This window comes from Gigantopelta aegis, chromosome 8 (genome assembly GCF_016097555.1).
Source record: "Gigantopelta aegis isolate Gae_Host chromosome 8, Gae_host_genome, whole genome shotgun sequence".
Lineage (NCBI taxonomy): Eukaryota > Metazoa > Mollusca > Gastropoda > Neomphalida > Peltospiridae > Gigantopelta > Gigantopelta aegis.
Window position 1 is genome coordinate 47,997,920 of NC_054706.1, and position 72,089 is coordinate 48,070,008.

Here is a 72,089-nt window from a genome sequence, read left to right on the forward strand (position 1 = left end):
TAGTAATAGTAGTAGACGATTACGAACAGTTTGCCCACTGATTCGGTTATTATGAAGCCCAGGTGTGTCAGTGGGCAAACTGTTCGTAATCAAACGGTAAACAAATAAAAACCAAATAAATACTACGACGTATGTCGAGGTTTATCTCGATGAACTAATTTAATAAAATATCCTGAAATACACAGTACAAAAATAGATCGAGTGACCTACTTAAGTCCTGCCTGTTGATATTTAAATGACCTGACCCCCGCCCCCCCCCCCCCCCCCCCGCAACAGCACCATACACTAACCAGACTAACGAGAAAAAAACCCCCAATAAGTTGAACGGATTCACTGAGGTGGTTCGATCCTGCGATTCAAGCACCTCAGGCGAGCTATCAACCGACTGCCAGACTGGGCTACCCCCCCCCCCCCCCCCCGACTTTTAAGATACCGGTAATTGTTATGTTTGACCAGATAAGAGACGTCTTAGGTGTGACAATACTAGTCTAATCATAGTCTGGACGCAGTACAAAACTGAGCTATTGTATTGTAGTCACACTATAGTCGCCTATAGCGTTTTCATTAGGGATCGCCAGCCTGGCCTTATTTTATAGACATGGCGGCCAACAGGCAGTTTATCTCCAGACGATCGGTTGTTGTCAGTTCTAACGGAAGTGTGGCCAGCAGTCAGCCTTTAGCATCTCAGATTGGACTCGGTAATGTTTGTAGTATGATATGCAGTATATTTGATATGTAACCTACCATGGGCGTACATAGGATTTTGAAAAGGAGGGTTCCAAAATAGAATGCAGAGATATTGGGCATATATTTCTATGTTGAGTAAATATAATAATGTCAGATATCAATGTCAGATATATTAAATTATAAAAAAAAGCGATTTCGGGGGGGGGGGGGGGGTTCGGTCGAACCCATCCCCCCCCCCCCCCCCCCCCCCTATGTACGCCCATGCCTACAGGTTATCAGCTCTCAACAGTATGATGTTGTGTCAGACTTAGTTTTCCAGTCCATCACAATAGATGACCTTCTTCGAGCTTGAGGCCCAGAATGGGATTTTGTCAATGAAAATAATGCTATTTTTCATTTCATTTCAACTTATTTTTGTGCTTATAACTAATTAAGGTTCAAGCTGTCCTCGGCACATGCGTGTGTATGTGTGTGTGTGTGTGTGTGTGTATATATATATATACATATACATAGACATAGACATAGACATAGACATAGACATAGACAGACATATATATATATATATATATATATATAACAGTGTTCTAGCTAGGATTTTGATGGGGCAGAGCGCTAATTTAATTGTAGGGCATTTTTAACGCGAAAATCTTATTTTTGAGGCAAGTGCTGGATATGATCGAATTTTTTACATTCATAAATATCATATATGTAGGAATATCTATGCCGGTTTTAATTTACAAAACGTTTTTGGAGGAAGGGGGACAATCAATTTCTAAACCCAAATTTATTATTCTTAAATTTGGATTGATGAAACAGTACATTCATCGCCGTATGGAATATTATTGTACTAATGTACTAAATATAGACACTATTTAAAAAAATCTCGTTCCAGCCAGTGCAACACGACTGGTATGTGCCGTGGTATGTGCTATCCTATCTGTAAGATGGTGTATATAAACGATCCCTTGCTACTAATGGAAAAAAGTAGCGGCTTTTTCTCTAAGACTAAATTTCAAAATTACCAAATGTTTGACATCCAATAGCCGATTATTAATAAAGCATTATGCTCTAGTGGTGTCGTTAAATAAAATCAAACTTTAACTATTAACATGTTTTACAAAAGGTTGGATCACCTAAAAAAAATAATATTCTTTTTTTCTATTATTTATAGTATTTATACCATTTAATATTATGCCCAAATGTAATTTGAAATAAATAAATGAAATCAAGAAATGAAATCAAGAAATGAAAAAAAAAAGAGAATGATTAGAAATAAATAAAAAGAAATAAAGAAATAAAAGAACAAAAAAATAAAAAAATCGACATAAGGATATATTTGTAACAAGTTGCTCACTGCATTTAAAAACGGCTATTATTGCATGTCAAGGTCTAGACAGATTTCATTAAATAGCTTTTGCAGACATGCTTTTAACAAAACACAGTTATGCCTACATAGACCAAATAACCAGTGTTGCTAGTTTACTCTGTGCTATATTATAAAGATGCAATCAATATGTCATTGATAAGGACTACTGACATTAGTTAAAACTATATGTATCTTGGTCTGGGTATTTTCAAAGGCAAACATTACTTTCAAAAATTTACTTATCAAAATAAATTTCGCATTTGACGTTCTGTCGAAGTTTATCATGATGATCTACTTTCAACTTTGGTGTTTACTAGGTGGTGTGTGGTTATGTGCGTGACGGTGTGAGGATTACTTCGCATTCAAGCTTTGTAAGACTCGTCTGCAGTCATATCGACTAACAACAGAAAAGAAAAAACATACCACGTTACTGCTGTCGACTAACAATAGAAAAGAAAAAACATATCAGGTTACTGCTGTCGGCTTTCACAACTGTGGCCAAACAATGTATTGTCAAACGTTTTTTAGTTGGGAATTCAGACTCGTAACAACACTGTACACGCTTTGAAAGGAAAACAAGATTTTTTTTTTTTTTAAACTGACAATGAATTAGGGCAGGGCGGCGATAATCATTGGCGGTGCGACAACAAACACGGCAGGGCGGCACAAAACGGGGACAGGGCGCAGCGCCCCTCTATTTATTGCTAGCTAGAACACTGATATATATATATATATATATATGTGTGTGTGTGTGTGTGTGTGTGTGTGTATGAAAGCTATGATTGTATTATGCTAACATCTCACCCGTGGGTACGTGGGTTCGAACGAATCCTTTAAACTATGAGAACCGTCACCCATATATATAAGTTTGTTCCATTTTAGGATTTAAGGCGCGCACCCTCCCCTCTCAAACTGCACCAAAATTTCACGTAACGCGTAATCCTACACATATACTATGTAAAATGAAGTGGCGACAGCGGGTTTCCTCTCACTTTCTATCTGTGTGGTCCTTAACCATATGTCTGACGCCATATAACCTTAAATGAAATGTTCTGAGTGCGTCGTTAAATAAAACATTTTCTTCCTTTCTTCCTTTTTTCACTATTTAAACACATTGTGAATTTTTTATTTTTTTATTTTACCCATCAGATATCTTGAAACGTGGTGGTAACGCCGCTGACGCTGCTGTAGCGGTTGCCGCAGCTCTGAACGTGACGGAGCCTTGCTCCACGGGAATCGGAGGTGACGCCTTCTGTCTCTTTTATGACGCCAAAACAAAGACGGTGAAAGGACTCAACGGGAGGTGAGGACATAACGTATTACATGGACGGTGTTGAGGGAAGGCAATTTCTTCTTCTACCTCATCACCCATAAACTTTATTTAAATAATTTGGTATTATTTACATTCAAAATATTTCAAAAGCCTACCGGCCATCTAACTGAATACCAAGACTATGCGGACAGACAGGCAGACAAATTCTTTATTTACGTCAACTTGTGTACACATTAAAATCAGAGGTCAATAATACAGCAATCTATAAAAGAAGACAAGCCACTTCTATGAAGTTATGAGATATTTCAGAATTATTAAAAATGCATATTTAACAGTGTGTGTGGTTTTTGTTTGTTTGTTTGTTTGACGACAGTTATAATTTTATTATATTTTAATTTTCATTTTTTTTACGATGCTCCTCCAAACCTCCCCCAAAGTTCCCTTGGCATTCCGTCTCATGTCACTGGCCCCCTCAAATGGATTTTCTGTATCCGCCACTGATTTGATTCATTGCTACTTCTGATTGCTAAGGCCTCAGACCTGTGAGAAGGAATAGCTCATGATCATCGTCCTCCTCCTTACCTATGCCAAAACAAAAACCCATTTATACGGCGGAATGGAATCATTTTAATGTGTCCATATGTCTCTGTTGCCCTTTCACATAATGCATAATAAAATTCTGGGAGACCATGATGTCTATAAGCAAAATGCTCCTGCAGTAGCTAAGGGGCGTGTTCGAAACCCAAGTGGTATATGGACACGTTAAACCAGTTACTAAGCTAAGCTAAGCAGTAGCTAAGACAAGAGTATTTGAATTATTAAAATAACATAAACCATAAACCGTTAAACTTTTGTACTCGGGATCTGTCTTTGCAAATTCCATTATCCAGACATAATACTGAAAAGGAAACGTGTTTGGTATTTATGTATAGATAAATAAATTAAAGGGACACGCCCTAGTTACGGCTAGTTGTTAACCATTACGGCGTTGTTTTTCGCTATTAAACCCATTTTTTCATAAATAAAATTGCACTTTACTTACATTTTATTATTTAGAATACACATGACCATTCACCTGAAATGCTTTTTGGTAATCCTGGTAATCCTGATGTTTGTAAAACCACGAAATGCATTTTTTGTATTTCTTAAAAAGCCGCGCACACTCGAGAAAAAACCATGCAAGCGAGGTCCAATCTATTTTTACAGGGAATCTTCCTGTGTAAACGTCACAGACGTTGGTATACCACGTGACCGTTATCATTTTGGTTCGGTTTGTTTTCTCGTGCACGGTTCGCGCAATGAACATCCGATTTGTTGTCGTTTGCTTGTTGTTCATTTGTGAGATTTTTCTTCACAGTTCGTGAACATTTTCAGTAACAATAAAGTTCAGACAAGTAAGTGTCTCAATACAAAACGTTACAAACCCTTAAAACCAATCATTTTGCTAAGTCTTACGATATCTGGAGAGGGGATACAACCAGTCTTACGATATCTGGAGAGGGGATAGAACCAGGACAGAACAGTTGGAACATGTCCAGGAGAGGTGAAAGGAACGCACCCCAAGTCTGTGAAATTTGTCGTGACGTAGGCATTGTTGTGCTTCGAGCGACATCTACCGGTGACATCAGAATACTAACTTTCAAAATTATTTCAAGCAATTGGGACATGGGGATTCCCATGGTATTTATCGATATAAAACCTGCTTTTTCACTCCATTTGATAAAAACGTGATTTAAGTGTGTTACAGGTTTGTAGATTAACGAAATTATAATATATTTTCGCTGGATGGAACTAGGGTGTGCGGCTTTAAATATCCGTATCCGATATTATCCTGTGAAATAATATAAATTTTTCTACCATTACGAAAAGTGATTACTGTTATTGATTACTTCTAATACCGCCATAGTCAGAGGCGGATCTGGAGGGGGGGGGGGGGGGGGGGGGAGGGGGGCAGGGGCCCGTCTCCCCTAAATTTTGCGACAGTTATAATTTTATTGTATATTAAGTTTCATTTTTTGACGATCCCCCTCCAAACCTCCCCCTGAGTTCCCTTGGCATTCCGCCTCATGTCATCATACTTTACTTAGATTTTATTATTTAGATTATCCATTTCCGTACATTCGAAGTGTTTTTGGTCATCCTGGTGTTTTTAATATGATTTTTAGAGGGTATACCACCGTTTCAAAGTCACAGACTCATGTTTCACTCAATTGTAACTGTGTTACAGGTTTGTATATTAACTAAACTTAGAGTGCATTTTCATGGGCTGAAACTAGGGTCTGTCCCTTTAATATTTTTTATCACTCTTTTCTTTCAGTGGCCGAGCTCCAAGTGGGCTGACCCTGGAGCTGCTGTCTAACCAAGGGTTCACATGCTCCAGTCCGTTTCCACAATGTCACGCACACTCGGTGACAGTGCCAGGAGCGGCGGCAGCATGGGTGGACACACTGCAGCAATTCGGCTCCAACAGAGTTTGTATCTTTAATATGTGCTGTCTCGTATCAGTATTAGTTTGCTATTATAAGTGTGGAATGTATCTCAGTAACAGCGCCAGGGGCGGCGGCAGCATGGGTGGACACACTGCAGCAATTCGGCTCCAACAGAGTTTGTACCTTTAATAATATGTGCTGTCTCGTATCAGTATTAGTTTGCTATTATAAGTGTGGAATGTATCTCAGTAACAGCGCCAGGGGCGGCGGCAGCATGGGTGGACACACTGCAGCAATTCGGCTCCAACAGAGTTTGTACCTTTAATAATATGTGCTGTCTCATATCAGTATTAGTTTGTTATTTAAGTGTGGAATGTATCTCAGTAACAGCGCCAGGGGCGGCGGCAGCATGGGTGGACACCCTGCAGCAATTCGGCTCCAACAGAGTTTGTACCTTTAATGTGTACTAAAGAACTCGGTCTCCCCATCTTAACTAGTTCAATTCCCCACAGTTGCACGGTAAATCTGAACGACAAAATCGTTATCCGTGATTAAGACAGTATCTCTGCCCCCCCCCCCCCCCCCCCCCCCCCCCCCCCCCCCCCCGGGCTTCCTACACCTATGTAAAGGTATTCATGAACAATAATGAGATGAACTAGTGTTATAACACTTATGCATCAAACATAATGAGTAAATTATAATTCATAATTGTTACATTGCCGTTAAAGTTTGGATTGCATTTTAGTTGATGAGGATGTGTCTATTTCTCATTTTAGCTGTCTATGCGTGACGTTTTGGAGCCTGCCATTGAACTGGCGGAAACCGGATTTCCTGTGCAAGAGTGTGTTGCACATTTTTGGGCAAAGAGTATGAATCCAGATACATAGATAATAATACATTCGTGTCCGTTAGATATCATTTATCTCATAACTCGTTGTTTAAAAACGTATCAAAGTCGCTTTCGCTCGTTAGATACATTTTAAAACAGCTAGTTATGAGATAAATGGTATCTAACGGACACGAATGTATTATTCTATTTCTTACATATTATCAAAACCCCAGGTTTTAAGCATATTTTACGTCACAGTGTAATCGATTTCCATTGTGTTGTTTTTCATTGGATATATGACACTGGTGACCTGGTCATCACCAAGGAGTAGCCATTCTTATGTCTTGAAATTGTTAACACACGTGTGTGTGTATAAACAAGTATATATTATCAAAAATAACGGGTGTGTAAGAAAATACAATACAACACAACACAACACAACACAACACAACAACACAATACGATACAAAACAACAATACGATACAAAACAACAACACAACACAATACGATACAAAACAACAACAACAACACAACGACAAAAACATTAAGCATAATCGTCGTAATCATAATAAACTTAACCATTAAATAATAAAAAAATAAATAAATAAAAACAATAGAAATAAAATACCTCCACCGCACGTCATCACAACTATTTAAAACAAGGTAGGACCATACGTGGGAGAAATCATTAATGGCATAGCATAAAACTGACAATCCATTAATTAATGGATAAATTAATCCATCCATCAATCCACTAACTGGTAGACTGACAAACAAAACTCACTGAGAAAAATTAAATATAATCCTGAGTAATATCAAAATATAACTACCTATACTAATTACTCAGTGCTCCTTAGGTTGTTTTTTAACAGTATAATGCACTTTAACAAATTGTGATTCCTATCATTGTCATAATTTGATTGTACATATATTAATAAACCACAATACGTGGTCCAACTCATTTATACTGTTTATATATTTATGACTAAACTGATTTAATTTGATTTGACTGACTCACTGACTCACTGACTCACTCCACTGACTCTGTCCACTCACACACACTCCTTTATAGGTGCGGGGGTGGTATCTAACTGAACCGGCCTCGGTGGTGTAGTGGTTAAGCTATCGGACATAAGGCTGGTAGATACTGGGTTCACACTCCGGTACCGGTTCCCACCCAGAGCGAGTTTAACGACTGTAGGTAGGTAAAAAGCCACTACACCGAAAGTGCATATAAAAGATCACCTGCTGCATTAACTAAAACAAACTTCTTCTTTGGTATGTACTGTGTTGTCAGTGGGAAAATGCATATAAAAGATCGTTTGCTACTAATGGAAGAATGTTGCAGGTTTCCTCTCTAAGAATATATGTCAGAAATACCAAATGTTTAACGTACAGTAACCGATGATTAATAAATCAATGTGATCTAGTGGTGTCGTTAAACTTAACAAACACTTTCCTCATTAGGTGCAGATTTGTTGAAAGACCCAAAGAATGTTCATGGCAAAGACATGCTGATTGGTGGGGAGGCTCCCAAACATGGGCAAGTCATGAAAATGCCACACTTGGCGCGGACATTAAGGTAAGAACTATAAAAATAGTTCACTTGGCGCGGACATTCAAGGTAAGAACTATGAAAATAGTTCATTTGGCGCCGACATTCAAGGTAAGAACTATAAAAATAGTTCACATGGCGCGGACATTCAAGGTAAGAGCTATGAAAACAGTTCATTTGGCGCCGACATTCAAGGTAAGAACTATAAAAATAGTTCACTTGGCGCCGACATTCAAGGTAAGAATTATGAAAATATTTCATTTGGCGCCGACATTCAAGGTAAGAATACTAAACAAAAATAGTTCTCGTGAATGGTCTCTTCAAAACCAAGCACATGGGGATGGGGTCATTAATATGAAAAAGTTCCTATTTTAGTTTAAAGGGACATATCCTAGTTTTAACCACTAAGACATATTTTTCACTATTAGAGCCGTTTATGATCACTCAAATCAAACATTACTTATATTTTATTGTTTAGATTATCCATTTCCGTACAACCGAAGTATTTTTGGTCATCCTGGTGTTTCTAATATCACAAAATGCATTTTTCATATTAAAAAAAAAAAATGTGCGTCTGAGAAATAACGGTTATATAGTCGCATTTTAGTCTATTTTGAAGGATATTTCAACGTCAGAGACGCTTGTTTCACTCCAATCTAATTAAAATTAGCTCCACCATTACATGTGGATCTAACAGCAGCCCGTTGGAGCTCATGTCCAGTTGACCTTTCATTCGACCAATCAAAACCTTACTTGTAAAATCATGCCAGTGATTTGAAAAGAATTTGAAAACATTCGGGATTATGCCTAGGGTATACGAAATGATTCGGGTGAATTACGAAGTATGCCGGAAACTAATTGCAATATAACATTTTGTATAAAATTCGTTTCAAGATGAAAAAAACCCAGTGATGGTGTAGCCATAAAATCTGTTTATACTAGTATACAATCCAGAGTTTATTACAGCACTTTTCCCCCTGTTTTTTCAATGTTGAAATAGACCAACAAGTTCGCCTATTGCATAAATAGTCTCGCCCGATATTTTTAGAATGTATATACTCCCGAATAACGCTATAAAAGGCGAAGTGTAATTGGTCGATATTTAAATTGTTATTTATAGATAAAATGTCACCTGGACATGGGAGTCCATGCAATGCTGTTAGATCTACTGGTAAACCAGTAGAGCTAATTTTAATCAGATTGGTTTCACTCTGTCCATATTTGTTACAAGTTTGTAAATTAACCAAACTTAGTGTCCAATTGTACGGATTGAAACTAGGGCCTAGGTGAAAAATATACCTTAGTGTTTAAAAAAACTAAGATCTGTCCCTTTAAAAGTGCTCTTTTTGGGTCTTCCTAGAGAAGGCCCTTTATTACTGTGCCCTAATTATTGGTGTACTGCCACCCCAGTAATATGTAGGTAGGTACAGCCCCATAAAAGGCTACACACCCAGAATATATTATTTCCATGTCTGCTTCTATGCTTATGATAAAAACTGTCATCTGGAACTGACATTACTCTGTTTCGGAATTAGAAATATTAGCTTGAAATTGTTTTAGACCATTTTGAAAATAACAGGGCCGTAGCTAGCGGGGGAGGGGAGGGGGTGCAAGAAAGAAAAAAAATCCGGAAAAAATTATAGAAACTTAAAGAAAATTCTCTTCTTAACCGTTTAAGGAGTTTTAGACTATTAACTACTCAGTTGCGCCCTCCCCCACCCCAAACAAAAAATCCTAGCTACGGCCCTGAATAATCAACTTGACACTTATAAGCTGTGTTCGTGACATACATTATTGGCATCATTACTGTTTTGACGATGATTCATGCCAGATAATTTATTAACGTCTCACCTTATGTACATCACGCATTTACAAAATGAAACAAACATAAATGTACTCAAGCCCTTCCTTATGGAAATATGAGAGACAGTATAGTTAAAAATACTAGTATGTACAATTAAAATAATAATAAGAACACTATTGTGTATATAAAAAAGTCCTGTGAAAATTTCTATTGATGCCCGTTCTGTGCAGAAATATAGCTTTGTAGTTTTCTCTGCAGAACAACTTAATAAATAAATGAACGAATGGGCAGTAATTCTTATTGAAGTGTTGGTGAATGACAAAAGTAAATATCGATTAGGTTTAATTTATTTTATAATAATAATTATTATTATTATTAAGTTTTTTTTAAAGTATTTAAACTATCTACAAAATTCTTATTAGTCAAATTATTGTTTGTTGTCATTTTATTTGAGTTTGTGTGGGTATTTGTTGCTTTTGTCGTTGATGTTGGGTTTATTTATTTATTTATTTATTATTATTTAGAAACAAAATATTTAACTTTTTAAATTGTTTTTTTTTAAATTTTAAATTTTTGTTTTAATTATAAATGTATTGTCCCTAGAACAATCTGACCATGCCAAGGCTAATGGCGTAAAATGTTAATACATTAAATGACAAATAATTATATCAAGCTACTTTAATACTTGTAGGAAGTTGCAGATCACGGAAAACAAGGTTTTTACACAGGCAGAGTGGCTAAAGCTATAGTTCACACTGTTCAAGAACATGGCGGCTGTATGACCCTTGACGACCTGGCATCACACGTGACCACATTCGACGAACCAATCAGCATTGACTACCGTGGTTATCGTGTTTGGGAGATGCCGCCGAATGGCCAAGGAATTGTTGCATTGCAAGCCCTGAACCTGCTTAAGGGTTTTGACTTTAAAGGTCAGTATCAGATTTTAAAAAAAGTAAAGTTTGTTTTATTTAACGACGCCACTAGATCACATTGATTTTTTATCTTACCATCGGCTATTGGACGTCAACCATATGGCCATTCTGATACTGTTTTGTTTTTTTAGAGGAAACCCGCTGTCGCCACATAGCCTACTCGTTTACGACAGGCAGCAAGGGAGCTTTTATTTGCGCTTCCCACAGGCAGGATAGCACAAACCATGGCCTTTGTTGAACCAGTTATGGATCACTGGTCGGTGCAAGTGGTTTACCCATTGAGCCTTGTTGAGCACTCACTCAGAGTGTATCAGATTTAAAATCATCCAAGTAGTTTTAGAAGGGAGGGATTGGGATGGGGACGGATTGGGGTGGGGACGGACTTGCCTCCCGAGCAAACTGAAAAGAGTATTAATTTTCCCAACTGTGTAATGTTTTATATTAAGTAGTATTAACACAAAAATATATGAACATTTAAACAAAAATAAAGGGTAAATGCCATCTTAGTGCTGAAGAGACGTTTTCTCAAACTACGATTAGTAGCTAGCAGGTTGTGTGCACCCTAACTGGCATTTATTATTAGTCCTGTTCCAGAGTTCTGACTCCCTATAGTGCTACGCGAGGTGGGTGCATACGAACCCACAATCTATGAAAAACAGGTAAAAACCACACACAAACCCTTACACACGACACACACAACATACACAGAACACACACACGACACACACGCACACACACACACCAACCCCATACACACCTAACCCCCCACAAACACCTACACACGAACACACACACACACAACATACACACAACACACACATACACACAAACGCCTACACACACACACCATACACACACAGAACCCACCCACACACAACACACGCACAAACACCTACACACGCACACAAACACACACACCAACCCTAACACAGACACCAACCCCCCACACACCTACACACAGAGAGAGAGAGAGAGAGAGAGAGAGAGAGAGAGAGAGAGAGAGAGAGAGAGAGAGAGAGAGAGAGAGAGAGAGAGAGAGAGAGAGAGACAGAGACACTGTATAGTGGACTGGTCGTTAAAATGGACATTCCTGAGTTTGCTGCATTGTAAGATATTTCCGACTAATAAAATATTTCTACGATTAAACTTACATATTAAATATATTTTCGTACAATATCAGTGTCTGTATATTCAATGTGTTTCTGGTCGTCTTAATATTTGTAAGAAGCCCAAACTGGATTTTGTCTTCAGATAATTTCGTACGTACGTATATTTTAGGAAATAAAATGAAATTTAACCTAGTACAAATATTAGAACGATCAGAAACACGTTTAATATACAGCCACTAATATTCTATGCAGAAAAACGTATTTGATATGTAATTACAATCGTTAAACGGTCTCTGTTAGTCGATAACATCTTAAAAATTGCAGCGAACTCAGGAATGTCCCTTTAACATTAATTAAATGCTGATGTAAGAGGCATACTGTAGATTAATGTTTGCAGAATCAATACGTCGCAAAGCCGTAGATCACGAGCTTGGGACTCGTATTGATCTAAATAAAAGGTAAATCATTCATAAGCTGCGACGTTTCAGATTTCTACATAAATATTATTTTACCTTTGTCATTCGGTGAGTCATTAATATTCCGTGATCACAATATATTTTATGTTTTAAGTTCCAGATCAGGGACGGATCCAGGAAATATAATATGTTTAGGGTTAAGGGGAGGTAGGGAACTAACGGGAAAGTGACACACAGACACATAGGGACATCGTAATGAAAAAAAAAAAAAGAAAAAAAAGGGGCACTTGCAAGTGACTATTTTTAAGGGGGACACAGACGCGAACACACACACACACACACACACACACACACACACGCATACACACACGCACGCATACACACACACACACACACAAACACACACACACACACACACACACACACACACACACACACACACGCACGCACGCATACACAGACACAAACACACAAACAAACACACAAACACACACACACACACACACACACACACACACACACACACACACACACACGTATTTTGTTTTTGTTTTGTCCCAACCAGTATATCGAAGGCAGCGGTATCTGCTGTCCTGTCGATGTCTGAACACACTGGATATGGGGATGTACCTGCGAAAAGCGTTGGACTTTGTCATGTCTGAGGTTACAGTGGTACCCTGAGACAATGTTTTACGATTTTGTTTGATATTGTAGATAAGAAGCCGAACTCAGCCGAATACCTGCATCTACTGATCGACTGTCTCCGCCTCAGCTTCGCCGACTGTCGGTGGTACTGCGCCGATACCAGCAAGACGTCTGTCCCCATCACAGACTTACTGTCCGATAGATATGCAGCACAACGGAGAAAACTCATTAATATTTCAAGGTATGTCAGGGCCGTAATTAACGCGGACGTTGTGGAGGGGAGAAATCCCCCCTCCCCACCGGTAGCGGATCCAGGAAATAGTTTATAGCGTGGGGTGGGTGGGTGGAGGGAACGGTAAAGGGCACGTAGAACAAGGTGTTAAAAGGGCATCCCAATGGAAATAAAAATTAAAGAGGAAAAAAAAAAAGGGGAACCTTTTCTTTAGGCGAAGAAGACCCTCTATTACCGTGAGCCTTGATTGTAGTTTTCGACATCTACCCCCCCCCCCCCCCCCCACACACACACACCAATTGTTTTAATGCTAGGCATGACCTTGAATGCTTACATATTCATTTAAGATCAGAATGCGTAACCTGTGGGGTAATCAGCTTGAGGCCGAGCAATCGTTACCACTTAAGACCGGTACCATCGTCTTCTACCACGAATTGTAAAGCGCTCGCCTGATGCGCGGTCGGTCTTGGATCAATCCCCGAACGTTGGGCTCATTGGGCTATTTCTCGTTCCAGCCAGTGCACCACGAAAAAAATAAAATAAAAGATCCCTCGCTACTAATGTAAATATTTAGCGGATTTCCTCTAATACTATAGGGCGGGACGTAGCCCAGTGGTAAAGCGCTCGCTTGATGCGCGGTCGGTCTTGGATCGATCCCCGTCGGTGGGCCCATTGGGCTATTTCTCGTTCCAGCCAGTGCACCACGACTGGTATATATCAAAGGCTGTGGTATGTGCTATCCTGTCTTTGGGATGGTACATATAAAAGATCCCAATATCTGTGTGGTCCATAACCATATGTCCGACGCCATATAACCGTAAATAAAATGTGTTGAGTGCGTCGTTAAATAAAACATTTCCTTTCCTTTCCTCTAAGACTATATGTCAAAATTACCAAATCTTTGACATTCAACAGCCGATGATTAATAAATGATTGTGCTTGTCACGGTGATCCTACAATACCCGTAACTGAATGAAACACACGATTATCCAAATATCTCTCCTAACTGTATATCTATTAGATCTCTCTATAACGGGCAATTATACCCGCGTGGCTCGTCTAGGTATGATCAGAGATAAGATCTTATATAAAGTATATGTAATATAGCACGTTTAGTTCACTAGAAAACACAACAAAAACACAATACACTTTGGAATCTGTATTAACCTTACGCTGACAAATGTACTGCCGCAGTAGTTAATTAACAGCAACAAATAATAACAACCCAGAACTGATCACTTAATTAGTTAATCTCTAGGTGTCTAGTTTACACAATATTCTAATCACTTCACAGTGACACAACACCCACACGTGTGATAATTGAGAAACGCTACCAGGGGAACTTAAGTAATAAAGGAATTACAACTCAATTCCTAACTGGTTAATTTTTAATTAACCCTTAACTACTCATTCAATAACCTTGTAATACAGAATTAATACTGGTACCTATCACAATAAAGACAATAACCTACAGTTTACCTAGGTCCTCTAGGATGACTGGTTAAGCTTTATATATATCAGAACAGTGAGCCTACAGTTTACTGCATCAGATTACCGGTAGCACCATCTAAATAATATTGGTATAATACAGTATTAAAATATTTAAAGTCACATCAATCACATCAAGGTTATACAACAGAGCAGAATTAATATTTACCAAGTCCAAACGGACGCGTTCCCTGCAAGCCTTCCAATATGTTTCTCCCCCATATCTCTAAAACCTTAGCTATTTATCATAAAACCGAATATCGCCTGGGGGTACAACGCGGTCCTCCCCCTATCAAGTGATATTTCCACAGAGACCAAGCCGGCATATTTTTCTTAGATGGCCAGACTTGATGACGCCTAGTCGCCAAAATCACGGTCGTAAAAACCGCACTCGCGGAGGTATTACGTAACTACTGGCCACATGGCCTCCGCACATGGTCTGGGTGTGTATTAGAAAGAGGTCGACGACCGTCGCGCAGAGGTATTACGTAACAAAGTGCCCACCTGGGCTTAAGTGCTTATTGGGACTGCACACGGCCCTCTAAAACAATTAATATCGCCACAGGCGAAAAGAAATTAAGAGCATGTTCCGTCACAGTGCTTTAGTGGTATCGTTAAACGAAATGAACTTTAACTTTTCTTGTCTAAGGCTGTACATAAAAATGTTATCAAATGTCTAACATCCAATAGCCGATGATTAATAAATGAATGTGCTCTACACATTCTCATAATTCAGTTAGAATCGATGTTTAATTCCAGAGCCCAAGTCGACGTGAAGAGGGGGTCGCCGACGTCGTCGAGTGACACCGTGTACTTCAGCACGGCGGACAAGCACGGCAACGCCTGCTCCTTCATCAACAGCAACTACAATGGCTTCGGTACGGCGCTAGTCCCGGAGGGCTGTGGTTTTACACTGCAGGTGATACAAATTATAATAAAAGTACAAGGTATGCGAAATCAGGAATAGCGGTAGCAAGTCAGTGTATGAGAAGTTATTTGCTCATCCGCTTAAAAAGAAAAAGAAAGAAATGTTTTATTTAACGACGCACTCAACACATTTTATTTACGGTTATATGGCGTCAGACATATGGTTAAGGACCACATATATATTGAGAGAGGAAACCCGCTGTTGCCACTTCATGGGCTACTCTTTTCGATTAGCAGCAAGGGATCTTTTATATGCACCATCCCACAGACAGGGTGGTACATACCACGGCCTTTGATATACCAGTCGTGGTGCACTGGCTGGAACGAGAAATAGCCCAATGGGCCGACCAACGGGGATCGATCCCACACCGACCGCGCGTCGAGCGAGCGCTGTACCACTGGGCTAAGTCCCGCCCCATATCCGCTTAGAAGATACATTGCAAATCAACCGGCATAACATTACATCTACAATGCAACGTCAAAATGACTCAAAATAACCATATATATTATATATCCTTTAGTAGTCTAAAGCTAGATTTATAGTCTTATCGGCGACAATCTGATTAAAATTAGCTCTACTGGTCTACCAGTAGAATTAACAGCATTGCGTGGACTCCCATGCCCAGGTGCCATTTCATCTATAAATAACAATTTAAATATCGACCAATTGCACTTCGGCTTTTATAGCGTTATTCGGGAGCATACAAATTCTAAAAAAAATATCGAGCGAAACTATTTATGCAATAGGCGCACTTAGTCTATTTCAACATTAAAAAACAGGGAGAAAAGTGCAGTAATAAACTCAGGATTGTATACTAGTACAAACAGATTTTATGGCTATACCATCACGTTTTTTTTTTTTTTTTTTTTTTTTGTCTTGAAACTAATTTTATATAACATTTTATATTGAAATTAGTTTCCGGCGTACTTCGTAATTCACCCGAATAATTTTGTATACCCTCGGCATAATACCGAATGTTTTCAAATTCTTTTCAAATCACTGGCTTGATTTTGCAAGTAAGGTTTTGATTGGTCGAATGAAAGGTCAACTGGACACGAGCTCCAACGGGGTGCTGTTAAATCCACAGGTAATAGTAATTAACCAGTGGAGTTAATTTTAATTAGATTGATCGGCGAGTAGTTAACTCGCCCAGTTCTGCTTCTGTTCAAATCTAATCCTCATTGTTCAGTCAATTCAGTATGAGTTTAACACAGTTCACATTAAATTTTAGTGCGCGTTCGTTCATAACGTTTTAGTTTACCTAATACAAAAATTAATTTCAGTTTCGTATGAGGTCGGCAACCAAAGAATGAAAAAAGAATTATTGTGGTAAAATCGCTTGTAATACCCAAAATAACGCATTTACTAATTTCTTTACCAAATCCACCGGAAAGAATATTAAAACAAATAAATAAATTACTTTTTAATTTTGTATGGCAAAACAAACCTGACCGGATAAAAAGAACAATACTAGTGCAAGATTATGAAAAAAGTGGGCTTAAAATGATAGATATTATACATTTCTCTACAGCATTAAAACTGACTTGGATAAAAAGACTTTTTGGGTCAAATTCTAAATTGGCAAATATTTTTCAGTCTATAACAGGTTTGACAACCAGAGACTTAGTTATACAAGGTGATTTTTTAATTCAGTTTAGGATAAAGAAAATTAAAAATATGTTTTGGAAGGATGTATTAAATAGTTGGATTTTATTTCAACAAAAATTAACATTTCAAAATGAAGAAGAAATTCTAAGTTTGAACATTTGGAATAATAGTAATATACTAATAGACAGAAAACCTATATTATATAAGAATTTCATTGAAAAAGGCGTTATATTTTTATATGATTTACTAGCTAGCCAAGGGCAGTTTATTAATTATAACACTTTTAATGCAAAATATAATATACGATAATTTTTGTTAGAATATGCGTCTTGAATATGTGCAATCAAATTATTTATACGAAACAAAACAAATTTAAATAAACAAACATACGAAGTGCCTAAACATCCAGTATTTCCTTCGAAAATAAAGCTTCTTGCGAAAAACAAATCGGGAAGTAGAGAAATATATACTACTCAAAAGAATTTAAGGGTCAAACATTTATAACCAAATAAGTTTCAGAGTGTATTAGATTGATGATGTAAACTACACCAAAAATTTAATTTATTATTCCATATTTACAAAAAACCCACAAATAAACGTCACTGTATACAAGAAAGTCACATGACATGCTGTCAAAGTTGAAGGTTGTCAAACATGGATTTTAAACATTAGAACATTCGTTTAATAGTGTGTGAATCCACCCCTGGCGCGAATACACTCGACACATCGTTGCCTCATACTGTTGATCAGACGTCTGAAGAACTCTTGGGGAATGGCCTGCCACTCTTCCATAAGAAGTTGACCCAGGTCATGAAGGTTGGCCGGAGGGGCATGGTTATCCCGAACTCTCCTGCCTAATTCGTCCCAGGCGTGCTCTATTGGGGCCAAGTCAGGCGAATATGCTGGCCAATCCATCCTGGCGATACCTTGATGTCTGAGAAAGTCCGTTACCACCCTGGCGCGGTGGGGTCTGGCATTGTCATCCTGCAGAACTGCCCCTCCGCCAATCTGCTGAAGGCCTGGGAGAACCAACGGCCAGATAATCTCATTCAGATAGCGGATTTCCATTCAGATTGCCATCCACCACATAGAGGGGGGTCCTGTGGTGGATAAGATGCCGCCCCACACCATGACGCTGCCACCACCGAACCGGTGACGTTGTCTAACGTTAACGTCAGCGAAGCGCTCCCCAGGACGTCTGTCGACACGAACCCGACCGTCGTTGAACTGGAGACTAAACCTGGACTCATCAGTGAACATCACTCGACCCCACTGAACACGTTGCCATCGCAGATGAAGCGTGCACCAGTGACGTCTTCGAACAGCCTGGCGACGGCAGCGTAGATTATTGGCTCTCAGACGATTGCGTATGGTTTGATTAGACACTCGAGTTCCAGTCGCAGTCCGCAGATTGTCACGTAATCGGCGTGCAGTGGTTGTGCGTTGACGTAGAGCCATATTGGTGATGTAGCGGTCCTCTATTTGTAGTGCTTCGGGGTCTTCCCGAACGTGGACGATTTCGAACAGAATTCGTTGCTTGGTACCGTTGCCACAGTCGGCCAACGACACTGACTGACACCAAGTCTCAGAGCAACATTTCTTTGCGTATTGCCATCCTGAAGCCAAGCAATAGCCCTTCCTCAATCTTCGATAGTCAGTTGAAGTCGTACCATTGTCGAATTTGGAGTGTGCACCGTACACGAACGCAAGCTCCAATTATACGGAAATTCAGCATTGGGAACATGGAATACACGTGCAAAGCGTGCAAATGAAGCGCTTTGTGAAAAAGCAAGTTATGGGCACTTAGCAGACCTTTCGCTTTCGCCCTAATTTACGTGCAAATGTAAGCATGTTTTCGCCATTAGAACTAGTCGACAGTGTCAATGACAGTGGATTTTAATTCATTTATGGGTTGCTTAGACCCACTTTCGTCAAAATGGAACAATACCATGCGTGACATTATTGTCTAGCTAATATAATTGACATTCAGAAAATAATGTCGAAAATATCGTCTGACCCTTAAATTCTTTTGAGTAGTATATATAAAGGACTGAATAATGCCAGTAGTGGTTGCAAAACAAGGCGTCGCGCGTCGCATGCGACGTTTACTACCCTCATTTCCGACGTCTATTTTCGCCACAGTTGCTCAGATTCCAGTTCATATTTTCTTGGTTCTTGTCTGAATGTATAGCTCGGCTTCTATGGGTTAATTTCTTTGAGTTTCCCACGAATACAGCGTCCAATAGTGCTCATTGCCTTTGTTCTTAAAATATTTTTTTTTTGAATCATGAGCACACTATTTAAAAAAATTAATAGACCCAGTGATTTTCCGCGATCGCGGAAAACGGACGGAATTCCCGGAATTCCCATTGTGAACCCTAAGCCCCGTTGAATAAAGCAGTACACTTAATTGTTGGACAATCATGCTTTATGTAGTTATTATAATTGTAGCCTTTGCTCCTAATGTCGACGCCATTCAATTGTCGGACCCTTTAATTTGTCAAAACTTGTGTTAGTTCAATTGTTAATTACATATTGTAGTCTGAAACGGAAATGAAATGGAATTTACAAAAACATGAAATTGGAAAATAGCTTTTTTAAAAAACCATCGAGTCATACTTGTTCTATTCTTGGGCCAACAATTTCGCCAACTATATGCATTACAAGTGGACTACATTGCACACTTGTGTGGTAACAGACTCCGGCCCAACCCCCCCCCCCCCCCCCCCTGCGTGCCCCAATTACTGAGTGTCTGTAGCTCTCGATAAACCCCCAACTCCTACCCTGTTAGTTCCAACGCCTACTAGTACTTCGTTTTGCAACCGCTGTTAACTGTAGTTCCTACATCACAATTGAAATATTCTCGTGAAGGATGCTGTTTTCCTACTTCAAAATGGGCAAAGTATTATAGTCTTCCATTTATGATTTTGAAAGACCCAACTCTACTATGGTTTCAGTACCAAATTTTACATAGGATTATACCAACAAATTAGTTTTTATATAAAATAAAGTATATTGCTTCCAGTACTTGTAACTTTTGTAATCAGCAACCAGAAACATTGCAACACTTGTTTTATGATTGCCCTAAAGTCAGTGAACTTTGGAAAACTATAGAACAATGGTTACAGCAAAAAGACGAATATAATCAGCTTGATAAAAGTATGGTTCTATTCGGCAGCATACATACAAATCATAAATTTGTGAATTGGCTTATTGTCAATGTAAAGCATTATATATATAGAACAAAACTTCAAAAGAATATACTTCATATAACTGCAATAAAAAATGTAATTACAGATAAATTACAAATAGAGAAATACATACTCTATAAAAACTGTTCACATAAAGAGTTTGATTAAAACTGGGCACCTTGGCAAAGATATCTAGAAAATTAAACTTAGCCTTAATAGTTAAAAATAACTCCAAGACACATACTGTTGATGGTGGGTTTTTTGTAACCTAAAAGCCAATAACGTTTGTTTTCTATATTTGGAAATATGGATTTTTCTTTTCTTCTTTTCTCTCTGTCTATCTGTTTAATTTCTTTTTTATTATATATTTAGTCTGTCATTAATTTTGTGCTCCAAATTTGACTGTTTCAGTTAACAAGTAATTTTATTGAATGCACTTTATATTTATTTATCTATTGTAAGATAATGATTTCAGGGCCCCAACCCTGACATTATCAATATATAAATATCTGGGACAATAAATATATTTTTAAAAAAAAGAAAAAAAAGAAAAAGAATGAAAAAAAGAGTAAAGTTTGTTTTATTTAACGACGCCACTAGAGCACATTGATTTTTTATCCTATCATCGGCTATTGGACGTCAGACATTGGTCAGTCTGACACTGGTTTTTTAGAGGAAACCCGCTGTCGCCACATGGGCTACTCTTTTACGACAGGCAGAAAGGGATCTTTTATTTGCGCTTCCCATAGGCAGGATAGCACAAACCATGGCCTTTATTGAACCAGTTATGGATCACTGGTCGGTGCAAGTGGTTTACACCTACCCATTGAGCCTTGCGGAGCACTCACTCAGATTTTGGAGTCGGTATCTGGATTACAAATCCCATGCCTCGCCTGGGATCCGAACCCAGTACCTGCCATCATGTAGACCGATGACCTAACCACGACGCCACCGAGGCCGGTACCAAAGTATGAATTGACCGCAACAATGTTATTCTAAAAGGTTAAACAACCGGGGTGTTCTCTGCCTGTATCACTCCCCCCCCCCACAATCTAATTAAAATTAGCTCCACTGGATAATGACTTTTACCTGTGGATCTAACAGCACCCCGTTGGGGCTCATGTCCAGTTAACCTTTCATTCGACCAATCAAAACCTTACTTGCAAAATCATGCCAGTGATTTAAAAAGAATTTGAAAACATACGAAATGATTCGAGTGAATTACGAAGTATGCCAGAAACTCATTTCAATATAAAATTCGTTTCAAGACGAACACACACACCCCCCCCCCCCCCCCGTGATGGTATAGCTATAAAATATGTTTATACTAGTATACAATCCAGAGTTTATTATTGCACTTTCCTCCCTGTTTTTTAATGTTCAAATAGACCAACAAGTTCGCCTATTGCATAAATAGTCTCGCCCGATATTTTTCGAATTTGTATGTTCCCGAATAACGCTATAAAAGGCGAAGTGTAATTGGTCAATAGAGCTAATTTTAATCAGACTGTACCCCCCCCCAGGTCTATCTTTTTCTCCTCTCTAACTCTCTATTTTTATTGTTTATTATTCTAATTATTGCTTCACGAGTGATATCTCAAAGGTCATAATATGTGTTCATCTGTCTATGAGCATGTGGATAAATATTGCTTGTTAATTTTCTTTAAGTATTGTAAGTAATATTTACAGAATCGTGGATATGGCTTTTCCTTGGATCCATCTCATCCAAATCGATTAGAACCCGGAAAGCGTCCATACCACACTATAATACCAGGAATGATGACGTCATCGAAAACAGGTAATAACAGTGCCATTTATTTTTGTCACACTTATTATTAGATTTAACAATAATGTTTTCTTTAGTTTCTTGATTTCTTTGCATTTCCTTATTCTTGGAGGTTTTTTGTTTTTGTATTTTTGTTTTTGTTTTGTTTCTTTATTGTAAGGGGAAACTGTTGTTGTTATCATCGGTGCTGGATTAAGATACAGGACAGTTTATTATTTGCATTTAATGTATCCTTCCGCACACGCAAAATGTTAATAATAATAAAAATGATGATGATGACGATGATAAAACAAATCATTTACTTAACTGTTCCAAGCAGGTATTAATAGAGAATAACTGGTCATGGTTTTAAGATATCGGCTTTATTCTGCAAATGTTAGAATGGCTAATGCCGCGAAGTGGGTAATAAATAAAATACAAAACTCGTCTTTGGTAGATATTATTTTGACAAAACTCGTGAACTTCCCATGGTATCTGATCTCACTTTCATTCATTCAGTCAGACACTAACATAGAAAGTTCACTCGTTTCGTGAAAAAAACCGGCCTCGGTGGCGTCGTGGTTAAGCCATCGGTCAACAGGCTGGTAGGTACTGGGTTCGGATCCCAGTCGAGGCATGGGATTTTTAATCCAGATACCGACTCCAAACCCTGAGTGAGTGCTCCGCAAGGCTCAATGGGTAGGTGTAAACCACTTGCACCGACCAGTGATCCATAACTGGTTCAACAAAGGCCATGGTTTGTGCTACCCTGCCTGTGGGAAGCGCAAATAAAAGATCCCTTGCTGCTAATCGGAAAGAGTAGCCCATGTAGTGGCGACGGCGGGTTTCCTCTCAAAATCTGTGTGGTCCTTAACCATATGTCTGACGCCATATAACCGTAAATAAAATGTGTTGAGTGCGTCGTTAAATAAAACATTTTCATTCGTTTCGTAAAAATAATATCTAACATAAATACATATAGTATTCTCTATTAGGTTCCTCGTGGAATAATGTCCAGGGGCCTAATTCACTAAACTCTCGCAACTTTGCGATCTCGCAGTGCAATGTTAAAAGACTTAAAAAGAGGATGCTTTGTTGTCTAACAGAGCCTAAGAGACCTTTGTGAATTAGGCCCCAGTTGTCACTCGACATGGGTCTGTGGTTTTACACTGCAGGTGATAAAAACAGTATTTATATCGTGAAAACTGAACATTATTTCACGAGGGACATAAATTTGATAGTAACTGGTAACTCGTGTAATAACCTAATATATATTTACCATGTAATACAGGAGAGCTGCTGTGCAGTTTCGGCGTGATGGGAGCCTTCATGCAGCCCCAGGGCCACGTGCAGGTGCTGATGAACATGATCGAATTCGGTATGAACCCCCAGGAGGCGCTCGACCAACCCAGAGTGTGCATCGGAACTGGCGACGGGTGAGTCATTTATTGATAACGGGCGAATGGGTTTAACACTAGTGGGCGTTTTATTTCATTTCAACTTATTTTCGTGCTTATATCAAATTAAGGTTCAAGCACACTGTCCTGGGCACACACCTCAGCTATCTGGGCTGTCTGTCCAGGCCAGTGGGTTAGTTGGTTAGTGGTTAGTTAACTAACCACTAACCAACTAACAACTAACCCACTGTCTTGGACAGGCAGCTGAGGTGTGTATGCCCAGGACAGCGTGCTTGAACCTTAATTGGATATAAGCACGAAACAAAAGTTGAAATGAAATGAAATGAATATCAGACATGTTGTTAAAAAAAGTTTGTTTTGTGTAACGAGACCACTAAAGCACACTGATTTATTAATCATTGGCTATTGGATGTCAAATGTTAAAGGGACATTCCTGAGTTTTCTGCATAGTAAGATGTTTCCGACTAATAAAATAGTTCTACGATTAAACTTACATATTAAATATATTTTCTTGTTTAGAATATCAGTGTCTGTATATTCAATGTGTTTCTGGTCGTCTTAATATTTGTAAGAAGCCCAAACTGGGTTTTGTCTCCGAATAATTTCGTACGTACGAAAAAACTATATTTTAGGAAATAAGATGAAATTTAACCTAGTATAAATATTAAAACGATCAGAAACACGTTTAATATACAGCCACTAATATTTTATGTAGAAAAATGTATCTGATATGTAATTACAATCGTTAAAAAGTCTCTGTTAGTCGATAACATCTTAAAAAGTGCAGCAAAGTCAATGTCCCTTTAAAAGTATTGTGTTTGTATAGTTATTTTAAATCATGTCTGTGTGTATTTTATGAAGACCTGTAACAGATTACATCTACAGGCCTCGGTGATATAGTGATTAAGCCATCTGGCTTAATGCTGGTAGGTACTGGGTTCGCCTCCTGGTACCGGCTTCCACCCAAAGCGAGTTTAACGTGTCATTGGGTAGGTGCAAAGCAACCTCACTGACTTCTCTCACTAACCACTAACCCACTGTCCTAAACAGATAGTCCAGATAGCCGAGGTATCTGCCCAGGACATCGTGCTGGAACCTAAATTGGATTATAAACACGAAAATAAGTACAAATGAAAAAAGTGGCCATCTTGTTATTTTTTTGTTGTTGTAAAATTAATATTCCTTGTACTTTAATTCCTCTTACGCTTTAGTCTGGTGACCTGAGTACTGATAAAAGTAGTTTCAAGGTCGTACTTTAACAATACAAATTGTTGATAACGTTGGGGCGAGGGTTACATATGACAGATTTATTTACCAAATGTTATTCATACATGTAGAATGCTGTGACATTTATTTTAGCATTTATTTAAGACTGTATGTGTTCTGTAGTTCCTACTTAATAGCCTTCATCTTACGTTTATAGATTGATTAAGTAAAAAGGAAAAATGCTGACAGTTGTTATACATTAGACTTACAAACTCTATTTTATTCACCATCATATTTTACAACAGACGGAGAAGTAGATCCCATCCGCAAAACCAGTGGTTGCATTTAAATATCTTTCTAGTTTCATTTTAGTTTCTTCAGTATATCCAATTAAAGATACTGTCCTGAATTTGGTGCCATTGTAAGACATTTTCCACTGATAAAACCTTTTTCATGACTAAAATTACATATTAACTATTTTTACGGTAGTTTAGAATGCCAATGTGTGTCATACTTACTTACCTAAACGTAAATTTACGTCTAAACCACAATTCTTATTACTATTATAATTCAACAAATATAGTTTGAAGAACACATATTTCATTTTCTTTTGTCCTTAAAATACTCCAGCTTTCGTAATGATGTAATTTCCTGCGTGAAATAGAGGCCAAACATGTGTAAACGCACTACCGGTATAACTGCTAGTAGCAAACGTAAACTTGCGATGTTTAGGTCTCACTACACAGATCACTTCCGGGTGAGAGTTCATTCATCACTATAGTTCCTAATTGTGACACATGTTATGGTTCACATATTCACTTCTAGGAAATGGTGAAGAATTAAAACAATATGTATGTTTAATGGTGAGCCATCTGGCTGTATTTTGCCAATGTTATTTTGTAATATTGTGCATCGACCTTTTGGGACATGAGTGTATAGCGCAAGAGACAGCCGGGGTGAATCGGTTAATGAACCACCTGTTCGGACCAGTACTACAGCCAGATGCGGTCATAAGCAAAAAACTGAGACGGAAATGTTCCCAATTTTGGAGTGAAAATAAATGCTTATATAATGTATGTTCGCAATGGTGTATGTTGTTAGTGCCAAGGAGAACCCGTTTTATTGGCAATCGTTGTTTGAATTTGGGCAATTTAACGTGGGTTTCAATGGCAGATGACATCTGTGTAGTGAGACCTTAGTGAAACGGGGCCCTGTTGCTTTGTACATGTTTGACCCGTTAAGAGAATGTCATACTATATATAAATCTTTGAACGACAGTTCTAAAGAGTGTTCTCATTGTACATGTCTTACCTAGAAGGCTAGTTAAAATATATTATTAATTAAAAATCAGAAATCTGTATTTTTACATGTATTTTTTTAAAGAAATGTTTTAAATTACTTTACAGAGCAAACAGCCCGGTATTACTAGAAGATGGTATATCAAATGACGTCATTGACCAGCTGCGTGTGATGGGTCACGACGTGTCGGGTCCAGTGTGCGGCTGGGACAGGGCTGTGTTCGGGCGGGGACAGATCATCTCCAGAGGGGCGTGGTGGAGCGGAAACGGGTGTGGCGACCCCGTGTATTGGTCAGGATCGGACTGTAGGGCAGACGGCCAGGTTGCTGCGTACTAGATGTTAGTGGTAGGAATCGGTTATAATTTGATCATCGATCATCGCTTATAATCGGTTATCGGCGCTCGAACAGTAAACCACTTATCCACCGGCCTTTATGGCTTACTGTCAGGCCGATCAACTTTCGATTAGACAGTTGGTTAGAATTATGTGATCATAAGATAAATTTGAAATTATAAGGACCATCGTACATGGATCAGGATGGCTAATTATTTAATGATTATTTTAATATCTTTTTTCGTCATATATACATTAAAACAAACATCGACTCCAACATATTGACATCAATTTTATCATCTGAACTGGAGGAACAGTTAGTTCACATTCCCCCACACAATCGATTATGGATTTTTATAATCGATCATGATATTAGTAGAGCCAAACCGATTACGTTTCAATTATAATCGATAATTGGAACATCACTATTTACTAGATGTTGAAATGGTTTTCACTTCATATATTTAATTAAAGACGCAGCATAAATTATGCCGGAGAAAGCATTTAATATTGAATCATAGATGATTGTAACTGGCAGAGTCGAGAAATACTAAATTGTAACCTTTTTTGTTGTTGTAAAATTGTAGAATAAATAATAATGCTAAGTACCGATTTTTCATTGATTCCTCTGATTATTTTAGATTAAAGGCGACGCTACATGATACGAGTGCCTTGTAAGTGAATTACTGATTGCATAGCAACCCATGAAAGCGTAATGCTGTCTTGTCACAATCAGCTATTATCGTACGAGGAACTCTTATCGTGTGGCGGAGCCTTAAGTGTAGCTCTGTGACTTAAATGATATTCTCGTACGAGGAACTCGTATCGTGTGGCGACGCCTTAAGTATAGCTCTGTGACTCAAATGATATTCTCGTACGAGGAACTCGTATCGTGTGGCGGGGCCTTAAGTGTAGCTCTGTGACTTAAATGATATTCTCGTACGAGGAACTCGTATCGTGTGGCGACGCCTTAAGTATAGCTCTGTGACTCAAATGATATTCTCGTACGAGGAACTCGTATCGTGTGGCGACGCCTTAAGTATAGCTCTGTGACTTAAATGATTAACAATGCGATTATTTTCTGAGTGCTCTTTGTAGTCGGCGCCTATACAGTAACATGTTATATAATCATATTATTACATACGATCAATCCCAAACTCTATGTTTTATTTATGCTACGATAAATAAAACAAAAATATCGAATAAATCCATAGTTTGCTTGTATAACATTTATTACACAACTGCTAGTCTGGGTCCAGCTATTTAATTGTATTCCAAATCGTATCAGCGGAGAATGGCCGTGGTAGCGGTATATGTTAACATGTCGAGGCACGAGGCGTATGGAATATTGATAGCTGGTAATGAAAAACAAACAAACAAACAAAAAAACAAGCATTCTGAGAATACTGCTGAAGCAATACTTGGTCCAACAAATTTACATATCTCCTAGGTTCAAAAGACGAATAATTTGGTAAATCACCACGAAAGTTAAACCTGATCTGTAACAGTACGCGATAAAGCTATACACAAATGATCATATCAATATGTTGAGACATTGCAAAAAACAACAACACAAAACCCCCCACAAAAACAACACACAAAACAAATGAAGTCCGGAAAACTATATGTGAGACAGACGGACAGACAGACATATAGAAGGACGGAGGCGAAACCTATAAATCCCCTCTGGTTGGACCGGGAGAGGACTAATAACAGTAGAAGGTTGCTAATTTTCTTCTGTAGACCATGCTGTGTTCAGCCAGACAAAGCGGGAAAAAATATTGCTAATCTGGGACATAATTCACTAAATTCTCGCAAGATTGCGATATCGCAGTGTCATGCTAAAATACTTTGTGAACTTTGTGAATTAGGCCCCTGGTTCATGCTCTTTGTGTTAACCATAATGACTACTAGTATATAGGAAACCAGACAAATTTATTTCAACTTATTCTCGTGCTTATATCCAATTAAGGTTCATAAGCACGCTGTCTTGGGCACACACCTCAGCTATCTGGGCTGTGTGTCCAGGACAGTGGGTTAGTTGTTAAGTGGTTAGTGAGAGAGAAGAGGGTGTAGTGGTCTTACACCTACCCGCCGAGTCGTTAAAACTCGCTCTAGGTGGAAGCCGGTACCGGGCTGCGAACCCTGTACCTATCAGCTTTATATCTGATGGCTTAACCACGACACCACCGAGGCCGGTAATTAGTCAAATAGTTCGCTGAACGCAGAACAGTAGCAGTTACCAGGCGTAAGTTCAGTCAACCGTCTGTCGCTAACGTTCGCTAGACTGGTTTTTACGTTACACCGTAAACCGAATTACCAATCAAATAGGTCGCGAACGTTAGCGAAACGTTTGCTGGCTGAACTTGGGGAAGATGTTTGATGCCTACACAATGTACTGAAATGTCGTTATATAAACATCCCTTTCCTCAAAGATGTATCTCGGCAGGGTAGAGTCCAAAATACATTCAGCTGACATTATTCGTGATGAACACATCCCTTCGCGGTTCTAAATGCCTACTGATGTCTGCAAGAACAATAAAAACATATATAGTCAGATAATTAATCAAACACATTATAGAAACATACCTTTGCCACGTCACTATTAAAAATACAAAAAGTTAAGGTGTAAAGGGTTACATTTTACTGAAGTTAAAGTTTGTTTTGTTTAACGACACCACTAAAGCAGATTGATTAATTAATCATCGGCTATTGGATGTCGAATATTTGGTAATTTTGAGGAGGAAACTCATCAGAGGAAACTCGCTACTGTTTTCCTAATGTAGCAAGGGATCTTTTATATACACTTTCTCAAAGACAGGAATGCACATACCACGGCTTTTGACCAGGTGTGGTGACATTTTCCGAAAGTCGAAAATAAGGTGTAACCGAGTCATTGCCATAACTGTGATTAATTCCATATTTGTGAGTGTAACATGTCTGCACCTGTAAATAACTTCTGTTTTCAACATTGATTATTCTTTAAATTCATCAATTCAACATTTTGAAATTCTCTATGCTGACCTGTAACACCATACTGTATGGGTCAAAACCCACGCCCCCACCAAATCCCTCCAAAACAACAACAAAACAAGCAAAACAGAAAAACCCTAAAAACAAAATACCAGCAACGACAAAACAACAAAATAGTTTGTTTTGTTTAACGACACCACTAGAGCACATTCATTTATCAATCATCGGCTATTGGATGTCAATCATTTGGTAATTTTGACACATAGTCTTAGAGTGGAAACCCGCTACATCGTTTTCCATTAGTAGCAAGGAATACATTTACATGCACCATCCCATGGGCAGGAGATCACATACCACGGCCTTTGATATACCAGTCATGGTGCACTGGCTTGAACGAGACATAGCTCAATGGGCCCACTAACGGGGATCGATCCCAGACTGACCGCTCATCAAGCGAGCGCTACAAAAAAAAAAAAAAAAAAAAAAAAAAAAAAATACAGCACCTTAGCGTCTTGTGACATGGGACTACTAGTATTTAATGTACAGGTTACACTGTACTGCATGGTCTTTGTTTTATTATCTACATATATGTATACGTACTATTGTTTACTGGCTGAATTGTGCGAGTTGGTCCATCGATTGTGTCGTCTGGAAAAACAACAACAAAAACAGAAATCGGTTATTTGTTTAATACTATGGTTTAATTTTAATTCCTTTCTCCACCCCGACCCCCATTCCCATCATTCACCACTCATTACTACAAAAAAGAAATTATTTTTTTATTTAACGACGCACTCTAACACATTTTATTTACGGTTATATGTCGTCAGACATATGGTTAAGGACCATACAGATATTGAGAGAGGAAACCCGCTGTCGCCACTTCATGGGCTACTCTTTTTCGATTAGCAGCAGGGGATCTTTTATATGCACCATCCCACAGACAGGGTAGTACATACCACGGCCTTTGTTATACCAGTCGTGGGGCACTGGCTGGAACGAGAAATAGCCAAATGGGCCCACCGACGGGGATCGATCCCAGACCGACCGCGCATCGAGCGAGCGCTGTACCACTGGACTACGTCCCGCCCCTCATTACTACACATGTCTTACGTTACAGTATTCACAGAGTATGAACGGAACTGTACAGTTTTTAAAATGTTCCGGAAGCTGTGACTATGATTAGCGACGATCACAATACTTTCGGTTGGAGTCGGACGTTTTACTAGAGCGAGTCAGTTTAACCATATCTATCTTCTTTCTAGGTTTAAACACAAAATATAAATTATTGTTCTGGCAAAAAAAAAAAAAAAAAAAAAAAAAAATCCATCCCAGATTACCAAAACCAAATTTTATACATTGGTTATTGTACTTTCTTCAAATTTGCTGCAAAACGTGAAGACTACGAGAACTCTCTCCCCCCCCCCCCCCCCCCCCACCCACACACACACACTTCCCCAAAGCTCCACGGCACATGCTCCGATGAATCACAAAACGCGATACAGCGACATGTTGCTCCAATTAAATTTTGAACTTTAAATCTTATTTTAACCTTAACTCTTGCCCACCCCATGTTTAAAATGAAAGAAAACCGTATTCAAATAGTTCCACAGTGCACGTATTTAAGCGTATCTCCGATTCATATTCTCAGACTCTGTCCTGGGGGCATGCGGCCTTCAATTATCAATTATTTATGTTTCCGCATCTACCCACCTATTCGGTTCTCTCTGACTGATCTGTCAAATAAATAATATTTTCAAGTATGCCGATAGAATTCTATTAAATTTTACATGGAAAATCATTTAGTCGTATTAGATGAAAATCACGCTCGAGGTTGTTTTCCATGTGAGGGCGGGATATAGCCCAGTGGTAGAGCGCTCGCCTGATGCACGTTCGGTTTAGGATCGATCCACGTCGGTGGGCCCATTGAATTGTTTCTCGTGACAACCAGTGCTCCACATCTGGTATAACAAAGGCCGTCATATGTACTATCATGTATATGGGATGCTGCATAGAAAAGATCACTTACTGCTAATCGGTAAAGTATAACCCATTGTGAGGCGGCAGTGGGTTTCCTCTCTCGCCATCTGCATGGTCCTTACTTAACCAAATACCCGAAGCCATATAACCATAATTAAAATGTCTTGTGCGTTATTAAATAAAACATTCCTTCCTTTTAACCGTGTGCTCCGATCCGACCGATTTTAACCGTGTGCTCCGATCCGACCGATTTTAACCGTGTGCTCCGATCCGACCGATTTTAACCGTGTGCTCCGATCCGACCGATTTTAACCGTGTGCTCCGATCCGACCGATTTTAACCTCACGGAAGGAAGGAAATGTTTTTATTTAACGACGCACTCAACACATTTTATTTACGGTTATATGGCGTCAGACATATGGTTAAGGATCACACAGATATTGAGAGAGGAAACCCGCTGTCGCCACTTTATAGGCTACTCTTTCCGATTAGCAGCAAGGGATCTTTTATATGCACCATCCCACAAACAGGGTAGTTACATACCACAGCCTTTGATATACCAGTTGTGCTTCACTAGCTGGAGCGAGAAATAGCCCAATGGGCCCATTGACGGGGATCGATCCCAAACCGACAGCGCATCAAGCGAGCATTTTACCACTGGGCTACGTCACGCCACTTAACCTCACGGCCACCAGACACCGCGCCGCTTATATAAATACGGAAATAGCTATTGAAAAACATAAAAATCGATTTTTGTTTGTTTGTTTTGACTCGACTCATTGTCGCGTTCCACGCCCACGCCCACCCCAAAACCGCGCACATGGCAAAGTCTCGCTACACAGATCACTCCCGGTTCACATATTCACTTCTAATTAAAACAATATGTATGTTTAATGTTTTAGCCTTCTGGCTGTATTTTGCCCATGCTATTTTGTAATATTGTGCATTGACCTTTTGGGACATGAGTGTATAGCATAAGAGACAGCCGGAGTGAATCGATTAATGAACCACCTGTTCAGACCGGTATCACAGCCAGATGTGGTCATATAGCAAAACATATTTGGAGTGAAAATAAATGCTTATGTAATATATGTTCGCAATGGTGTATGTTGTTAGTGCCAAAGAGAACCGTTCTATTGGCAATCTTCATTTGAAGTTGGGCAATTTAGCATGGGTTTCAATGGCAGATGACATCTGTGTAGTGAGACCAAAACGGCCCTCGTATTGAATGGCTGGCGGAAGGACACACCTGGTGCTATTCGATTGGACTTGCAGACACGCCGGAGCGCTACCGAGAATCCCTTCCTGAAGTTGTCGTTGAAGCCGCAGTAGAGTATGGGGTTGAGGGCGCTGTTCAAGTAGGCGACGTACAGCGCAACGTACTTCACAGTGCTCATGTACTTGGCATTCTGGAAATAAAATAATAATAAAACATTTTTTTACAATTTTTCATCTAAAACTGAAAATATAGTAGCTTGTTTCGTTTAACGATACCACTAGCGCACACTGATTACCGTAATACATTAATCATTGGCTTTTGGATGCCAAATATTTTATAATTCTGAAACGTAGTCATCAGAAAGAAACTTGTTATATGTTTTTACCATTAGCAGAAAGGAATCACTTATAGGCTCTTTTCCACAAAAAGGACAACACATACCACGGCCTTTGATATACCAGTTGTGGGTCACTGACTGGGATGAGATTAAACATAGGGCTTTTGGTATACCAAAGGCCGTGATATGTCCTGTCTTGTCTGTGGGAAAGTGCATATAAAAGATCTTATGCTGCCAATGAGTATTAAATCAGTGTGCTCTAGTGGTGTTGTTAAACCTTTTTCTACTGTCTTTGCATTTACCCCCCCCCCCCCCCCCCCCCCCCCCCCCCCCACACACACACACTATACAACATCCATGTCTATTAACTCCTTGATTCGCCAGTGGTATAAACTCATTTCAGAATGATCAAATTATTATTCTGTCCATCGTATCAATTGAGCATTAATAGTGTAGTGTAGCATATATTAACTCCTTGATTCGCCAGTGGTATAAACCTATTTCAGTATTCTTATCTAATTATTCTATCCATGATATATGAAGTAGGTATTAATATTGTAGTACCTACCTTTTCAGATGAACTGAAGGTGTCCCATAGTAACAGCACTTGCTGTGGCGTCCAGCATAACACAAACACACTCAACACCGCCACCAACATCCTGATTACCTAAATCCAAATAAACTTTAAAATTATAAAGAGATACTTGTTAGAATTCCATGAAATAATGACAATATTTCGTCGCTTTTCATCCAAGATGTGATACAGTCTCAGTAAAATGCTATGACTCCTTATAATTTCTCCTGTTGGCATTTATTTTATAGTTATTTGTTTCACGAATCATTTGTCTATGTATGTCAATGAGTTAATGTGTGTGTATGTGCCTGTGTGTGTGTGTGTGTGTGTGTGTGTGTGTGTATGTGTCTATGTGTGTGCCTGTGTGTACGTGTGTGTGCCTGTATGTGTGCATGTGTGTGTGTGCCCGTATGTGTGCCTGTGTGTGCCTGTGTGTGTGCCTGTGTATGCCCGTGTGTGTGCCTGTGTGTGTGCCTGTATGTGTGTGTGCCCCTGTGTGTGTGTGTGCCTGTGTGTGTGCATGCGTGTGTGTGTGTATGTGTATGTGTGTCTGTGTGTGTGTGACTGTGTGTGTGTCTCTCTGTATGTGTGCCTGTATGTGCCTGTGTGTTTGCCTGTGTGTGCGTGTGTGCCTGTGTGTGTGTGTGTTTGCCTGTGTGTGTGCCTGTGTGTGTGTGTGTGCCGTTGTGCGTGTGTGTGCCTTTGTGTGTGCGTGTGTGTGCCTTTGTGCGTGTGTGTGCCTTGTGTGTGTGTGTGTGTGCCTTTGTGCGTGTGTGTGCATTTGTGTGTGCGTGTGTGTGCCTTTGTGCGTGCCTGTGTGTGTGTATCTATGTGTGTCTGTGTGTGTGTGTGTGTGTGTGTGTGTGTGTGTGTGTGTGTGTGTGTCTGTGTGTGCCTGTGTGTGTGTCTCTCTATGTGTCTCTGTGTGTGTATGTGTGTGCGCGCGCCTGTGTGTGTGCGTGTATGTGTGCGTGCTTGTGTGCGTGCGTGTGTGTGTGTGTGTCTCTGTGTGTGCCTATGTGTCTGTGTGTGTACGTGCGTGTGTGTGTGCCTGTGTATGTGTGTGCGTGCGTGTGCGCGTGTGTGCGTATGTGTGTGTCTTTCTGTGTGCGTCTGTCTATGCATGCGTGTGTGCGTGTTTGTGTCTGTCTGTCTGTGTGTGTTTTTGATATGTCCAGTAGGCAACAACTGACACCGATTTTGGCTCTCTTTTTTCTTTTTTCTTTTTTTTTTTTTTGGGGGGGGGGGGGGGGGCGGAGACCAGCAGATAGTTACCACACCCATCTAAAATTTTCCCGTGCCAAGTACGGTTTACACTTCTAGTAACACTAATATAATATTTCGAATACGCTAATGCGTGTGTAGTTTTGACTGTATCAATTTTCGAGTCTGTTGTACCAGACCACAGATCACAAGCTGTCTGCCATGAAATGATTTCCGGTCAACCAAATGGGAAGCGAGGCTAGCTCAGCGTCCACAGAAAATTTCGCCAAATCATCTATCAAACTTGAAAAACTTTAGAAACCTGGTAATTTTCTAATAAAATATAAAAAGTTTTTATGACAAATTAAAATAAAATTCGCCAGTTGTTTTTAAAATTCACAGTTGGCGAATTTGGCGAGTGCCAGAGCTACATTGTTGTAGCTCTGTGGAAGATAACTGTGATCTGTAAGGACTATACAGTTTGAGCAAGTCCAGACATGTATTCATAAGCAAAGACCCTTGATGTTTTAAGGTCCCATTAATTTTTTTTTAAAAAGTTTGTCATTGGAACACATTGATTAATTAATCATCGGCTATTGGATGTCAAACATTTGGTAATTCTGATTCGTAACCCATTAATTAAAACCATATTATTTGTCTACACCGTGTTTCTGCTTGACCAATGTTTTCAAACTCTCGGTTGCCCAGCTGCTCATTTTGTCTCTGTTATTATAGACTGTTACGGCTAATGTAGACTGAATGCGGCGCGTGCGTGCGGTTTGACTAAAAACAATAATCACGATACATTTATGTCAATGAGAGCGTCTAGATTGGATGCGTGCGATGTCTGCGTCTGCAACAAGCATGCAGCTAGTCACAATGAAATAACCACACGTGGTGTATATACGGCAGACGCATAAGACGCAACATTCAGACCGCACGCACGCCCCGCTTCCATTCCACATAATCCTTTACAGAGTTTCCTCACCTTCCTTTTGGTTCTGTCTCGTGCATTTGTTGTCCCAGAAATCGAGGATCCTGGAACCCTGCGTCTGATCAGCTTCACAGTGATGATGGTGTAAGCGGTGACCATGACGACAATGGGTACGAAGTACATAACCACGCCCCCCATGATGTAGTACGCCAGTTTGGTTGGCTGGAAGGTGTTGCAGGCGGAGTCCTGGTACACGCGCGGCCACACCTCGTCGCAAAAGACCTCGTTCCTGTCCTTCCACTGGTACTCAAACACGCTGCGCACCACGAGCTGGGGACAGGCGACGGAAGCGGAAACGAACCAGATGGCGGTTACGATAATGGCGGTGTGGAATGGCGACCATCTTGCTTTGAGCGGGAACACGATGGCCAAGAATCTCTCCACCGATATCACCGTGAGAGTGAGGACGCTTGACGTAACCACCACAACTGTAATGACAGGGATAACCTTTTAAAAATAGTCTGACGAACGTGTTACTTTCAAATGTATGAGGGTAAATTGATGGGTGGACCCAATGAACAAAAGGACCATCTTGGGTTGAACATTAACGGAACCTCAGATTTGATCACTTGGTAATGTGCAAAGTCTCCGTCATGGACAGTACCTGGACAAAGTCAGAGGTTGTGTTCAGGACTGGCGTGCCTGAATGCTGATTGCAAAAAAAAAGAAGAAGAAAAAAGCCTAAACAGATTAGTAAGAGTTTTACGACTGATAGATCATAAGTAATGGCATGTGTTAGTCTTTCTGTAGAAATATCTCATAAGTAGTGATGTCCTGTCCTATCTGTGGATAATACATAAACCTCATCAGTAATGTAAGACATTTCATAGCAGTTGTTTATTTATGTTTGTGTATTTATACGACTGTAATATGGGTTACGTCCAGTGCCGCATCTAGCCTAAGATGAACTGTATGGTAGGAATGCAAACATAATATGGGAACAGTAATAGAAGGTCGTCTTGCTATATTTCTCGGTTTTCAGAAGCTCTCCCACCCGCGTTGTTACTCGTCCCTGCTAGGCACGGCCCTGATCAGGATTAGATAAATCGGACTAATTGACCATTGAAGGGACACTCATATTGTTAGTACTACATTTTCAACTGACGTGTGCGTGAATATGTGGATGACAATCATGCACACTTTTATACCCATGGTGAGAACACATTGCACAGGCACAACATACAGAATTTCAGACATGGGTGCGTTGAGACAACCCATTTGTTGGGGTGATAGTAGGTACATGCGTTTGAATAATTTTTACCATTTTGTTGCGGCCTATAACCGGAAGTACCATTACTCGTATTGAAATCCAAATGCTACTTAGGAAACCTCACCCTGGGCCTAATCCACGGAGGACATACATTCCTTCTTTCATAATTAGTGTGTTGGACGGGCATCGTTAACATGTGTTAACAATATGAGTGACCCTTTAATAGTGACGCTGAATATATATACTCGACGCCAAAAGTTTCTGTGACGTGAGAAAATCTTTAATAGAAAAGTAAATATTTCTTTAAAATCACATAAACGAAAGCTGATTCTTGTAAATGGAATATCTGCCACGGCGATACACCGAATAGAATCTATGAGAATACAAATCTATGAAAAGACTCGAAAAATCGTCAAAAGTACCTACACCGAAAATATTGCTACACACTTCAGTAACGCGCACGTGTGTATGGAAGGAAGGAAGGAAATGTTTTAGTTAACGACGCACTCAACACATTTTATTTACGGTTATGTGGCGTCGGACGCATGGATGCAAGCGGTGCACGTGCGTCGTATAAAACCGATCGCATGTTACATGCAGACTTGTGGTACGGTGTTTCATATCGGGATAAGTTTGTGTCGCTCTTCCTATAACGTTGTCGGAAAATGGATAATGATCAAAGATTACGATCTATGTCATCACATAGGAATAATTCAGCGACAGATCCGGCGATCATGCTCACCACGGCAACACATCCATGTTATTCTCGACGTCACAGAAACATTTGGCTTTGAGTTTAGTTATGCTACCAGTACACTATAAGTTCCTGATAACTTTTACTTTACACATACACTAAAAACCTAGTTTACCTTGCACGAAAGTGTTGAACTTGCAGACGAACTCCCCAAACGGCCATTCCGAGGTGATCTGATTTCCGACGTGCACCCACATACAGAAAATCCCGACAAGAAGGTCAGACACCGCCAGATTCAGAATCAGCAGATTCGTTGTTGTGCGCATCTTCCGGTTGAGCCCGATGATCAGGATGACGATGGAGTTCCCGACGACGTCCAGGAGAAACGCAACAACGTAAAAGAAAATCTTCAGAGTTATCTCCCATGATTGGAAAATGGGCGCGGCGGAAGGAGAGTTGAGAAGTGAAAACAACTTCGGGTCGACGTTCACGGTAATCACAGGATCTCCGACCACACACGATCTCTTCGGCATGGTCAAATCAAACGTGAAGTTGCCGGCGCTCATTAATGCTGGTCACATCCTTTGCTGTCTTTAGGGCGTCTAAGAGGAAATTTTGTGCAACACATTTTATGTAATAATAAAATGATTCTCCTTGGTATTAACATTATATTATAATAAGTTATTGAGAGACGCACATTTGAAGTCTTGCCTAAGATGACAAATATCCTTGCGCTGATACTGAATCAGTTATTCTTACAAAAATGATGTAGACTAAAAGCTATCTTTTATATCAGCTACCGTTCTTTGAAAAGCACTTTAAACTGTAAACGTCAATGTATTTCTCATCAACCTGGTGTTGTGGTGACTGTAAACGCTACCTTTTATATCAGCAACCTTTGTTTGAAAAGCATCCCATACAAACTTTAAACTAGTGTTTGTAGTGGGCGAAACTGCATTTCATAAGATACAGATAAAGGTACGTACCAGGGCCGTATCAAGCTACAATAAACAGCCATTTTTAAATAAAAGGAGTTATCTTTGGCTACCTGGAGAAGATGGAGTAATTTGTGTATCTTGATTCTTGCTGTACTGCAACCACACTTTTTTTTTAAAGGCTAGATAGGCTCCTGACGCACCAACGGACCTCGGGAACTATTAATTTAAAACTGTAGTTTCTTTTTGACATAAAACATATTTGTTTCAGCATCAATAATTACGAATCGCCGACAATTTCCATCCATATGGAACAGAAGCAGACGACAACTTGATTAGGTATCGTCAATTTACACTTCTAGCCCACTATTATTCCTTCAGAAATAGATGTGCCTCTTTTTCAGTTATTCGTCAAAATATCACCAGCAAAGAGAACACAAATGTCCTGATATCCAATATACAAAGAACAGAATTAAAACCATCTGCCATAGCTGAACGAAAGACTCAAGCCTGCATTACGTCTAGATCTGGGGAGTTCACCGCTGGTTCCTATGTTGCTCTATGGTTTTGTGTTTTATAACAAACCAGTGCGTGCCCTGAAGGTATCGTTCTGCCCTTCTATGAATGATGGGAACGGCGTCACGAACCGAGCTACCAGGCTTCAGAAAATTAATTTGTTTGGGAAGAGAGCCACGGGCTGTTTGTCCATGTCAGTTTTATTTTTTCTCTGCAGTATTTTGATTAGCGTATTGGTATATTACTGAATGAATAGGCTGCAGCTGTCGTGTGTTCGTACTGAGTAAACGCTAGGACAGACCGCTAATTAATCTCATACACAGTACACTACGTGACACAGTGCTGACGTTTTATATTCAGAGAGCAGAATATTTGTTCACCGACATTAAAGCATAATAACAGGTCATGGTGGTGTAGTGAATAAGACATCAGATTTACAGCTGATAGGTACTGGGTTCGGATTTCAGTACCGGCTCCCACACAGAGCGAGTTTGGCGGCTCAATGAGGAAGTGTAAGACTACTGCACATACGTCTCTGTAACTAACCTGGGAGCGGGACGTAGCCCAGTGGTGAAGCGCTCGCTTGATGCGCGGTCGGTCTAGGATCGATCACCATCGGTGGAACCATTGGCCCATTTCTCTTTCCAGCCAGTGCACCACGACTGATATATCAAAGGCCGTGGTATGTGCTATCCTGTCTGTAGGATGGTGCATGTGAAATAGCCCTTGCTTTTAATGAAAAAAAAATGTAACGGGTTTCCTTTCTAAGACTATATGTCAGAATTACCAAATGTTTGTCATCCAGTAGCCTATGATTAATAAATCATTGTGCTCTAGTGGTGTCGTTAAACAAAACAAACTATAACTAACCACTAACAACTAACCATTAACCCACCATCCTAGATAGACTGTTCGCCAGAAGTGGTTCTGTCGTAGGCTCAAGCCTCCTCGGTTTACCCATTGATTTCCTCCCCCCCCCCCCCCCCCCCATTCCAACCAGTGCCCCACGACGTGTATATCAAAGGCTGCGGCATGTCTTGTGATATCTATGGCAAAAATGCATATAAAAGATCCCCTGCTGCTAATGGAAACATATAGTGGGTTTCCTCAGCATTACCAAACAGTTGAATACATTAACGTTCCGATGATTAATTGGTCAATGTGGTTTAGTTATGTCTTTCAACAAAACCAATTTTGAACTTTAATAACTGTGACAGTTCGTCTGAAGACTTAAATAAACATAAGCCACTTTTACCATTAAACTAGTTCTACCTACGAACAGCAAGAGTTCTGTTGTACGCGCGTAAATGCACATACAACGTCATTTGATATACCAGTCGTGGAGCACTGGTGGGAGTTACAATAATTAAATGTGTCCACTGAAGATAATCGGCATTTCTTCCCATCATACCTCTGTGACATTTTTACCACTGAACTACATTCAGGATAGCAATAACAAAAAGTAAAAAATAAATGAATACAATAAACAAATACAAAGAACAAGAAGAAGAAGAAAAGAAATAAAAACAACGAGAATAACAAGAAGAGAGGAAAGCTCTTGGACGACAGAGGAATCCTGCTGCTTCCACATAGGTTACGTTTACCGAATAACAGCAAGGGGTATTTTGTATATTTTTTATATTAGCACACCATGGTCTTTGATATACCAGTCGTGGTGGTCAGTTTGGGACGAGGAAAAGCCCAACATATCAAAACCCGGTTGTAGATTCTACCATCAATCGCACCTCAGGCAAGGACTATACCAATGAGTCCAAAGAAGAAGAAACAAGAGAAGAAGAAAGAACAAGAACAAGAACAGTAAAAAGGAGAAGATCAAGATGAAGAAGAAAAGACTGGCCTCGGTGGTGTCGTGGTTAAACCATCGGACATACGGCTGGTAGGTACTGGGTTCGCAGCCCGTTGCCGGCGCCCACCCAGAGCGAGTTTTAACGACTCAATGGGTAAATGTAAGATCACAACACCGTCTTCACTCTCACTAACCACTGACAACTAACCCACTGTCCTGGACAGACAGTCCAGATAACTGAGGGTGTGTGTGCCCAGGACAACGTGCTTGAACCTTAATTAGATATAAGCACGAACGTAAGTTGAAATGAAATGAAATAATCAAGAAGAAAAAAAAGAAGAAAGAATGAATGGAACGGAATTTTAAAAACCTGAAACCGTAACAAACAGCATAAGAAACGTACATTAATAATATTTTTAAAAGTGTGTTTTGTTTAACTACACCACTGGAGCACATTGATTAATTAATCATCGGCTATTGTATGTCAAACATATGGTTATTCTGACTCGTAGTCATCAGAGGGAAGCCGCTACATTTTTCCTAATACAGCAAGAGATCATTTATATGCACTTTCCCACAGACAGAAAAGCACATATATACCACAGCCTTTGTCCAGTTGTGGTACACTGGTTGGAACGATAAAAAAGACCCAATCAGTCGAATAGGTCCACCGAGGTGGTTCGATCCTGCGACGCAAACTAATAATATTAATAATAAATACTATATCAAATTTCATCTATCACTGCGCATAACAGTAGATTATCTTTATTAATATTTTGGTATCATGTAACGATCATGTTATATTCATGGAATATTACACATAACATAAATCATACTCCGATATAGTGTCACACGCTTCTAAAGATTAAAAAGGTATGTAACCCATTTATACATAACCTCTTACTATCGTATAAATAGTGTCCTAAATTAAATGAGAACAAGTACTAGGTTAGGCAAAATTAAATTTATGCAAGCAACATGCGAACAAAAGGATTGTTCACGCAATTTCCAAAAGGCCTGATTATTATAACTAGAAAGGAACGAAGGGAATGTTTTATTTAACGACGCATTCAACACATTTTAGTTACGGTTATATGGCATCGGATATATGGTTAAGGACCACGCAGATATTGAGAGAGGAAACCCACTGTCGCCACTTCATGTGCCACTCTTTTCGATTAGCAGCAGGGGATCTTTTATATACACCACCCCACAGAAAGGATAGCACCTTAATATAGGCATTGCCTGTTGGTCAATCCCAAACGTTAAACGTTAATAAATATTGTTTAAAAGAAAGGATAGCACATACCACGGCTTTTGATATACCAGTCGTGGTGCATTGGCTGGAACTATAACAAGGAAGATTTCTCATAACATAAATAATAGGTACAGCTGGAATCAGGGGCGGCACAGTTTACAAAATAGGGGTACGGCAAAAGGTAGCCAGACTCTCTTTTCAAATTCACCTGTAAACGACATTTTCACAGATACAACAAATATAACACACACACATACAAATAAGTGGGTGTTGTCGGGGTTTTGTTTCTGTAGTGTGTGTATTAGTGATTAATATGTGGATTTATTTTAATCAAGGAACTCGAAAATGATCGATGTAAATGTATTTGATGTCAAACATAGGGTTGTTGTGGTATTAGAATTTAGAATTACTCTTTGGTGGGCAGCGATTGCAAAAAATTACATAGATTGGTCTCCGACTGAAATGAGAGCGTCATAACCTTCCAAATGTCAGTCTAGCTCTCTTACAGTCAGTAAAAAAAGTTAAGTTTGTTTTATTTAACGACGCCACTAGAACACATTGACTTTATTTTATCTTATCATCGACTCTTTTTACGACAGACAACAAGGTATCTTTTATTTCCGCTTCCCACAGGCAGGATAGCACAAACCATGGCCTTTGTTGAACCAGTTATGGATCACTGATCGGTGCAAGTGGTTTACACCTACCCATTGAGCCTTGCGGAGCACTCACTCAAGGTTTGGAGTCGGTATCTGGATTAAAAATCCCATGCCTCGACTGGGATCCGAACCCAGTACCTACCAGCCTGTAGACCGATGGCCTAACCACGACACCACCGAGGCCATTCCTTACAGTCAGAGTACTCGGGTTAGGCCATGCCGTACCTCTTTGAAAACTGGTACGCCCCTGTGGAATCGAACTGAATGGAATTGCTGACCTTTGGCATAAGAACACATCTGGCCATATTTGGAGAAACCACATTTGTTATCTTGAGCCATGCGATTTTTGCACATGTTTATTATATGGAAAGACTATAATATACAGCGTAATCTATGTTAAATAAATGTTCTACAACATCCCTGCGTGCAAGGCTTTAATGAATGAATGAATGTTTAACGACACCCCAGCACAAAAATACACATCGGCTATTGGGTGTCACAAAAGGTACGTATATGAAAATATTATTTATATAATTATGAAACACCTCAGTGTAAGGAGCTGTGGGAGAACGTATAATACAATACAAATATCAAGGTAAGTATATTTTAAAATTTTGTATAGAAATCAAAGTGTTTTAAACACTTTAAAAGTTAAATCTGGGTGAAATTTAAATGATTCCAAAACATTTCTGTTACCAAATGCTAATGTATCATTTCTCGTCGGCTTCAGATGATAACACTCCACCAAAATGTGGCGCACAGTCAGTGTACACTGACAATGTTCATACGGAGGAAGAGGGTGTTTATGTTGATGTAGACGAAAAAAAAGAAGTCATTAAAGTTACAATAAATTAAAAGTTGAACAAGAGTCTATGAAATATCCTTAAACATGTATTTTGTAGTGTTAGAAACCAGAAACATTTCCGATGTACGGGAAATGGATAAAGACAAAATTAGCGATTTGTAGTAAAGGCGTAGCGTGTGTTGCCAGCGCCCGGGACAAGGCAAGTATTGCGCCCCCTAACCAGTGGACCGTTAGCACTCCCCGAGTCCCTTCCACCAGTTCAGAATTGTGCACCCAGGGCAACCACCCCGGTGGCCCCGCCCCCGCTACGCCACTGGTTTGTAGGGTCTCTCCTGGAGAACACGAATAGTGGTGTGTCACGGGGATCCTATAATACCCGTAACTGAATAAAACACGATTATCCAAATATCTCTCCTAACTGTATATCTATTAGATCCCTCTGTATCGGGCAGACTACTACCCGAGTGGCTCGGCTCTAGGTATAATCAGAGATAAGATCTTATATAAATATATATATGTAGCATGTTTAGTTCACTAGAAAACACAACAAAACACAATACACTTTGGAATCTGTATTAACACTACGCTGACAAATGTACTTGCCGCAGTAGTTAATTAACAACAACAATATAATAACAACCCAGAGCTAATCACTTAATTAGTTATTCACTAGGTGTCTAGTTTACACAATATTCTAATCACTTCACCGTGATACACACACACGTGTGATAATTGAGAAACGCTGCCAGGGGAACTTAATTAATAAAGGAATTACAACTCTATTCCTAACTGGTTAATTTTTAATTAACCCTTAACTACTCATTCAGTAACCTTGTAATACAGAATTAATACTGGTACATATCCCAATAAATACAATAACCTACAGTTTACCTAGGTCCTCTAGGATGACTGGCTAAGCTTTAATATTTTAGAACAGTGAAGCATACAGTTTACTTCGTCAGATTACCGGAGACACTGTCTAAATAATATTGGTATAATATAGTATTAAAATATTTAAAGTCACATCAATCACATCAAGGTTATACAACAGAGCAGAAAAATATATTTACCAGTCCAATCGGACAACGTTCCCCGGGAGCCTTCCAATGTTTCTCCCCGTTATATCTAAAATTCTATCTATTTATTCAAAAATCTCAGAGACAGCGAATATCGCCTGGGGGCACAACGCGGTACCTCACCTATCATGTGATATTTCCACAACTCCCAGAGACGGTATATATTCTTAGATGGCCAGACTTACTGTCGCCAGTTCGCTAGAAACCCACGGTCGTAAAACAGAACTCCCGGAGGTATTACGTAACTACTGGCCACATGGCCTCCACACCTGGTCTTGGTGTGTAGTAGGACGCAGCTCTACCACCGTCGCGCGGGGGTATTACGTAACCAAGCTACCCACGGCCCTCTAAAACAATTAACATCGCCACAGGCGAAAAGATAAGAGCATGTCCCGTCACACACCCCCACCTCAAAAAGGATATTTCCTCTACTCTAGGATTAGGGAAATATACTACATTTAAACAAAACAACATGTGCGTTAACCGACGCATCCGGGCATTTATAACACATAGTAATAAGGTGACTACCAGTAATCACACTGAGTCTCTGAGTCCCTGGTATACAATAAAATATATAAAAACAAAAACAGAATTCAAGAACGTCAACACATTATCAAAACGTTCAACTTCGGGACGGGGCATCAGCGATTACATTGGATGTGCCCTTGATATGTTCAATAGTAATTGGGAATTCCTGCAGAAGAAGACTCCATCTCAAAACTCTCTGGTTGGTGGCTTTCATTCAGTGAATGAAAGTAAGCGGATTATGATCAGTAAAGACAACCACTTGATGCAATGCCGATTTCACGTATATCTGAAAATGCTTCAGAGCTTGTACCATGGCCAAAGCTTCCTTCTCTATAGTGGAATAGTTCACCTGGTGTTTGTCAAACGTTTTGGAGAAGAAACTTACAGGATGGTCCAGTCCATTTTCGCCTTCTGGGAACAGCACAGCTCCAGCTCCCACGTCAATGGCATCCACAGCCAGCTTGAAAGGCATTCGGTAGTCTTGTGCGGCCATCACGGAAGACGAGGAGAGCATCTGCTTAAGACGGTTGAATGACTTCTCGCATTCGTCTGACCACTGGAACTTCGATTTATTCTTTAGCAGCGATGTGATGGGGCAGCTACCATCGCAAATTTAGCACAGAAACGACGATAATAACCGGCCATACCAAAAGACCGGCGAACTTCACGACGGTTGATCGGTGCAGGATACTGGCTGATGCTTAGTGTCTTAGCCTGCAGTGGGGTGACGCAACCATGTCCGACAGTATGACCTAAGTAGGTCACTGAAGCTTTCACGAATTCACATTTACCCAGGCTGACAGTCAAGTTAGCTTTCTGTAGGCGACTGAATATTTGTTGTAAACCGGTTAAATGTTCATCCCAAGTGTCGGTGGCTAACACCACATCGTCCAGATATACACTGACGTTTTCTAAGTCTGATAACAAATGGTTCATCACCCTTTGAAAGGCAGCAGGGGCAGTCTTCAAACCAAACGGCATCACTCGAAATTGGAAGAGGCCGTCAGGTATGATAATCGCCAGAATGTCCTTAGCTTTCTCCGTTAACGGAATGGCATAAAAACCCTCCAATAGGTCCAATTTGGTCGATGCAGTCGTCAAGGCGGGGTAGAGGGTAGGCATCTGCCTTGATGAGTTGATTCACGCGACGTAGGTCAGTACACACCCGAAAACTGTTATCTCCCTTTTGAATGAGTATAACAGGTGATACCCACTGACTGTTTGATGGTTCCAGAATGTTGTGTTGCAACATGTAATCTATCTCCCTTTTCAGTGCTGCACGTTTTACAGGGTTTATCCGATAGGCAAGCTGTCGAATCGATGTAGCGTTGGGTTCCAAGCGCACATCCTGGATTAAGGTATTGGTGACCGTTGGAAAGACCTGACAAATGGAAACATTGTCTTGTATCAACGTAGTCAGCTTTGCTCGCTGGGGGCTGTCAAGGTGCTGTAGATAAGAACTCAAGTCTGCTTGAATCTGGCTGTTGGTTAATTTGATCTCTGCAGTCTTGACGTCATCACAGGAAATTGAGTGACTCTCAATTTGGACAGGTAACACTGGAACTATCGGCAGTCTATCAAAATAACCTTTTAGCAAATTGATGTGACAATACCTACTTTTCCTAACTCTATCAAGAGTGTTTATCACATACCCTGTCTCATTAACCCGTTTGTGCACAACATAGGGACCGAAATACCTGTTCTGCAATGAACCCCGTTTAATGGGAAGGTACAGCAGCACTTTATCCCCTGGTTTAAATTCCCGACTCCTAGCCTTCCTATCAAACACTGATTTTCTTTTGCTCTGAGCATACCTCAGATGCTTCCTAGCTAGTTCGGTCGCCTGCCACAACCTATCTCTAACTCTCTTATTCATTAATCCTCTCTTGTCCATATAATAACCTGATATTTGATCGTCCATCTCACCCTCAGTTAACAATGTAGTGCGAGCTGCCAACAAATTTGGATCAGCCCCCTGCTCTATGATTAACTCTTATCTATTACAAGGTAAGTCCCCTCTATCAAACACAACTGGTTCATTTACCCTCTGCGGGAGGTCAACAGGTTCCACCACATTTATTTCCTCAGTTGACTTATCTACCATTTTACTGATAACCTCATCCACTCCAATTTCATGGCTCACACACGTATCAGACAAATCACAATTTTCCTCTGGGTCTCGTGCTACCCTTCTGGCCATAGCCCTAGTCATTACACACGCAGGATATCTAATCTCATCAACCTAACACTCTTCTATGCGTAAAGGGCTGTCTTCAATTAACAAATGGTCACCTTGCGGCTGGCAACACTGACTAGTCAAATCGTTACCCAACAAAACTCGTATGTTTTCAAAAGGCAAGTCCTTCAGAACACCCATAATGACTGGTCCCGTCAAAAACTTCGAACACAAGAAAACGTTATGTAACCGGACAACCATATTTTCCCCAGTAACTGAGGTTAAGGCCAAACTACGTCCTGTATCTGAATTTTCAATACCAGCTAAACAATCTGACGTTATAAGAGACTGGCTACACCCTGTATCTCGATAGATTGATATTGCCTTAGGACTCAAGTCTTGTTTTACATCACAAACCATACCAGTGGACACATACGGGTTTACTTTCTCTGCCATGGGACTAACCAATAACTCTCTCGCTAACGGAGCTGACCTCACTAAACCGACCACTTGCGCATTATCGCGTTTCCTTTTAAAACAGTCCCCGACAAGATGGTTATCCATTTTACAGTAACTGCAATGTGGACGAAAAGTTCGTGCATTGGCTGATAATACAGGTTTATCCTTACTTTGCCCACCAGGTGCATTCCTTGCCTGACTAGCTGACCAACTAGATGACTCTCCCCGATAGTTACTTTCCCGGGAAAAACCTGGTTGAAATTTCTTCTTATCACCCTGTTGTATAGCGCTACCCTGTACTGCCTGAGCTTTGTGTATTAACACGTAATCATCTGCCGCTATGCCTGTCTCCTCTATTTCTTTGATATCACGATCCTCTAAATGAATACGTAAGCTAACTAGTAATCCATTTTTAATGTCCTGTAAGATCAACAATTTCCGTAACTCGGTATATGACCCTACCTGATGAGAAATCACCCATTTATCAAACATCCCTGCTTTCTTAGCCACAAACTCACTATAAGACTGACCCTGCGTTTTTCTCAACTCGCTATACTGTAAACGATAATCCTCAGGTCGTAACTCGTAAGCCCTCAACACTGCAGACTTAACTAGGTCGTACTGACTTGCTCGCTCATCACTCATTGAATTATAAGCTACGCTAGCCTTCCCCTTAAACTTAGACACGGCTAACAATGGCCAATTTAGCTGCTTAGCGGCCCGTTCAAAAAGTTGGAAGAACATATCTACCTCCTGGTCGTCAAATACAGGCACTGATCTATAAGCCTCCAACATGTTAAACCCATTTCCTGCCTCTCGTCTAACTTCTTCAGTATTCAACTTTAACTCATGTTCCACTTTTAATTTTGCTAACTGGAATTCTCTACCCCTATCTCTCTCTTCTCTCTCTCTCTCTCTCTCTCTCTCTCTCTCTCTCTCTCTCTCTCTCTCTCTCTCTCTCTCTCTCTCTCTCTCTCTCTCTCTCTCTCTCTCTCTCTCTCTCTCTCTCTCTCTCTCTCTCTCTCTCTCTCTCTCTCTCTCTCTCTCTCTCTCTCTCTCTCTCTCTCTCTCTCTCTCTCTCTCTCTCTCTGTCTCTGTCTCTATCTCTCTCTCTCGCTATCTTCTCTTTCTCTATCTCTATCTTCTTTTTCTCTATCTCTCTCTATCTCTATCTCTCTCTATCTCTCTTTCTCTCTTCTCTATCTCTATCTTCTTTTTCTCTATCCCTCTCTCTATCTAATGCACGTTCTTCTCTTTCGTACTCGAACTGTTGTTCCACACATAACAGGCATATCGCCAAAAACTTCCTGGATAATAATTGTCTTTATATCACCTAATGTTTTAGCTGATGTTAAATCAATTTCCCGCTCACTCGCGATTTCAACTAATTCGGCCTTACGCGCTCGCTTAATCTCCACTACACTGAGCGTAGGCCTATCCAGCAAATTCTTATCCATGTTTAGGTATGACGCACTTATTATTATTTTTTTCTAGTGAACAACGTTGCTACTTCTAGTTAATTTGTAAAAATAATTTATAAAGCCCCCATTTACAAACAATACTTTTTAAATATGCATGTCCCGTTTCAGATCCGGGACGAGCACCCCAATTTTTACTCCTGTCACGGGGATCCTATAATACCCGTAACTGAATAAAACACAATTATAACTGTATATCTATTAGATCCCTCTGTATCGGGCAGGCTACTACCCGAGTGGCTCGGCTCTAGGTATAATCAGAGATAAGATCTTATATAAATATATATATGTAGCACGTTTAGTTCACTAGAAAACACAACAAAACACAATACACTTTGGAATCTGTATTAACACTACGCTGACAAATGTACTTGCCGCAGTAGTTAATTAACAACAACAATATAATAATAACCCAGAGCTAATCACTTAATTAGTTAATCACTAGGTGTCTAGTTTACACAATATTCTAATCACTTAACCGTGATACACACACACGTGTGATAATTGAGAAACGCTGCCAGGGGAACTTAATTAATAAAGGAATTACAACTCTATTCCTAACTGGTTAATTTTTAATTAACCCTTAACTACTCATTCAGTAACCTTGTAATACAGAATTAATACTGGTACATATCCCAATAAATACAATAACCTACAGTTTACCTAGGTCCTCTAGGATGACTGGCTAAGCTTTAATATTTTAGAACAGTGAAGCATACAATTTACTTCGTCAGATTACCGGAGACACTGTCTAAATATTATTGGTATAATACAGTATTAAAATATTTAAAGTCACATCAATCACATCAAGGTTCTACAACAGAGCAGAAAAATATATTTACCAGTCCAATCGGACAACGTTCCCCGGGAGCCTTCCAATGTTTCTCCCCGTTATATCTAAAATCCTATCTATTTATTCAAAAATCTCAGAGACAGCGAATATCGCCTGGGGGCACAACGCGGTACCTCACCTATCATGTGATATTTCCACAACTCCCAGAGACGGTATATATTCTTAGATGGCCAGACTTACTGTCGCCAATTCGCTAAAAACACACGGTCGTAAAACAGAACTCCCGGAGGTATTACGTAACTACTGGCCACATGGCCTCCACAACTGGTCTTGGTGTGTATTAGGACGCAGCTCTACCACCGTCGCGCGGGGGTATTACGTAAACAAGCTGGCCACGGCCCTCTAAAACAATTAACATCGCCACAGGCGAAAAGATAAGAGCATGTGCCGTCACAAGGTGTATAGTCCTTATAATTAAAACCTGTCTTATGTTATATAATTCCAACCGATTGTGCAATCGCAAGTTGACTGGTTGGTGAAAACCGATTATTATCGATGCTCGTTAATGATATTCCAGCTGTTCCCCTACACTAACTCCTACGTCACAGTCCTACTCGAGCTAGCGATGAAGACGGACGCTGTTCCATGCTCTCTCGTGTTACACCCCCCCCCCCCCCCCCCACCTGGGGGGATTAATTGCTTCGTATGGGACGCTGATAGAGTACTGCGTCGCGTACACCGGATCACGGGCAACCGTGACTTTGGTGTACGGCGACCCTGCTCCACAAGAAGCGAAGGGGACCGAGGAAGAGGAAACGTGCGCCAGGGGCGGCACAGGGAGGAACAAAGCTGGCGCCTCAACCGCCAGCGGCGGTCCCTTCTGCGTCGTCGCCCCATGCCCAACCGGACAAGTCATCCAAGCCAGCTGAGGACACCCAGCAAGCGAAGTCTGACGAGTCGACGCCAGGAGAGGAGCTGAACATCGCCATGTGCGAGACTCCACGGCCGGCGTCTCCCGTTCCTGCACCTTCACGTTCGACTCCGTCGAGACCCCCACCCACGGGGAACTCCGTTGAGACGAACAAGGAAGTTGGTGTTGCGAAACGGAAGGCCGTCACTCCCCCGAGTGACCAGCCAGCCAAGGCACGGCCTTCCGCCTCTGGCCGAGGCAGGGACTTTGCCGAATGGAGTCTCGCTGTCAGCAAGATCAAGAGGCAGTACTCTAAGTACTTGGTTGGTGATACACCACACGTGGGCTCACTGCCGGGAGGTATCCAAGAGGGAAGTTTCAAGCGCTTCCCCGACGGCAGTGAGGTGGCCATCCACGATACGGACTTACGAGGTGGGACGCTCTGCCTAGTGGTGACGACGCGCCGGGAGGGTCTGAACAGACAAGGAATCCTTTTCAGGGATATGGACAACAACACCGTCCACAGAGTACTCAAGATCATCGCCGGCATCCATTACGTCGAGCTAGCAAAAACCCTGCTAGGTCACAGGTGGAGGAAACTTGTGCCACACTTCAACGGCAAGCAGTTCATCTCGTCTCCGTAGGCGCCAACCTCCTCAAGAACAAAACGGCCTTAACGAGGCCACTCATGTGGACATATAAATCTAAACCTTCGTTCAAAATTTTACCTCGAAATTACTTTTTTTTACAAATATTATTAAATAGTCCGATTCTCTGTTCTTTCTCTTATTTATTTTTGGACTGTCCTAAAATGCTTCAAATTATATTAATATTCCACCGAGCAGTCAATTCTTTTTATTTTTGGCTTGTAACTTTTTATTTATTTATTTTTAATTCTATTAACTTTTGTTTCCCTCACTGATTGCTATTTAAAAAATTCTGCCCATTTTCAACTCTACCCCCCCCCCCCCCCCCCCCCCCCATCCCGAGTCAGGCCACCTATCTTATCGAAGGTCGGACTCTGGATGGGCGTGTTCGAAACCCTAGTGGTATATGGGCACATTAAAATAGTTATCTATCTATCACAGTCCGAATTTGAATATTGCTTCTTTATACTGGCAAAATAACGTTCTGCTATTTTAATGGATACGTCATGAAAATGTTCTAATTACTTTTAATTTTTCGCCAAGGATTCTTGAGAAAACGACTGTAGGTTAAGTATGCAAATGTTATATATGTGAGATCGATTAACTGATAGTTATCTATCACAAATAACTACAAAAATAGCTACATATTTGAGAAATTAGATTTTTCTCTGAAAAGAGTTCCTGTCTTTTATTCAACATACGTGCAATAATAATAAAAAAAAAACATTCTATCGAACGGGTCAGAAAGATCTTTATTACTATAATAACAATGTAATAAGTTACATCGTAGAGTCAGATACATGCCGACTCGATCGAACGTAATAAAAGAAATTAGTATCGGTTACCGTCTTCGACTGATGACTACATTGCAATTTAACTGTCGCGACAGTTACGTGACACCAATAACCAGTTATCAATAATGATTTTGCACCAATAACCACATGATGTTAGTGTTCTATTCATAACATATAGAAAAATATTACCATCGAATATTACCATGATTCGACAGCTGATTGAAGCTATAACAATTCTTCATATCTAACCGATCGTTTTGACAGTAGTTGCCCTGTAATTGCTATTTTATGATGATTTGATTGCTGAATTCGTCAGCAGCGTCGATAGCGATGTTGATAAACCGGCCTCGGTGGCACAGTGGTTAAGCCATCGGACTACAGGCTGGTAGGTACAGGGTTTGCAACCCGGTACCGGCTCCAACCCAGAGCGAGATCTTAAAGGCTCAATGAGTACTCAGTGGTAAGGCCACTACACCCTCTTCTCTCTCACTAACCACTAACCAGCTAACAACTAAACCACTATCCTGCCAGGACAGACAACCCAGATAGCTGAGATGTGCTTGAACATTAATTGAATTTAAGCACGAAAATAAGTTGAAATGAAATGAATGATGTTGGTAAAGTGATCGGATTTAAGACTTGTAGTTTAACCATACTATTTAACCCCAAGTTTTCTTGTTTGTTTGTATGGGGGGGGGGGGGGGGGGGGGGGGGGGGCGGAACGTAGCCCAGGGGTATTTAGCGGTCGGTCTAGGATCAATTCCAATATAAGTGAACCCATTGAGCTATTTCTCGTTCCAGCCAGTGCATTACGACTGGTATATTAAAGTTCGTGGTATGTGCTATCTTGTCTGGGATGGTGCATATAAAAGATCCCTTGCTACTAATGAAAAAAATGTAGCGGGTTTCCTCTCTAAGACCTTGTCAGGATTACCAAGTGTTTAACATCCAATAGCCGATTAATAAATCAATGTGTTCTAGTGGTGTCGTTAAACAAAACACATTTAAACTCTTTCTCCCTTTCTCTCTATCCCCATTTCTCTCCCCTTCCTTTTCCCCCTGTCGTTTGTCTGTTTTTCTTTTACTATAGATGTGTCTGTTTCTCTTCTCGGTCTCTTTGTCTGACTGTATGAGTATGTAAATTTTGTTCACACAGTGGACGTGGATATAAAATATTCCACACCAATTACTTAAACATTTCGTCAAGAGAGTCAGGAAGGAAGGAATGTTTTATTTAACGACGCAGTCAACACATTTCATTTACGGTTATATGGCGTCAGACACATGGTTAAGGACCACACAGATATTGAGAGAGGAAACCCGCTGTCGACACTTCATGGGCTCCTCTTAGCAGCATGGGATCTTTTATATGCACCATCCCAAAGACAAGATAGTACATGCCACGGCCTTTGTTATACCAGTTGTGGAGCACTGGCTGGAACAAGAAATGGCCCAATGGGTCTACCGACCGCGCATCAAGCGAACGCTTTACCAATGGGCAACATCCTTGCCCCTTCAAGAGAGTTAGAGTAAACCTGTTACAAACTTGGCTATTTTTGGTCTAACATGCTTGTTTCCATACTTGGTCAAGGGAGTGAAAGAATAAACCCAATGCCACGACACAGATTACCTCTAACCAGGGAATATTTTATGCGAGACGACAACTGGTTACCCGCCTCTCCCTCCAATTGGACACACCTCTGCTACCTAACAGCAGCAAAGAATATTTACAGTAGACAGGACGGCACACACCACGTATCTGACGTATCAGGTTGGCATGCGAATAACCCGACGATTCCGTCGATCAGCAAGGGCGGATCTAAAGGAGGGGGCTGATCACCTCCCCTAATATATTTAAGTGTCACCCTTTTAAAAAAAGTTTTAAAAAAAATCGTTTCAACTGTCGCTTCACGAATGTCGAATGTTTCTTAAACTGCCTTTTTGTTCAGGATTTGATCCATGTGTCATTTTGCCCTTAGGTCCCTCCTTAAAATATTCACTGGATACGCCCTTGGAACACGATCAAGTCCACAACACCTCACACCTGAGTCACGAGTTCTAGCAATGTGCCACGCTATGATATTAAATCAAATTCTTTCGAATTTTAATCAGTATTTCACCCACGAAAGATTCGAACAGAACAGATCAGCGAAGCTTCAATTAATCAACTTAAATGTTTTTCCTATTGAAAATACTCGTGACAAATTCCCATATGAACCAAGTTTGCCGGTCCTCATTCCGATTACCACCAATACAAGACGATCAATAACATCCTGAACGTTATATAGACTATATTATTAGTTAATGGTGCATCCATTCATTGCCCCGTTTTCCCCACCACTTAGATTTAATTCCTGTTTTTGTAAATTAGTTAATGGTGTTGATCCTTGTATTGTTGCATGCAGAAATATGTTGCCGACATGTGTAAATGATATATTATGATGGTATAATAATAATGTTTAGTTTTGTTCACAAGTCCAGGTAACTATTCAGAAAAGTGCATACTACCGAGTGGTAGCACTGGCGAAGAAAGCGGATATTTTGCTTCATAATAGTGTAAAAGTGTGTAAATATAAAAGTGTGCCCCCCCCCCCCCCCCCCCCCCCCCCCCCCTTTGGCACCTTCCTACGCCACTGGGTAGCCAAAGGAAGGAAGGAAATGTTTTATTTAACGAAGCACTCAACACATTTTATTTACGGTTATATGGCGTCAGACATATGGATAAAGACCACACAGATATTGAGAGAGGAAACCCGCTGTCGCCACTTCAAGGGCTACTTTTTTCGATTAGCAGCAAGGGATCTTTTATATGCACCATCCCACAGACAGGATAGCACATACCACGGCCATTGATATACCTGTCGTGGTGCACTGGTTGGAGCGAGAAATGGGTAGCCAAAGGATGCTTAAGGTAGTTGTGTACGCACCCAAAATTTATGTCAGTTCCAATTGCTAACAGGTGGCTCATAAAAAGCGTTCCACTTTTTGAAGTTGAACAGCGAAAAAAAAGAGATGCAACTTAGAACGAAGATTGTTAGCACCAAACCAGTTTGTTTATGTTGTCTACCAATCGTGAAATAGACAGACATTAATGTCCGAAATACTGTATCAAATGATTGAGAAGTTGGAATTGGCCGTTTGATCTATCGTCCTGGATGGACAAGATTTGTTTCAACGTCACGTCACAACCGATACTCAAAAAGCCATGGTATGAACTGATATGTCTACACGTATGGGAAGTGATTATTAAGATCCCTTGATGCTTTTTGACAATTCTTTTGAGTTGGTCTGGAAACGATTCCCGTCGGTGGACTCATTGGGCTATTTCTCGTCCCAGCCAATGCACGACTGGTATATCAAAGGCCGTGGTATGTACTATCTTGTCTGGGATGGTGCATATAAAAGATTCCTTGCTACTAATGAAACAAATGTAGCAGGTTTCCTAAGACTATATGCCAAATGGTTGACATCCAATAGCTGCTAATTAATAAATCAATGTGCTCTAGTGATGTCGTTAAACAAAACAAACTTTAACTTTGACGGTCACCATATGCTAAAATAACCATACAACTGTAATGCTAGATATAAAAATACTCGTAGGTTAAACTGTGATGGGGGTGTCATTAAAGAGACAGACCCTAGTTTCAGCCCATGAACATTTAGTTAATCTACAAACCTGTCACACGTCTGAATAAAGTTACAATTGAGTGAAACATTAGTCTGTGACCGGCCTCGGTGGCGTCGTGGTAGGCCATCGGTCTACAGGCTGGTAGGTACTGGGTTCGGATCCCAGTCGAGGCATGGGATTTGTAATCCAGATACCGACTCCAAACTCTGAGTGAGTGCTCCGCAAGGCTCAATGGGTAGGTGTAAACCACTTGCACCGACCAGTGATCCATAACTGGTTCAACAAAGGCCATGGTTTGTGCTATCCTGCCTGTGGGAAGCGCAAATAAAAGATCCCTTGCTGCTAATCGGAAGAATAGCCCATGTAGTGGCGACAGCGGGTTTCCTCTCAAAATCTGTGTGGTCCTTAACCATATGTCTGACGCCATATAACCGTAAATAAAATGTGTTGAGTGCGTCGTTAAATAAAACATTTCTTTCTTTCATTAGTCTGTGACTTTGAAATGGTCAAATACCCTCTGAAAATACACTAAACCTTGACTCAGACGCACGTGCGTTTTTTAAAATATGAGGAATGCATTTTGTGATATTAAAAACACCATGATGACCAAAAACACTTCGAATGTACGGAAATGGATAATCTAAACAATAAAATCTAAGTAAAGTATGATTTCAGTTACCAAAAAAACGAATCTAATAGTTAAAAATATGGCTTAGTGTTTAAAAACTAGGGTATGTCCCTTTAAAATAAGTAATCATGTTATTTTCAATTACAGTATCTGCTGATCACCAGTTCAGGTTGGCGAGCGCTTGCGATCTTTCGTGATGCACATTGTATATCGTGTCAGTCGAAGGCGACCGCAAGCGATCATCATCCTGAACACGTTATATTTCACGATTTTCCACTGTATATATGATGTTAAACTCGACCAGTTTATTTGTTCAGTTTGCATTTATTTAACACAATAAAACAGCCATTTTTACACTTGAGAAACTCCATGGCTCAGGGTTTGAAATATCAGAGGAACGAATTATTTAGTATTTAGTCACCGGTATAACTGTTCCATTATCTAAACTACTTGTATAACATGCGACACCAGGCTAGGTATAGGGGAACACACACACACACACACACACACACACACACACACACACACACACACACACACACGCAAGCACGCACGCACGCACGCACGCTTATATATGTATATATACATTTAAAGACGTTTTAAAAGCACAATAAACCACATATTTTTATAATTATGCTTATTATAAATCAAATAACATTGTTTTAATCCATAGCCTCTCACATCCGATTTCTTACGAATTAATAACTTCTTATCCAAAAACAGTTTAAGCAAGATTGTCCTGGCACAATTTCCACTAAAGCTACTGACTTTCGACCAGGTCATTGTGAGCCAGTCCTCAAATCGTCTTCTATAACTGTGTGTTACAATATCACTATGACTAGTCCTCAGGTCCCCAGCCTTTGGACTGACCTCTGTGTAGACGAAAACATAAACCAAATAATCATTATTTGCCTCGTCCTTTTCATCAGCCACACCATTCTTCTCGTTCTACTGCTACTTCTCATCCCCAGTGTCATCATCATCTCATCTTGCGCATCATGCATAACTGTCTCTTCGTTCTGATATTTCTCATATCACCAGCATCATTATCATATCGTACTTTTCATTGTCCATAACTGTCTCTTCGTTCTGATATTTCTCTCATCATAATCATCAGCAGCAGCATCAGCATCATCATCATCATCACCATCATCATATTCATCACCATCATCATCGTCATCAACATCATCATCAGCATCATCATCATCATCATCATTATCTCGTACTGTTCATGGTCCATAACTGTCTCTTCGTTCTGCTATTTCTCTCATCATAATCTTCTCCATCATCATCACTATCACCATCATCATCATCTTGTCCTTTCATCATCCATAACTCTCTTCGTTCTGCTATTTCTCTCGTCATCATCTTCTTCATAATCATCATCATCATCTCGTCATTTCATCATCCATAACTGGCTCTTCGTTCTGCTATTTCTCTGATCATCATCAGCATCATCGTCATCATCATCTCGTACTTTTCATGATCCATAACTGTCTCTACGTTCTGCTATTTTTCTCATCATCATCATCATCATCATCATCATCATCAACATTACCACCATCATCATCATCTCGTCCTTTCATCATCCATAACTGTGTCTTCGTTCTGCTATTTTTCATCATCATCTTCATCATCATCAACAACAACACCTTCAACATCATCTCGTTCCTTTCATCATCCACACAACTGACTTTTCGTTCTCCTGCTATTTCTCATCAACATCATCCCCTCCTGCTCCTCTTTCTTGTGTTCTCCTCCTCCTCGTGGCAATCACACTCAGTCTCCTACTCATCTTAGTCCTCCTCCTCCTAAGCATCAAGCTCATTCCTCTAATGGCTGACTCTCGCAGTGGGCTATTGCCCTGTTGGGATAGGCTGATGTTGAAGGGACAGATTCTACTTTCGTTCCTTCTTGTACTGTACGCAAATGATGATTGACTGAAACAAAAGCAAAGGTAACAAGTATGGATTATAAGATTGAATCTATTTATTGAATCTAATTAGCCCTACGTTCAGCCAACGAACGTTTCGCTAACGTTCGCGAACTATTTGGCTAGTTCCCGACGTGGTCATTTGGTTTAACGTGAAGCGCATAAACCAGTCTAGCGGACGTGGCTCTGCCGCGGTAGGTGTGGGTTGTGGGAGTTAGTGCGTGGAGGAGGGTGGGAGTGCGCGATCATTTAACCCAAGGGGGTGCGCGATCATTTAACCTAAGGTAGCTTTATCAGCAATTAGCAGACGCCAAATCAACCAGTGGTTAACAGGGCTCGAACTTAAGAATTTGTCTCCCACGGCAATTTTTAAAATAATTGCCATGACTGAAAAGGCCACCGACGGCAATTTTGAGCCTGCCTTTGGTAATATATTTTTTAAAGTGACATTTGCAGCAAATAAACATGACTGCAAGGTTATTTTGTTGTATATAGACATTCAAACGAGTAAGTGTTGAATATTAACAGTTAATGTACATCAGGTGTGTATACATTTTGCCATTGTTGAGGAGTTTTACCGATGGCACAAAAGTGCCGTGGGTGATGCTCTCTACCTACAGCAATGTATATCTCAACGACGGCAATTGCCGTCGATGCCGTCGTTAAGTTCGAGCCCTGAGTTAACACGATCAGATTGTTTTTTATATTAGAGACAAAATACTCATGAACATTATTCTGTTGAACTGAAGATATAATACTCATGAACATTATTCTGTTGAACTGAAGATATAATACTCATGAACATTATTCTGTTGAATTGAAGATATAATACTCATGAACATTATTCTGTTGAACTGAAGATATAATTTTCATCTAGGACTAAAGGTTGGATAATATGAGTGTGAAGGCGGGTAGAGGTGGAAATGTATTTTGTGTACTGGGATGTCAAAATCATTGATTAAACTACCCGCCCCAACAAAAATGCCCCCCACCCCTACCCCCAAACAAAACATACTTTAAAGCTGTTTTCAATGAGCGTGGAATGGAAGTATAAATATTATAAAGTAGGCCCTATACATGGATCTGAATAGAATCGAACCTATGGCCAATCTCAGATAAAGGAAGGAAAGAAATGTTTTATTTAACGACGCACTCAACACATTTTATTTACGGTTATATGGCGTCGGACATATGATTAAGGACCACACATATACTACTCAAAAGAATTTAAGGGTCAGACGATATTTTCGACATTATTTTCTGAATGTCAATTATATTAGCTAGACCATAATGTCACGCATGGTATTGTTCCATTTTGACGAAAGTGGGTCTAAGCAACTCATAAATGAATTAAAATCCACTGTCATTGACACTGTCGACTAGTTCTAATGGCGAAAACATGCTTACATTTGCACGTAAATTAGGGCGAAAGCGAAAGGTCTGCTAAGTGCCCATAACTTGCTTTTTCACAAAGCGCTTCATTTGCACGCTTTGCACGTGTATTCCATGTTCCCAATGCTGAATTTCCGTATAATTGGAGCTTGCGTTCGTGTACGGTGCACACTCCAAATTCGACAATGGTACGACTTCAACTGACTATCGAAGATCGAGGAAGGGCTATTGCTTGGCTTCAGGATGGCAATACGCAAAGAAATGCTGCTCTGAGATTTGGTGTCAGTCAGAGTGTCGTTGGCCGACTGTGGCAACGGTACCAAGCAACGAATTCTGTTCGAAATCGTCCACGTTCGGGAAGACCCCGAAGCACTACAAATAGAGAGGACCGCTACATCACCAATATGGCTCTACGTCAACGCACAACCACTGCACGCCGATTACGTGACAATCTGCGGACTGCGACTGGAACTCGAGTGTCTGATCAAACCATACGCAATCGTCTGAGAGCCAATAATCTACGCTGCCGTCGCCAGGCTGTTCGACCACCACTCCTACCACGTCACAGAACGGCCAGACGTCACTGGTGCACACTTCATCTGCGGTGGCAACGTGTTCAGTGGGGTCGAGTGATGTTCACTGATGAGTCCAGGTTTAGTCTCCAGTTCAACGACGGTCGGGTTCGTGTCTACAGACTTTCTGGGGAGCGCTTCGCTGACGTTAACGTTAGACAACGTCACCGGTTCGGTGGTGGCAGCGTCATGGTGTGGGGCGGCATCTCTATCCACCACAGGACCCCCCTCTATGTGGTGGATGGCAATCTGAATGGAATCCGCTATCTGAATGAGTTTATCCGGCCGTTGGTTCTCCCAGGCCTTCAGCAGATTGGCGGCGGGGCAGTTCTGCAGGATGACAATGCCAGACCCCACCGCGCCAGGGTGGTAACGGACTTTCTCAGACAACAAGGTATCGCCAGGATGGATTGGCCAGCATATTCGCCTGACTTGGCCCCAATAGAGAACGCCTGGGACGAATTAGGCAGGAGAGTTCGGGATAACCATGCCCCTCCGGCTAACCTTCATGATCTGGGTCAACTTCTTATGGCAGAGTGGCAGGCCATTCCCCAAGAGTTCTTCAGACGTCTGATCAACAGCATGAGGCAACGATGTGTCGAGTGTATTCGCGCCAGGGTTGGATTCACACACTATTAAACGAATGTTCTAATGTGTAAAATCCATGTTTGACAACCTTCAACTTTGACAGCATGTCATGTGACTTTCTTGTATACAGTGACGTTTATTTGTGGTTTTTTGTAAATATGGAACAATAAATTAAATTTTTGGTGTAGTTTACATCATCAATCTAATACACTCTGAAACTTATTTGGTTATAAATTTTTGACCCTTAAATTCTTTTGAGTAGTATATATTGAGGGAGGAAACCCGCTGTCGCTACGTCATGGGCTACTCTTTTCGATTAGCAGCAAGGGATCTTTTATATGCACCATCTTATGGACAGGATAGCACATACTACAGCCTTTGGTGTACCAGTCGTGGTGCACTGGCCTAATATGAGAAATAGCCCAATGGGCCCACAATCTCAGACGAGTGCTCTACCAATAAGCTGCGTTTTGCTCGTGTATGAAAATAAGACATGCTCACCAAACCATACACTGGTTACCAGCAGTTTCTCCGTGAATCATACATTATCAGTCTACTTTATTAAATGTACATTCTGATATTGGACATTGGTACAACATTTTACATTTGAACAATACACAATTAAGTTTATGTTAAAACATTGTGTTAACGGTACCAATTCTTAATTGGAAGAATATGTTTTATAAATGAATTAAAAACGAAAATAACCTGGTTCGTGTACGGTTCTTTTCGTTGTCCAGTGTTGAAGGGTACTGTCTGTAAATCGAAAAATATTTCACAATATTAATTTGTTAAGATATGACACAACTATACTAATTTGATGTATATCTAAATGTATTTGTCTAAGTTAACCAAGACCCAAGCGCTTAAACATTTCAGGGTTGTTTGGAAAGAAACGCTCAACTTTTAAATATTATTTTATTAAATATACGTCTTTTTATTAATTTATGATTGAGATATTTAAATAATACACGACTGTAAATCGGTGATAAAAACCAACCATACAAAAACATCCGCATTAGAACATATCGACAATAGAAGGGGGCAGTCTTTAATAGGGGACACAGGCTGACTTTTTATAATTACCTTTATTCATATAGAATAGGAACCTCCACCTCCACCCCCCCCCCCCACCCCCCAAAAAAAATAATAATAATAAAAGAAAGAAGAAAAAACCCCAAGACAACCGTACATTTTTATATCCTCAAGCGGAGGGGGAGAATACAGGCCACCATTCACAGTCCCGAGTTCCTATGGGCCGGATCAGCGCCGAATACACTTATTTAGGTTAAGACTGGTTCGATAACAAACTATGGCAATAATTATTGTTAGTGTATGTAGCAGAAATGTCTGGGTTTACCGCCATTTCATCGACAGTAGAACGTGCAAGGGTTGATTTGAGGAAACTACCGAGAAGTTTACAGTTTTCGCCGCCAGAACGAAGACACCTGAAGATTTACGAATTAAAACTGTCAAAATTAGTAAACCCTCGGATGTATTAAGTTCTGTTAAAAATTGAAAACAATGTTAACATTAGATGATATCTAAATAATAAAAAAATGAAATTACCAGGCACAACTTGATTATGTCGTTTTATAAGCAGACAGCGAAATGCGTCAGAGAATCCTCTTCGGAAGTTTTCGTTGAATCCTCCGTAGAGAATGGGGTTGATGGCGCTGTTGAGGAAGGCGACGTACAGGGCGATGTAGGAGACCACGTCCATGTAGCTCTCCAGCTGAAACAGAATGGTCATACACCATAGTCAGACTCTCAACGGAGTTGTGTAAGCTGGGTAGACCAGCCAATAATGTAAGTGGTAGCATTGTAACACAATGGTAAATGGTACGTTGTGACAGAAGAAAATGTCAATTCAAAAGGGCTCAGAATGCGGAGCGGAGCGGATAATTTTACCATGCTCATATACCACGAAAGTTTCGAGAATGTCTGTCCCGGGTCCCGTCCCTGGATAGCCAGGGGCCCGAACCGGGATAGCCCGAGTCCCGTCCCTGGATAGCCAGGGGCCCGAACCGGGACAGATCCCCCAGAATGCAACTAACAGCATACTGTGAGTGGGATGTAGTCCTGTGGTAACGTGTTCGCCTGATGGGCGGTTGGTCTGGGATCGGTCCCCGTCGATGGGAAATAGTCTTGTCTCGTGCTCGCATCGGTCATACTTTCCTTGACCCATTCATTTATCTTGAAGGAGAATCCTCCACCTCAGTGTGAACACTGTCAGTGTACTCTGACTGTACGCCACATTTTGGTGGAGTATAATCGTCTGAAGGAAACTAGAAAAGAAATATTTGGTAGAAAAAATGTGATGGAATCATGCCGATTCCATCCTGATCGTTTGTTGCAATTTCTTCGTAATACTGAATTTTATTCTAACTTTTAATTTTACCTAGCTGTGATATTTGTTTGTTTTTTGCACAGATCTTTACACTGTTTTAATTTAACTCTTGACATTTTATACTGATGATCATCACTTCAGTTTTGCATTTACCTTAGTCTGACACCCAATAGCCGATATATTTTTCCTGCTGGGGTAACGTTAAAGGTTAATTAATTAATTCATTCATTCATTATTCATTCATTCATTCCGTCGGTGGGTCGATTGTGCTATTCTCAATCCAGCCAATGCACCACGACTCATATATAAAGGCCATGGTATGTGCTATCCTGTCTGTGGGATGGTGAGTATAAAGATCCCTTATTGCTAATACCAACTGTTTGTCATCCATTAGTAGATGATGAATATATCGCTGTGCTCTAGTGGTGTCGTTAAACAAAACAACATTTAATTTGGATACAGTGTTTCATTATGACAGAAATGACATCCATGAAAAAGACTGGCCTCGGTGGCATCGTGGTTAGGCCATCGGTCTACAGGGTTCTACAGTAGGTACTGGGTTCGGATCCCAGTCGAGGCATGGGATTTTTAATCCAGATACAGACCCCAAACCTTCAGTGAGTGCTCCGCAAGGCTCAGTGGGTAGGTGTAAACCACTTGCACCGACCAGTGATCCATAACTGGTTCAACAAAGGCCACGATTTGTGCTATCCTGCCTGTGGGAAGCGCAAATAAAAGATCCCTTGCTGCTAATCGGAAAGAGTAGCCTATGTAGTGGCGACAGCGGGTTTCCTCTCAAAATCTGTGTGGTCCTTAACCATATGTCTGACGCCATATAACCGTAAATAAAATGTGTCGAGTGCGTCGTTAAATAAATCATTTCTTTCTTTCTTTCCATTAAAAAGGGTTTAGAATGCATCAGTAAAATCACGTTTATTCGTTGTAGTCTAAAATTGTGTAATTCATGGAACAAAACGAAAATATAATACATGTATACATAATTAATAAAACAAATTTATGATACTATCTGTTCGATCGACGAATTAAAGTACACAACGAAATATATATGTGCGGTTTGTTTGGGTTTTTTTTTTTTTTTTTTTTTTTTTTTACCACAACCACGAACATTTAAACCCACGAAAATAAAGAATTTCACTGTATATTAGAACAATGTCCAAAACATTATGAGTTTGGCATTGATATACCCCACTCAATTAACGATCACTCCTTCAAAATTCTATTTTCATTATTTGAAATACTTTGCGAAGAAAGGCAGTTTTGTCTTATACCGTACACATTATCTTGATAATTTAAGTGAGTATTTTTAACTGAATATTCAGAGAATATGCTTTGAACTTTTGAAACGGTTGATATCTACACGTATATATGTACATATAACATGTTGCATAGAGGATGTATAAGTATATCGCTTTACAACTGAACTACATAAAACTTCAACGCCTAGACATTTTGGTGAGACCGAATCCAGTGTGTCATATTATTATATACTCTTCAAAAAAGTAAGGGAACCTGAAATATTAATGTTAATATCAACTATTAGACCGAACATATGTTTTGACCATAGACATCCTAGTAAAGAACGTTCACGTCTGTTTATCAACACATCGAAACACATTCCACACATACATAACGCAATTGCCCCGTCCACGTGCGTGGGGTGTCATTCTCGATTTTTACAATTTCCAGGAAGATCGATTAATCACCGTGGAACATTATTTCTGTCAATCTTTTTCATTCTGTTGATCATACAGTTCTTATTGTTTTGTTTTTAGTCATTTTTATTGTTTAAATTTGCGATTTACTGATAAAAAAAACGTAAACTTTCAAATTTCTCTTCTGACCCCAATCGTCCTTCAATATCTTTGGTGGTCATGAAACCTACTGTAATACTGAACTACCAGTTGTAATGTTTGCCCAATTAATTTACTATTATCATATAACCATTCCCCACAGCTAATATACCTTACAATGTTGGCAATTGTAAATTCTTATTAGAGTTTCCCTACTCGCCTCGATGTGCAGCGGTACTCTTCTTATGTTTTACGGGCGAGAAAAAGCTCAAACAGTACAAGACTGGTTTGTGCTGTCCTGTTTTGGAAAGTGCATTTGAAAAATCCATTGCAGCTACTGTGAAAATATAACGGGATTCTTCTAAAGACTGTGCCAGAATTATAAAATGTTTGACATTCGATGTTTAATTTATAAGCACTTAACTAATAATCACTGTCTCCAGTACAACTTAACAAAAAAACTTTCTTTCTCATTTAGAAGTTACATTTGTAAATTTAGATGTTCTGCTCACTCACTCAATATTGAAACTGGTCGTTATAGAAATATTGAACGTGAACTTAGGACCTGCAGTCTTTGTGACAATAATAGTATTGATGACGAATTTCAGTTTTATTTTAAAGTGTCCATTCTATTCTGAACTGCATGCTACTTTTAAACTGAGGACACCTTTACGTCTTCAAAATGTAACTCAATGACACAATCTTGGAAGATATTAGTTCCAATCTACAAAACGCAGAGAACTTAAAAATTAATTCTATACCTAGTCCATCCTGAAATTGTTCTTTCACATTTCTATTTGTTCATAACCTATTAATACATCTTTTACAAATTAATATAGTCGCAATACCATGGTACATGTATACTAGTATTTATTTGTCTGATGTTGCTGTTTTTTCTTTCGTAATTATATAAATTTATTATGTGAACTTATAAGTATGCATTTAAGTAATTGCTTTGGCAAATAAATAAATTTAATTTAATTGAAAAAAAAGAAGAATTAATTAATGACGTGATTTGATGGTGTCGTTAAACAAAACAAACTTGAACATTATGTTTATTTATTATAGCAAGCAAGACGCTCTTTTGTGAAAGTATTTGTACTGACATGTTTAATTCTTACCTTTGTTCCTTTGGGCTTGAATGTGTTCCAGAAGAGAAGAACTTGCTGAGGTGTCCAGCACAAGACAAACACGACGACCACCGTTATCATCATCTTTATAATCTAAAAATAACAACAACAGTTTACAGACACACAGGGAACTCTAGAACAGTCTGCTTAGATGCAAATAATGAATGCTATTAAAGGGACATTTCTGAGTTTGCTGCATTGTAAGATGTTTCCGACTAATAAACTATTTCTACGATTAAACTTACATATTAAATATATTCTCTTGTTTAGAATATCAGTGTCTGTATATTCAATGTGTTTCTGGTCGTCTTAATATTTGTAAGAAGCCTAAACTGAATTTTGTCTTCAAATAATTTCGTACGTACGAATTTTTTTTTATTTTTTAGGAAATAAGATGAAATTTAACCTAGTACAAATATTAGAACGATCAGAAACACGTTTAATATACAGCCACTAATATTTTATGCAGAAAAACATATTTGATATGTAATTAAAATCGTTAAAAAGTCTTTGTTAGTCGATAACATCTTAAAAACTGCTGCAAACTCAGGAATGTCCCTTTAATTAAAAAAAACTAAACGGCGCAACTACACTTGAGTTGCGTGCGTGTGTGCGTGTATGTATATATACGTGTGTGCACACGTGTGTGTTTGTGAGAGGGAGGGGGGAGGGGGTCTTGGAACTAAGAGTGTGCTGCCCTGTTAAGCTTTTTGAATGGTCAAGTGTCCAAAAGTGGGACACCAATTATACCTCACCTCGATTGAGAGAGAGAGAGAGAGAGAGAGAGAGAGAGAGAGAGAGAGAGAGAGAGAGAGAGAGAGAGAGAGAGAGAGACTTATAAATTGATCTATTTAAAAATGGTAATTAAATACTGTGAAATCCTGCATTTTCGTGGGTTTAATGTTCGTGGGTTTGCCAAAACATACATTTCGTTGGGTACTTAATTTCATATCACATGTATACATGTATGATATTTTTATGGTATTCTTGAGTTCGTTGACTACACTTGTCCACGAATTACTTGAAAATTACATGAAAAAATAAAAAGAGTGATTTCACAGCACCTTTCGTTTGGCCTTTTCCTGCGCATGCGCAGTACTGATGATGTGCGAGCCCGGCGCCTTCCTCACGACGAGCTTGACGACGATGATGGTGTAGGCCCCGATCATGATGGCGACCGGGAAGAAGAACATGAGGATGCCCTGGATGATATAGTAGGCGATCTTGCTCGGCTGGTAGATGTTGCACTGGGCGTCCTTGTAGACGTTGGGCCAGACCTGCTGACACCACACCTGGTGCCGGTCCTTCCACTGGATCTCGAACAGTTGTCTGACGACGAGCTGCGGGCAGGCCACGCTGAAGGCAACGATCCAGATGCAGGCGATCACGACGCCGGTGGCGGTAGGCGACCACTTGGCTTTGAAGGGGAAGACGACCGCGATGAAACGCTCCACCGATATGATGGTCAGCGTGCAGACGCTCGAGATGAGAACCAGAACTGTGTTAATAAAGATATAAAAATACAATTTCATTTCATTTCTTCAACTTATTTTCGTGCTTATAATTAACCAATTAAGGTTCAAGCACGCTGTCCTGGGCACACACACTTCAAGCTATCTGGGCTGTCTGTACAGGACAGTGGGTTAGTTGTTAGTTGGTTAGTGGTTAGTGAGAGAGAGGAGGGTGTAGTGGCCTTACACCTATTACCCATTGAGCCCTTACGAACTCGCTCTGGGTTGGAGCCGGTATCGGGCTGCGAACTCTGTACTTACCAGCCTGTAGTCCGATGGCTTAACCACTGCGCCACCGAGTTAATGGAATTTAGAGCAAAACGTTTTCAGTTACGGCTGTTTGATGACTGACAGAGAGCAATTTGGACCCGTCTATATGAACGTGCATATAAGACTAGCCCTTGCTGTTTATAGAAATAAATAACGGAGAGCGGATTCACAACTCTGTGTCTGTCTTTCCCCTCTCTCTCTCCCTACCCCCCTCTCTCTCTCCCTACCCCTCCCCCTCTCTCTCTCTCTCTCTCTCTCTCTCTCTCTCTCTCTCTCTCTCTCTCTCTCTCTCTCTCTCTCTCTCTCTCTCTCTCTCTCTCTCTCTCTCTCTCTCTCTCTCTCTCTCTCTCTCTCTCTCTCTCTCTCTGCCATCTCTCGTTCTGTCCCTCCCTGTCTCCACAGTTGACAATGTGTTGAGGTGTGATTAAACAAACACTGTACACAAATAAATAATTAATCAGTAACCATAAACTGGTTAGATAGTTTAAGTGTGTATTCGGGACAGCGTGTTTAAACCTTAATTGGATATAAGCACAGAAAAATTAAATTCAAATAAATGAATACAAAATGCCCCCCCCCCCCTCCTCCCCCCCCCCCCCACCCCCACCCCCCACCTCGTTCCCCAAATGTATGAATGAATATTATAATGATTAACGCTTTACAAACCTTGAATGAAGACATTGATCTTGCAGCCAATCTGTCCAAACGGCCATTCCGTTGTGATCTGGTTCCCTACATGAATCCACATGCAGAAAATCCCGACCAGCAGATCAGACACCGCCAGATTCAGGATAAGCACATTGGTTGTCGTGCGCATCTTGCGGTTGAGTCCGATGATGAGGATGACGATGGAGTTGCCCACGACGTCGACAAGGAAGGCGATGATGTAGAAGATGATCTTGAGAGCAATCTCCCAGTCCTCATGCACCACGCGTGTCTTCCCGGGATACAGAAAGGTACTGACGTTGATTGTCACACTAGCAACAGTGGCACCAGGGACGCATGTGGTATCGTTCATGTTGCGTGAGATTATTATTTAATTATGTATATAAATATATATATATATTTCTTGTACAGTTCAGAACTCGTGCGGCTTAGATTTCCATGCTTTGACGTCTTCGGAATACGATAACAGAGCAATATTGTACAGAGAATCCTTCGTAAAGCAAAACCAAAACTCAGAACTAGTGTGGCTTAGATTCACATACTTTGAAGTCTTCAGAATACGATGGTATAGCAATATTGTACAGATAATTCTTCGTAAAACAAAACTAAAACTCAGGATTAACTAGCGTGGCTTAAATTCACATGTTTTGACGTCTTCGGAATACGATAGCAGAGCAATATTGTACAGAGAATTCTTGATAAAACGAAAGCCCTCAAGAAATAGCTGGGTGTTTTCCTGCTGCTTTTTTTTTCTCAAGAGAACTACCTTTCTGCTTTCCACTTTCTAGACAGATATTCCAATTGGCTCTCAAGACTGTGTTGTTGATGGATGGTTTTTATTTCATCGATATGTCTGAAGTTTGGTTTGTTTAATTTTACGTTAGTGATACACAATTCAATTGTCGGCCTTTGAAAAGGTCTCTTACATGATATGCCATCAAGATAACGTCATATACAGATGTCAGGTATTCCCTACTTCAGGAAACAAAAATCATAGAACTGTGTGATTAAAATTGATTATACCTGTGATTCTGGAATGGTCACTACGTCCTAGTAGCTCTGGAAAGTTTTGTTCTCACGCAAGACTGATACGAATTTTCAAGGAGTGTTTTTGTTGCCATGATTAACGTCTTTGTTCTTTCCATAATCATATGTCAATGGACTCTATGCCTTTATGTTGTTTGAACACAACACACAAACACACCGTGGATTCATACTCAAAGTAGTTACAAGTCTGCCACAATTAGTTACGTTTGCGCTATACATTGGACATGTTTAATATAGTTACACGTAAGCCACATTGAACCGATTAAAACAATTAGTTACACGTAAGCTACATTGGACCGATTTAAAAATTACTTACATGTAAGCCACATTGAACCGATTTAAAAATTACATACATGTAAGCCACATTAAACCGATTTAAATTAGTTACATGTACGCCAAACTGAACCTGTTTGAGTCAAAAGCACATCGCAATGAACCTGTTCGTGCCACATGTATGCCACACTGAATCTTTTTGAATTACTTGTAATTGCATCCACGACTTTGCTGATTTTGAACTGACGTGCATCACCGGAAACCTCGTTACATTATTCACATGTACGCTACACTGCAGATGTATGAATTAGTTACACAAGGATTAGTCCCGACTAAATTAATTACACATAAGCCGCATTGGACTTGACTGAATTAGTTACACACAAGTCACACCGTTTTTTGTTTTTTTTAATTAGTTACACATAAGTCGCATTGGTCCTGAATGAATTAGTAACACAAGTCGCACTGGTCCTGAATGACTTAGTTACACGTAAGTCGAACTGGTCATGCTTAAATTGGTTACACATAAGTCGCACTGGTCCTGATTAAATTGGTTACATATACGTCGCACCGATCCGGATTAAACTGGTTACATATACGTCGAACTGGTCCGGATTAAATTGGTTACTTATACGTCACACTGGTCCGGATTAAATTGGTTACATATACGTCACACTGATCCGGATTAAATTGGTTACATATACGTCGAACTGGTCATGATTGAATGAGATACAAATACGTCGCACTGTTCCTGATTAAATTAGTAACACATAAGTCGAACTGGTCCTGAATGAATTAATTACACATCAGTAGTATTGGTCCTGACTGAATTGGTTACATATACATATAAGTCGCACTGGTCCTGACTGAATTGGTTACACGTAAGTCGCACTGATCCTGATTAAATTGATTACATAGAAGTCGCACTGGTCCTGACCTGACTGAATCAGTTTACACATAAGTCGCACTGGTCCTGATTGAATAAGTTACACATAAGTCGCACTGGTCCTGATTGAATAAGTTACACATAAATCGCACTGGTCTTGGTTGAATTAGTTACACAAACGTCGCACAAATCCTAATTCAACTAGTGACACATACAATGCACTGAAGTTTGGTTAGTTACACATACTCCAAAGTGGTCCTATTTACATTTGTTACGCTACACTAGTCCTATATGACACTGGTCTTCTTTTAGTTGGTTGCACGTATGTTTCTCTGGTCCACTTTCAATTATTTGCATATGTGCCACACATGTCCTATTTGAATTACTGTTTACACAGGAATTAGACTGAGTCACACATATGACACACGACATCATACTGACACAACAAGGATCTCGGAATACAATGCCGCAGCATAGATCTCGGATGAGGGTCTAAACGATGATGATAAACAAACAACCAAAACACGAAGAAACATTAAAAAAACCTCGACCTTATTAACAGACAGCAAAATAATTCCATACGTAAACAGAACACAAAAACCCCCACGAGCTACACTACAGACAAAGATAAGATATTGGCTAGTATGTAAAAAAGCCGGGTCGCCATGATAATGACCACTCCTTGTTTGCGGTATACTAAACTAGCCAGGTGACGGCTTACAGTCCAAGCCCCGTCTACAATACTACGGATAGTCTGCAACGACACCAGCTTTTTATACGTTTCGTCGTTTAATTTCAGATCTCATTTGCAAATCACGCGAGCAAACAAAAACGCCCGTTGATCTGTATAACGGTAAAAATA

General features: G+C 40.1%; 3 protein-coding genes across 3 annotated transcripts; 1 reads left to right on the forward strand and 2 right to left on the reverse strand.

Moving 5' to 3' along the window:
- Window positions 1-579: 579 nt before the first annotated feature.
- LOC121378466 (glutathione hydrolase-like YwrD proenzyme) lies at window positions 580-27,122 on the forward strand. The gene is given in 12 exon segments (XM_041506643.1): window positions 580-698; window positions 3,203-3,356; window positions 5,644-5,797; window positions 6,532-6,622; window positions 8,053-8,179; window positions 8,182-8,209; window positions 10,636-10,876; window positions 13,119-13,290; window positions 15,529-15,688; window positions 22,186-22,294; window positions 23,553-23,697; window positions 26,292-27,122. Coding segments are annotated over 12 exon segments (1,710 nt in total). The 5' UTR covers window positions 580-598; the 3' UTR covers window positions 26,521-27,122.
- A 1,500-nt stretch (window positions 27,123-28,622) lies between these two features.
- Window positions 28,623-39,253, reverse strand: LOC121379035 (QRFP-like peptide receptor). The gene is made up of 6 exons (XM_041507478.1): window positions 37,877-39,253; window positions 35,792-36,225; window positions 33,595-33,693; window positions 32,720-32,879; window positions 30,091-30,138; window positions 28,623-29,044 (listed from the first exon to the last, which is right to left on the reverse strand). The coding sequence occupies exons 1-6, from the start codon at window positions 38,265-38,267 to the stop codon at window positions 28,986-28,988; spliced, it is 1,191 nt and encodes a 396-aa protein (XP_041363412.1). The 5' UTR covers window positions 38,268-39,253; the 3' UTR covers window positions 28,623-28,985.
- A 17,853-nt stretch (window positions 39,254-57,106) lies between these two features.
- On the reverse strand, window positions 57,107-71,935 carry LOC121378260 (QRFP-like peptide receptor). The gene is made up of 6 exons (XM_041506336.1): window positions 69,022-71,935; window positions 67,639-68,072; window positions 66,566-66,667; window positions 62,853-63,018; window positions 61,992-62,039; window positions 57,107-58,738 (listed from the first exon to the last, which is right to left on the reverse strand). The coding sequence occupies exons 1-6, from the start codon at window positions 69,371-69,373 to the stop codon at window positions 58,623-58,625; spliced, it is 1,218 nt and encodes a 405-aa protein (XP_041362270.1). The 5' UTR covers window positions 69,374-71,935; the 3' UTR covers window positions 57,107-58,622.
- Window positions 71,936-72,089: the final 154 nt, after the last annotated feature.

Coding starts and splice junctions, on each gene's coding strand:
- LOC121378260 (XM_041506336.1), bottom strand. CDS start 69,373: ATGAACGATACCACATGCGTCCCTGGTGCCACTGTTGCTAGTGTGACA. Junction 63,019..66,565: donor TCAAGCCCAAAGGAACAAAG/GTAAGAATTAAA, acceptor ATTCTGTTTCAG/CTGGAGAGCTACATGGACGT. Junction 62,040..62,852: donor ACATAATCAAGTTGTGCCTG/GTAATTTCATTT, acceptor TTCGATTTACAG/ACAGTACCCTTCAACACTGG.
- LOC121379035 (XM_041507478.1), bottom strand. CDS start 38,267: ATGAGCGCCGGCAACTTCACGTTTGATTTGACCATGCCGAAGAGATCG. Junction 32,880..33,594: donor CCTTCAGTTCATCTGAAAAG/GTAGGTACTACA, acceptor TTTTATTTCCAG/AATGCCAAGTACATGAGCAC. Junction 29,045..30,090: donor AATTCAGCCAGTAAACAATA/GTACGTATACAT, acceptor TTGTTCTTGCAG/ACATCAGTAGGCATTTAGAA.